We start from the raw sequence: 72,089 nt of genomic DNA on the forward strand, positions 1-72,089 counted from the left end.
CTCGTATCCCTTTTGTCTATCACCTGTCCAGCTCTTGGCTCCATCCCTCCCCCTCCTGTCTTCTCCTATCATTTTGGATCTCCCCCTTCCCCTCCAACTTTCAAATCCCTTACTCACTCTTCCTTCAGTTAGTCCTGACGAAGGGTCTCGGCCTGAAACGTCGACTGCACCTCTTCCTAGAGATGCTGCCTGGCCTGCTGCGTTCACCAGCAACTTTTATATGTGTTGCTTCCATTAGAGCAGAAATCAATGAAATCAGCTGAAATAGAACTTTTTCCATTTTCCTGGCAGTACCTTCTATGTTTTCATTTGATAGAGATAGTCAATCGTTTTCATACTCTTTCCAGGTGTGTAACTAAGCTTGCATGATTTTTTTTTAGTGCGCATGTGCCAGTCGTGCATGCAGCCTGGTACAGTCGTTCCAATCTGTTCTTTCTTTATTCTTCTTACTTTTTAATTTACGTTATTTTTTGTATTTTTTTTTCTCTCACAGTAACACATCGAAGTTGCACCCTCTCTAACATGCTGGTAGAGAGAGTTTTATTTGGGTTTTCTTTAGCGCTGGAAATGGTTACATCCCGACACGTGGGACAGAAGCAAGCTCGCATTGTGTATTCCACGGACCAGCAAATACCGGCCGGTTTAGTGAGCAGAGCGGCGGACACCCCCGCTGAATTTCGGAGGAAGACGCACAGAGGATGCAGAGGGGGATCGCAAAGCTGAGGAAAGAGGACCGGGTGGAGACAACAGAGACTTTTGGAGAAGAGGAGTTCGGTGGGTAATACCGTTCTGGCTGACCGGAAGTGCACTGAGATCGGTAAGCGTAGAGGAATTGGGTGCTTACTGTTCTGGCTAACAACAGATGGTGCAATCCGGGGCATATTACTATCGAGGAACGTGTTTGTAGACTGGATATTGAACTTTTTACTGTTGGTCTTCGGCCACAGTCCACCGTGATACAACACTTGGCGGCACGGGAGGTCGTTCCTGTCTGTGGCCATCAAACGTGCAGCTCCTCCCGTGGAGGGTCAGACACCCTGAGCCAAATAGACTGGTCCTGGACTGATTTTCCATCTGGCATAGTTTATATTTTGTTGTTTCATTGTTGGGGGTTTTTGTATTGCTATATTTGTGCTCTATTCTTGGTTGGTGCGGCTGTAACGAAACCAAATTTCCCGCGGGATCAATAAAGTATATCTATCTATGCATCTATATCATCATCCGAGAAACAGGTTCCCCACTGGTATGCCATTTAAAAAAAAATACTTAGTGGCTTCATCATAATTTCCACAGCAACGGTCTTCAGCATTGCAGCCTTAATATATCCAGGCAATATGGCAAAAATAAAATACTGGAATGGATGCTTTACAAATACCATTTAAAAATGTTTTCATATGCAAACTATTGTTTCTTTATATTTTTCTCTAAAATAAATGTATTCCAAAAGTACAATGATAATATATGCATTTTATATAGCATTATTTAATTACACCCACGTAAGAGAAACTTGTAACCTCAATTTCATCATAATGATATGCTCGAAAATTAGATAGTCAGGAAGAGATTACAATGCAAGTCTAGGAGGAAGCTATGATCGATTTCAACAAAACTGGATGTGAATTTTGATATCCATTCACCGATACAAGTAAGCATGCACAGGCATGAATGAGACTACAGATGTGAGGACATATTTGCATTTTGGTTGTCCACTGGAGATACCTGATCTTTCCAAGTTTTGCCTCTTCAGCATCTCCATTTTTAATCACACCCCTGTTTGGTGGCAGTTACTTCAGTTGTCAAAGCTCTGTAAAGGCTTCCTCAAATCTTTCTACTTCTCTTCTTTATGATGTACTTATGGCCTTGAACTCTGGCCAAGTCTTCAGTGAACATAATCTTACGAAGTTTGGAATCAAATTTTATTCGTTAATCTTAAAATCCTCCAAGAAGACCGCAATCTTGCAGTGGATTGGAGGCTTGCATGCCTCAATGACCTAGCGAGATATGTTGGCGGAAGTCAGTGGTATATATTTTGGCTCTTGGTAGGTCACCTATACCAAACAGGTCAAAGGGTAGAAGCCAGACTAAGAGAGGTCCACCAGTCCTTCAGGTTTGGGAGTTCAGTTCAAGGCTAACAACCACGACTGGTAAAACAATTTTTTTATGGAAACAGCAATGAAGAATCCTTCTACATCTAAATGTGAGGGTATTCCCGAGTCTCCACCCGGAACTTGCAAGACAGACAGTAGTGAAATTCAAGAGAAAGCTACTGACATGATGAAGGAAGCCCTGAACACAGCCAGAGATGGAGGACCTTCATTGCTGCCCTAAATGCCAGCGGCATAATAGGTAGTAAGTAAGTTAAGTGAGATCAAGAGTCAGGAAGTTATGTTGCAATTTTATAAAACTTGAGCAAGGATGCATTTGGAATATTGCTTTCAGTTCTGGTGGCTCCATTATAGGAAGGATATGGAGTCTTTGTAAGGGGTACAGAAGTGGCTTACTGGGTTCCTGCCTGGATTAAAGGGCATGTGCTACAAGGAGAGGATGGATAAACTCGGATTGTTTTCTCTGGAGCAGTGGAAGCTGGGGGGGGGGGGTTCAGATGGAAGTATATCAGTTTATGAGATGCATTGATAGAGTAGAGAAACACACACAAAATGTCAGAGGAACTCTGCAGCACAGGCAGCATCCATGGAAATGAGATGAATTTCTGGGCTGAGATCCTTCTTCACCTATCACCTTCGAGCTATCCTCCTTCCCCTTCTCCCACCAGAGGAAGGAAAAAGACACCAGCGTAAAAACGTAGGAGGAGGGGAAGAGGATAGCTAGAAGGTGATAGGTGAAGCCAGGTGGGTAGAAAAGGTAAAGGGCTGGAGAGGAAGGGATCTTACAGGAGAGGACAGTGAACCATGGGACAAAGTGGGAGAGGAGGTGATAGGCAGGTGAAAAGAGATAAGAGGCCAGATTTGGGAATAGAAGAAGAGGGGAGGGGGGGGGAAATTTTTACCGGAAGGAGAAATTGATTTTCACGCTATCGGGTTGGAGGGTACCCAGATGGAAGATAAGGTGATGCTCCTCTGCCCTCAGGGTGCCCCATGCCTCACCATGATAAAGGAGGAGGCCACGGACTGATGCGTCAGAATAAAATGGGAATTAAAATTAAAATGTTTGGCCACTGCGATGTTCTGCTTTTGGCAGATGGAGCTCAGGTTCTGCAACGAAACTGTCCTGCAATTTACGACGGGCCTCACCTGTGAAGAGGAAGTCACATCAGGAACACAGGACACAATAGACAACCCCGGCAGATTCACAGGTGAATTGTTGCTTCACCTGGAAGGACTGTTTGGGGCCCAGAATGGAGGTGAATGGGTAGGTGCAGCACTTGCTCTGTTTGCCTGATAGAGTAGAGAGCCAGTATTTCTCCCCCCAGAGAGCAGCATTGAAGGTGAGGAGGGTGAGTTCAAAAGACATGCATGGAACAAGATTTTCACACAGAGAGTTTCGGTGCTTGGGATGTGCTCAATGGGGTGATGGTAGAGGCAAAAATGACAGAAGCGTTCAAGAGATGATTAGAGAGACACATACCGTAAATGTGCAGGGAATGAAGGGTATGGGCAATGTGTAGGCAGGAGGACAAATTGTTGTGCATTTGCTTACTAATGTAATTAGTTTAGCACAATGTTATGCGCTAAAGGATCTGTTCCTATACTGTTCTATGTATTTTGATTAAAAATAATGCACATTATTTAATTATTGGCAAAGCAAATCTTTTCAGTTGAAATGTCTTGGGTAGTATTACACAAGATAAAGCATTCATGTCAAGTAGTTCCCAATGGAGAAAGTGAGCATAAGTGTTTAATGATATAATAATGCAGGAACTTTTTATATTAGATTTCTACCTGGTAACGTAAATATTTAATTTTAAAAGGATATGAACTGCCTAGTGTATTTTTCAGGCTTTCGGATAGAATGTTTTTGTAATCTTAATGAGAAATTAAAATTAAATGCTCATTGCTGTTTTATTACTATCATTTGTCACACTAGTGATATTAAATTTCTCTTCATATGCACGTCCATTTTGAATCTGGGAACATTTCACATTTTACATTTTTATTGCTCCCAGTGTTAATATATTTCTTATTTTCCTATTGATAACTTTTTGTTTATTTGATCTGCCTTCTAAAGGCATTACACGGGAATCCTGTATTTATGGTGAATCAGTACAATTAGACTTGCATTTGTTAACTTGCTGTAGTTCCAGTTAGCAGAGTTTCTAGGTGATTACATGACATAGTTGAAATATGAATATACATAAAATATATTTCATCTGTAATATTTCTAGGTATTGTTGCCTGCTTTTTACATGCTTCCTGTGTTACAGTGATGGCTGTATAATGCTTGGGGCATCTTGAATATGTGAAAAATGCAATGCTATTTCAATTCTTTCTTGCTTTTCTATATAGAAAAGAATTTTCTGAATGAGGGGCATGTCCCTCTTTCCTGCCAAACTAAAAGAACATTTTTGGCCAAGTGGGTAAAAGGTATCAATTGACCTTTGTAAAGAAGGAATGTAATGATCAGAAGTTCTCTGGTCAGATGGTGATGGGGTGATACAGTTGATCAAAAAGTTCTAATCAACAAACTCCAAAATCTGGGTCTTTGTACTTCCCTCTGCAACTGGATACTTGACTTCCTCACCGGGAGACCACAGTCAGTGCGGATCAGAAATAACATCTCCTTGCTGACAATTGACACCAGTGCTCCTCAAGGATGTGTGCTTAGCCCACTGCTCTACTCTCTCTACCCCCACAACTATGTGGCTAGGCACAACTCAAACACCATCTATAAATTTGCTGATGACACAACTATTGTTGGTGACAAGGAGGAATACAGGATTGAGATCAATCAGCTAGTTGAGTGGTGTCACAGCAACAATCTTGCACTCAACATCAGTGAGACCAAGGAATTAATGGTGGACTTCAAAGGGGAAGTCAAGGGAATATTCACCAGTCCTGAAAAAGGGAACCAGTACTGTGAAGTGCAAGCGGTTTTAAGTTCCTGGGTATCAAATTCTCTGAAGATCTATCCAAGATGTTGATGTAATTACAAAGAAGACACCACAGCAGCTATATTTCATTTGGAGTTTGAGCAGAATTCATCTGTCACTAAACAGTCTTGCGCATGTTTACAGATGTGATGTGTGGGGTATTCTAACTGGTTGCATCACCATCTGGTAAGGAGAAAAGCTGCAGGAAGCTGTAAACTCAGGCAGCTTAATCATGGGCACTAGGTTCCCCTTCATTAAGAGCTCCAACACCTAGGACATACCTTTTTCTTACTGTTACCATCAAAGGGGAGGTATATGAGTCTGAAGACACACATTTAATGTTTCAAGAACAGCTAATTGTAACTTATGGTTTATTATTATTACATATTGCAATGTACTGCTGCTGCAAAACAAAATTAATAACATATGCCAGTGATATTAAATCTGATTCTGATCTAAGTACCTATAGTTTTGGGGGTCAGGATAGAAGATAGCCAAATCCAGTGTCATTAATTAAACTTCTATTTCCATGTATGATTAGGGATATCAGTTCAGGATGAATTAGGATCAGTACCATGTTTGAAAAGCTTCCTGTTGATCTTTATGCATGATCATTTATGCAACCAATTGCCAATGTGAGTCACTTTATTGTTGTTAGTGATCATTAGAGCAGTTCATAAGAATTAATTAGCACAGTTAATAAAGGAAATACAAAATAAATTGGAAGTGAATAACAGTTTATGACAGAAGATACGTAATTTACAGAACTGCATAGCACTTTACAGGATTCTAAACATCCTCCTGTTTCTCTTTTCTGAACCAAACTTACCATTGAATGGCTTCAGATAAAGTTTCCTTTTGACTGTTCCAAAGATTAAAGTTAAAACTGGACAGAGAACCTTCCTTCCAGAAGTGGGATGAGAATGAGAAAGTGATATCAGTGGTGGAAAAAGAGGATTGAACACAGCTGCAATAGGAACTTCCTTTTGAAAAACTGAAAAAAATTATTATTTATGTAAGACTCGCTTCGCCTAGTGACATTTTGGGGGTGGTGCCCCCTACCCAGCCAAACTTTAGCACTCTTGTTTGGATGGATGCTGCGTGTTGTGTCCCCTGTGTAATATCAGTACCCCGAAGTAACATTCAGTCCACAATGTGTGGTTAAACGATTAAGATTTTATATTTAAGCATGGGGTTAGTAGAGAAATAAAAGAAAAGGAAAACAAGTAAAAGGCACCAATATTCTCATAAGCATGTCCAGTGCACCAACGTTGGAACTCATGGATTCCCTTTCACCGATCCTCCTTTGCTAGTCGGCCCCTGGGCTCCCGCCCCGAGTCCAGGCCCAGCGGGTCCAGCAACCGTCTCAAGCCACATCTTCTCTCTTCATCCTCCTCGTGCCTTCTCTCTCAAGTCCTGCGCAAACAACAGTTTTCAGATACACAAGAAAGAATAACATCTATCCGGATTGGTTAGCAAACAAATACAACTCCCGTTATCACTAATTATAACCCAAACATGCTGCTATAGAGAAAATTACAGAGAAGCCATTTTATTATTAACACTACAGAGAAGCCAGTTTATTAGCCTCAGCAAGTAACATGAAAGAAGAAACTCTTTACACTCTCCCCCCACTAAATTTAATCATGTCCTCATGACTTCTAAATAACTCGTCAACCCTTCTTGCAGACACAAAAACCCAATCCAGTTACAAACAGTGACATTGCTCCCCAAACAGTAGACCTTACGCCCTATTTCCCAGGTGCTAATCCTCCGAGATCTCCGTACTCCCTCACCTAAACCCTTCAGGCTTGGACACTACTGGGGATACCTCACGTCTGCTTGCCAAATCCTCTGTCAATCTCTCACTCATGCCCCTACTGCAACTCAGAGCCTCCGGTCCTGTGTTCAGGCACCCCTGTCTCTCCTTCAGGGTCCTGCAGTAACCCAGGCTGCCCACATCCCCCCCCCCCCCACCTGACTCAGTGGGAGAAGGGCCAGGAGTCTCTTCATCCAACAAAGGGAAGTTAGCGAAAGGCAGCATGTACCACACCTCCATCTCATCATCCGTCGAATCCGTATTCTTCCCCTTTCTCAATTTGTAGATGCTGGTTGGTTCTCTCCACGCGAGAGCACTTGGCCTGGACTGTTTCTGCAGCCTCTTCAGCCTCCTGTATTCGAGATGACGGCTTCTTCTTGGACTCTTCCAACTCTCACCACGGTCTCAGCAGTTCTGACTCACGCTTCTGGGCTATCTCAATCTGGGGCACAGTAACTCCACCAGCTTCTTCCACCCCGACATGAAAAGCAGCAGTTAAAGAGCGTTCAGCCTCCAGTTTAATGTTCACTGAACTTATCTCCAGCTTTTTCTTCCTAATGACTTCTTCTAGGTCAGCTTTCAGTTTTTCCACTTTATTTAAACTATCAATGGTCATCTTCAGGTTCCCTTCAAGCTTCCGCTTCCCTCTTCCGAGATATGTCCGCAATTGCTTCACCTCCTCGGAAGCGTAGTCAAATTCCCCTCTCTGGACTCTCGGTTTTCTATTGGCCTTAGTCAGACAGCTTTCTTTGTCTTCCCCAACTTGCAAGTCTTCCAACTGTTTCTGGATCACTTTCTCCAGTCTCTGCTGGGAATTCTGTCTCTCCGTCTTCACTTCAAACTTGATCCCGTACAGACAGTCACCCACAAGCTGCGACCTTCGCCAGACCTGGCACGTGTCCAGAGAAAGCTTTAATTCTTTAGTTCTCAGCTGCTCCTGCAACAGCCTGGCTTCATATTCTTCCGAGACAGATCCAAATAGAATATAGAACATAGAATAAGACAGCACAGTACAGGCCCTTTGGCCCACAACGTTGTGCTGACCCTTAAACCCTGCCTCCCATATAACCGAGATCTGTCCTGCACCCATGCTGAGCTCATCAATTTCATCAACTTTACTTCAAACTTCCACCCAGCCCTCAAATTCACTTCCTTTATCTCGAACACTGCTCTCCCCTTTCTCGATGTCTCGGTCTCCATCTCTGGAGACAGACTGTCCACTGACATCTTCTACAAGCCCACTGACTCTCATAACTACCTCAACTATACCTCTTCCCACCCCGCTACATGCAAAAATGCCATTCACTATTCCCAGTTCCTCCCTGTCTGCCGCATCTGCTCCGAGGATGAGGCTTTCCGTTCCAGGACATCTCAAATGTCCTCTTTCTTTAAGGATTGTGGTTTCCCTTCTACTGTCATCAATGATGCCCTCACCCGCATCTCCTCCATTTCCCGCATTTCGGCTCTCACCCCATCCTCCCGCCACCACAACAGGGACAGAGTTCCCCTTGTCCTCACCTACCACCCCACCAGCCTCCGGATCCAGCACATTATCCTCCGCAACTTCCGTCACCTTCAACAGGACCCCACCACTAAGCACATCTTTCCCTCTCCACCCCTCTCCACTTTCCCCAGGGATCGGTTCCTCCGCAATTCCCTTATCCGCACGTCTATCCCCACTGATCTCCAACCTGGCACTTATCCCTGTAAGCGCAAGTGCTACACCTGTCCCTACACCTCATCTCTTGTAACCATTCAGGGCCCCAAACAATCCTTCCAGGTGAGACAACACTTCACTTGAGAGTCTGCTGGGGTCATCTATTGCATCCGGTGCTCTCGGTGCGGCCTCCTCTACATCGGTGAAACCCGACGCAGATTGGGGGATCGCTTCGTCGAGCACCTCCACTCCGTCCACCACAACAGACAGGATCTCCTGGTAGCCACCCACTTCAACTCTGCTTCCCATTCCCATTCAGATATGTCCATACATGGCCTCCTCTACTGCCATGATGAGGCTAAACTCAGGTTGGAGGAGCAACACCTCTTATACCGTCTAGGTAGCCTCCAGCCCCTTGGTATGAACATAGAATTCTCCAACTTCCAATAATTCCCTCCCCCTCCCTTCCTCTATCCCTATTTCACTCTACCACCTCCCCCAGTTCCCTCATGGTTCCGCCTCCTTCTTCTACTACCCATTGTTTTCAGGGCTATGACATCAATGCTTCCCCTCCCCCACCCCTTTGTTTTTCAAATTACTGGTCTTTCAACTGAAGCTACAAGCATTCTTCAAATCCTTCCGCATCTTTCATTCTTCAGTCCTGACGAAGGTTTCCAGCCCAAAACGTCGACTCATCATTTCTAACTGATGCTGCCCAACCTGCTGAGTTCATCCAGTGTACTGAAAGTGTTGCTCCCATATAACCCCCCACCTTAAATTCCTCCATATACCTGTCTAGTAGTCTCTTAAACTTCACTAGTGTATCTGCCTCCACCACTGACTCAGGCAGTGCATTCCATGCACCAACAACTCTCTGAGTAAAAAACTTTCCTCTAATATCCCCCCTTGAACTTCCCACCCCTTACCTTAAAGCCATGTCCCCGGTATTGAGCAGTGATGCCCTGGGGAAGAGGCGCTGGCTATCCACTCTATCTATTCCTCTTAATACCTTGTATACCTCTATCATGTCTCCTCTCATCCTCCTTCTCTCCAAAGAGTAAAGCCCTAGCTCCCTTAATCTCTGATCATAATGCATACACTCTAAACCAGGCAGCGTCCTGGTAAATCTCTTCTGTACCCTTTCCGATGCTTCCACATCCTTCCTATAGTGAAAAATACTAGGAGATCATCCAAATACACCAAAACTTTAAAAAAGTTTCACATCCCCCACTGTCTTCCTCATGCCCCGCTGGAAAGTTGCAAGGGATCTGTATATGCCCTGGGGCATCTTTTTGGACTGGAAGAATCCCAGGGGACTTATAACGGCTGTCTTCTCCTTGTTGGCCTCAGTCGTCAGGATCTGGCAACATCCACTCCCCAGGTCCCGCTCATTAAACCACTTTGCACCACTCAGACAGACCAGTGCGTCTTCAAACCTTGGGACCGCATACTAGTCAGGTATGTTCAGGGTCCTATAACCCACACACATGCTGCCTGTGTCCTCCACGGCTACAGGGGCCAGTCGGCGCAACATCTCTCTCACCGAGGTGTCTTCAGTGGTCAACTCCCCCCCCTCATGGTATGTCAGGGCATCCACTAAGAGGGTCTCACCCTCAGATACCTCCCCCAGGCCGTACCACCATCTGCTCTCGCTTAAATACGGTACCAGTCCAATGTTGCTACACACGTCCTCACAAGCAGCTCGAAACACTGCGTGCACGGACAATGCCCCCAAATAGCTCTCACCCGCCTCCTCCTGGCAGGCCCCTATGCACCTCCTCACCAGTGGGGTGTTGGTCCCCTTCAGATTCGAAATGCTGCCCATCTCAACAGTGTCCGGACACATCAGCACTAACGATTCACAAACCTCAGACACCCCCACCTTGGCCTCCGAGAACTCCAGTTTCATTGACTAATAAATGTCTTCTGGATAATCCCCAGCACTGATATTCCGAATTTCCAGTGCCCGAAATTGTGTCCAGAGTAAATGCTTCAAATACCGGTTGTAAAATGAACTGTACAACAACGTGACCTGCGCCCCGGTGTTGAGGATGGCCTTAGCATAGCTCCCCTCCATCCATAACGACACACTGAAGCGTGGTCCCACTAAACCCTCAGAAATAGGGTCTTTTTCTTCCTGGAGTTCCTTGGTACATTGCTGGGAACATGTTCCCCCAGAGACCTCGAGCCGTTCCCCCACTGGGCCTCCATTATGTTTCCCGACACCTCTCTGATCAGTTGAACAACTGAGGGAGGGGCTGATCCCCTTAATTGATCCCCCTGGCACCACAAGCAATTTATCTGCCCCCTGGCCAGAGAAGATACCCTGAAAACTTTCCCCCAATCTCCTGACACAGGTTTGGAAAGCCCCCCAGGCGCTACATTTTACTTCCAGTCGAACCAAACACATATTCCCCGGCTTTCAGATAACTGGCAGCTGTCACTACGGGGTAATTGACCCTGACAGTTCTAACACCGTCACCAGCCCACATACTCAAACTTTCAAACAATCCCTGTCACTCTCCCTCAACCAAGCACTGCCACTCATCTAACAACTGAGAGATCCGTTCCACCCACGCCTCACACGCCTCCACTCCTTCAGGGGTGGGCATTATTCCAAAGGCAAAACCGAGCCTGCTATAGCGGGAACATCTACTTGCCAGAGAAACAAAGGCGGACACTACCCCAGGATTCTCACTCTCCACTGGCGGACGAGGACTGATTAAACTTTCTGACTCCGACCACTCTTCCACCCCCCCCCCCCGACAGTAGGGACAGCCCCTGGCCCCACCTCACCCAGGGCAGCAAAAGACACTGGCAATCCCACCTCCGTGATGTCAGCACTAGCCCACGCTAAAGCAAGGTCTGAGCCCGCCGTTTCATCAACTTTTTGCGCTACAATTTCAAACTCGTCATCAGCTTTAACCGTACTGAAAAATCAAATTAACAATTCATCCAAGGTACGAATATCCACCCCATTCAGCCTGTTACTAACTCCAATCCCACAGCAGCACACATGTCTAACCGCAATCACACAGCGACACGCCAGCACTGATTTAAACAGGACGAACACGCAGCACCCTACAAAAATCCATATCCCGGACGAGCAACCCCACATTGTAAGACTCGCTTTGCCTAGTGACATGACCTTGGGGGTGGCACCCCCTACCAGGTCAAACTTTAGCACTCTTGTTTGGGTGGATGCTGCGTGTTGTGTCCCGTGTAAAATCAGTACCCCGAAATAACATTCAGTCCACAATGTGCGGTCAAATGATTCAGATTTTATATTTAAGTATGGGGTTAGTAGAGAAATAAAAAAAAAGGAAAACAAATAAAAGGCACCAATAATCTCATAAACATGTCCAGTGCACAAACGTTGGAACTCACGGATTCCCTTTCACTGAACCTCCTCCGCTCATCGTCAACCCCTGGGCTCCCGGCCCGAGTACAGGCCCAGCGGGTCCGGCAACCGTGTCCTCAAGCCACCTCTTCTCTCTTCATCCTCCTCACGCCTTCTCTCTCAAATCCCGTGCAAACAACAGCATTCAGATACACAAGAATAACATCTATCCCAATTGGTTAGCAAACTAATATAAGTCTCATTATCATTACCTATAACCCAAACATGCTGCTACAGAGAACATTACATCATCAGTTAAAAATACAGAGAAGCCATTTTATTATTAACACTACAGAGAAGCCATTTTATTAGCCTTAGCAAGTAACATGAAAGAAGAAACCCCTTACATTTATTTTTCAGAATCTAGTGTCACTGGTTGAAGGGCCTTTATGGCCCTTCCATAATTGTCCTTGAGAAGATGGTAGCATGACAGCTCCTTTAGCTGTGCAGCCTTTCAGTGAAGGTATTCCAATGGTGCCATGGGGAAGGGGGTTGCAGAAATTACAGCCAGTAATGACGATGCATTTCTAAGTCAAGAGGTTGCCATTTGGAGGGAAAACTGGAGGTGCTATTATTCTGAACTACCTAATGCCCTTGCCCAGTAGCTAGTGGAGGACATAGTTTGGGAAGTGCTGTTGGAGTAGCCAATGAGGGTAACTGCATTGCATTTTGTAAAAGGTGCAATTTGCGATCTTGTAGTGATGTAGGGAGTGAATATTTTTGGGTAGAGGGAGGAAGAGGTGGATGGACTCCAAGATTTCGATTTGATCTGTTAGTTGTGAGTTGCTTAGTTTTTCCTATTGCATGCTCTTTTTGTTGAGGGGAATGTAAAGGCGAGCAACGGGGAAATAAAGATCTGTCACAGCTCTTGTGCCTTGTGTAAATAGGATGTCTAGATGTCTTCTAAGCACATAATCCATCAGTTTCAGCATGGTTATGAGGGAATATGACCTCATCTGGATAAGAAAATACACAAACCATGCATATAATCAAGTGCCAGGAATCCCATGGTACTATCTTAGAAGTCACAAGGGAAATTACTCAATTTTTTGATCAACATAAATCCCATAATTTATCTTAATATTTTTACTTTCTTATTGTGTGCAACTCAGCTGATCAATTTTCCTTTATTACTGAAACGACATAGGAAATGGACTTCATAAAAGAGATACATTGGCTAAAACACATTCTGCCTCTATGAAAGGCACTTTATAAACTCTTCTATGCATCTTCAACTAACTTCAGCTGAAACTTTCATCAAATGAAAATGGCCTGAGACATAATGAAAAACACTGAAATTATTTAGTGCTGTAATGCGCGTGTGGTGGGGTGGGGGGGTGGGTAGGAGTATAAGTAATTATAAGTAATAATGAGTCAAAAGCAAATTACATAAATGTGAGAAAAACACTAATCTGAAAATGACATTGACATTACCAAATTAGTCGGTGTGTTGAAGGTAGTTAGACATTTAATGTGCTATTATGTCACTGAAATAGAACAGAAAATAGTATGGTTGATTACCAAAATATAAAACAGCAGGTCAATCAGAAGAAACTCTGACATCATGCAGAAGATCAGCTCGTGCTAACCAGAAGCAGTGCTGTAAGAGAAGAACAGTTAAGCAATCAAATTCAGGAGGGAGATGCTAATCCAATATGTATTTGGCAATTATCTTCTTGATTTTGCTCAGACTGCATATTATTACATAGAAGTTACTATCCAAAGGCTCAGGACAATGACAGGAGCAATTCTAGGTTAAGTAGGGAATGGCTAAGATGCCTGATCTCATTACCCCATTAATAATTATGGACTGACAATCTAAATGGTCTTGGGCAAACTTTTGAGCTTTATTCACAATTTTTGCAATAGATTGCCACTTATTTGCTGCACATGGTACAAAATCTGCAAGAGCACTGATTACGACAAGGGATCCAAACTCAATTAATTTCACCCATGACTATCAATGCAAGGAGAACGCTCCCTCTGCTTCGGAGGGAGTTCTGGGACATAAACTCAACAATGATGAAGGAACAAGGATATATTTTCAAATTACAATATTTGCATTGGAGGAAATTTGTTGGTGATGATCTACTAATGTGCCACTCTTCTTAGTTGGAGAGGGTTGCAGCAACAGAACTTGCTAAATTAAACTTCTGGTCAATAGTAACCTCAAGGGTATTAGTGATGGACTTTCTGTAATACCAATGTCCTTGGACTGGTTTTGGATTATTTTTAGAGATATTTGTCGGCTGGCACTTTAGTGATGTGAATGTTACTTACTAATTATCAGGTGATACCTAAATGTTTTCTAGGTTTTTCTGTGTGCAAGTAAGGACCGTATCAACTTCTGTGGAGTTCTGAAAGGAACTGAGCATTGTACAAACATCACTGAATATCACACTTTTCATTGAAGTCTTTCAATAAAGGGTTATGGCTGAGGACATTATCCTGACATGGAGCTGGCATGCTATCACCACCAACTATCACAATCGTCTTCTTTATGTGACAACTTCAAGAAGATAAACTTGAATGGAGGGTTATGGGGAAGGGATAGAGAAGAGTAGGTGAGGCCTGGGATAGATCTGCTGTAATATTGAATGGTGGAGTAATTTTGAAGGGATGAAAGGGGTTTTCCTTCTGTTTTTTAAGTTTTATTCCACACTTGATCTAATGTTGCCTCGATTGCCTTGCGGAGGGTATGTTTCATATAGTGGTTGAGACTAGGACACGAGGGCACAGTCTCAGAATAGAGGGATGTCCATTTAGAACAGAAATGAGGAGCAATCTTTTTAGCCAGAGGACAGTGGATCAGTGGAATTCATTGCCACAGATGGCTGTGGAGGCCAAGTCATTGGGTATATTTAAAACAAAGGTTGATAGGTTCTTGATTAATCAGAGTGTCAAGGTTACAGGTTCTTGATTAGTCAGGGTGTCAAGGTTACAGGAAGAAGGCAGGAAAAAAAGGGGTTGAGAGAGATAATAAATCAGCCATGATGGAATGGTGGAGCAGACTTGATAGGCTGAATGGCCCAACTCTGCTCCTACATCTCATGGTCTTATAGACTTCAGTTTCACTTCACCTCTCAGTTGTCCACGTGATGAGCTTTAGAACCAGGTTCTCCTGATTAAAACCAAACTCTGAATGAGTGAGCAGGTGGCTGCCAAATGTTTCTCAATAGCACTGCTGACGTCACCTTCTATCACTTCACTGATGACCAAGAGTGGCCTGCACGTTAACTAACTGCCATGGATTTGTCCTCCATTTTGTGGAGAGAACACACCTGGGCAGTCCTCCATTTTGTTATGTAGGTTCTTGAATTAGAGCTGTATTAAAATAACTTGGCTAGACCCGCAGTTTGTTCTGGAATGGAAGTTTTTCAGCACAGCTTGGATGTAATCTGTTCACATCTAATCATTTACAAACTTATTTAGACAATAAAACATGGGGATAGAATCAGGCCATTCAGTCTATTGCGTCTGCTCTGCTATTCTAACATGGCTGATTTATTATCCCTCTCAACTCCATTCTTCCGCCTTTCCTCTGTAACCTCTGACACCCTTGCTAATCAAGAAACTAGCAACCTTAGCTTTAAATCTACCAAATGACCTGGGCTCCATAGCTGTCTGTGGCAATTGATTTTATGGATTCACCACTCTCTGACTATAGAAATTCCTCTTCATCTCTGTTCTAAAGGGACGTCCTTGTATTCTGAGGCTGTGACCTCTGGTTCCAGACTCCTTAACTAGAGAAAATATGTTCTCCACACCACTCAATCTAGGACTTCCAATATTTGATAGGTTTTAAAGAGATTTCACTTCCCCCACCCCCATTCTTCTAAGCTCCAGCAAGTACGTATCCAGAGGCACCAAATGCTCCTCAAATGTTAACCCTTTCATTCTCTGATTAATTCTCGTGAAATTCCTCTGAACCCTCTCCAATGCCAACATATTTTCTTAGATAAGGAGCCAAAAACCAATAATAATCTAATAATAATGATAATAATTATAATAATAATAATTTATTTAGAGAGAACTTTTCATACAAACCATGTGGTTCAAATACTTTACTATGGGATAAAGTTCAAATATGAAAATAAAAGACAAAAAGATATTATTTAAAAGCAAGGTTAAATAAATGGGTTTTGAGTTGGAGTTTAAACGTGTCGACTGAGTCTGCATCCCTTATAGTTTTAGATACCAGTTTCATGGTTTAGGAGCATAGGTAAAAAAAAATGACCTGCCAGTTACCTTTTGAGCAAGATTGTTTAAGAGACTGGCAGATGAAGACCTAAGAGCTTGGGCAGGATTATAAAATGAAAACAATTCTATGATGTACTCTGGTCCCAGACTATTGAGAGCTTTAAAAACAAGAAAGAGTTTTTTTAAAATCAATTCTAAAGGATACAGGAAGCTAGTGCAGAGCAGCTAGATCAGAGTGATATGCTCCCACAAGACTCCAAGTGGTGTCTAACCAATGCCTTATAACACATCAGCATTACACCCTTGCTTTGATAATCTAATTTTCTCAAAATGAATGCTAATATTGCACTGGCCTTCCTTAACACTTACTTTCCCTTCAAGTTAACCTTTAGGGAACCCTGCATGAGGACTCCATGTTCCTTTGTACCACTGATTTCTGAATTTGTTCCCTGTTTTGAAAATAGCCTATGCCTTTACTCTTTCTAACAAAGTGCATGAGCATACATTTTCCTCCAGAGTATATCATCTGCCATTTCTTTGTCTATTCTCCTAATCTGTTCAAGTCTTTTTGCAGACTCCCTGCTTTCTCAACACAACCTGTCCCTCCACCATTCCTCAGATAATCCACAAGAGTGGCTACAAAGCCAGTAACTCAGTCACCAGGTCACTGGCATTCAGTATAACATGAAAAGAAATGCTTCTGCTGTGACTGTGACTAAGTCACTGGAGAAACTGGGGAAGTTGTGGATATGAAAGTCCTTACTCATCATGACAAACAGACATTCCCTTGGAAACGCTCTTGGTAGAGTCTCACAAAATGCAAGATTTCTAACAATCTGTGTTAAGGAGTTGGAGCTGAAACTGGATGAACTCAGAATCAGGTTTATTATCACCGGCATGTGATGTGAAATTTGTTAACTTGAACTCCAGGTCATTTGGGAGTCTGATGGGTGTTTGGTAGGACATGTAGAGAGGTTGTTACACCCAGGGTGTAGGACACAGGAAAGTGGGTGACAGTCAGGAAGGGGAAGGGAGTTGAGGAGCCAGCACAGAGTACCCCTGTGGCCATCCCCCCACAATAACGTCCCCCATGCTACTTTGGAAACTGTTGGGGGGGGGTGAGGTGACTGATCAGAGGAAGGTCACAGTGGTTGGGTCTCTGGCACTGAGTCTGCCTCTGTGACTCAGAAGGGAAAGGGAAAGAAAAGGAACACTATGATGATAGAGAATTCATTAGATAGGGGAACGGACAGGAGGTTCTGTGGACAAGAACGAGATTCCCGGATGGGATGTTACCTCCCGGTGCCAGTGTCTGGGATATCTCGGCTCAAGTCCTCAGCATTCTTAGGTGGGAGGGTGAACAGCCAGAAGTTGTGGTCCATGTAGGAACCAATAACATGGTTGAGGTGAGTGACGAGGTTCTAAAGAAGGAATTCATGGAGTTAGGTGCTAAGTTAAAGGGCAGGACCTCCAGGGTTGTGATCTCAGACTTGCTACATGTGCCACGTGCTAGTGAGGCTAGAACTAGGAAGATTATACAGTTTACAATGTGACTAAAGATTTTGTATAGGAAGGAAGGCATAAGATTTTCAGATCCTTGGACTTTCTTCTATGGAAGGTTAATCTCTGGAGACAGCTTATCTACTGATGTCTATTATAAACTCACTGACTCTCACAGCTACCTTGACTATACCTCTCTCACCCTGTTACTTAGAAAAATGCCATCCCCTTCCCTTAATTCCTCTGTCTCCGCGACATCTGCTCTCAGGATGAAGCTTTTCATTTCAGAATAGAGGAGATGTCCTCCTTCTTCAAAGAAAGGGGCTTTCCTTCCTCCACCATCAAGGCTACCCTCAACCACCTCTCTTCCATTTCACACACGTCTGCCCTCAACCCATCCTCCCATCACCCTACCAGGGATAGGGTTCCTCTTGTCCTCACCTACCACTCCACCAGCCTTTGCATCCAGCACATAATTCACCGTAACTGTTGCCATCTCCAACAGAATCCCACCACCAAGCACATCTTCCCCCTTCCCACCATTTTCTGCTTTCCACGGGATTGCCCTCTATGCAACTCCCTTGTCCATTCATTCCTCCCCATGGATCTCCCTCCTGGCATTTATCCTTGCAAGTGGAACAAGTGCTACTCCTTCTCCCTCACTACCATTCAGGACCCAAACAGTCCCCCCAGGTGAGGCAACACTTCACCCGTGAGTCTTTTGTGGTCAACTACTGAACCCGATGCTCCTGGTGTGGTCCCCTGCATATTGGTGAGACCTGACTTGGATTGGGAGACTGCTTCGCCGAGCACCTATGCTCTATCTGCCAGAAAAAGTACGATCTCCTTGTGGTCAACTATTTTAATTCCACTTCCCATTCCGACATGTCAATCCATGGCATCCTGTACTGTTGTGATGAGGCCACACTCAGGTTGGAGGAGCAACACCTTATATTCTGTCTGGATAGTCTTCAAGCTGGTGGCATGAACATTGACTTCTCAAACTTCCGATAATGACCAACACCTCCCCTTCACCATTCCTCATCCCCTTTTCCCTCCCTCACCTTGTCTCCTTGCCTGTCCATTGCCTCTCTCTGGTGCTCATCCCCATTTTCTTTCTTCCAAGGCCTTCTGTCCTCTCCTATTAGACTCCCCCTTCTCCAGCCCTGTAACCTCTTTCACCAATCAACTTCCCAGCTCTTTACTTCACCCCTCCCCATCCCAGTTTCACCGATCACCTTGTGTTTCTCCTTCCCCTCCTCCCACCTTTTAACTCTGACTCATCATTTTTTCTCTAGTCCTGCTGAAGGGTCTCGGCATGAAATGACAACTGTACTCTTTTCCAAAGATATTGCCTGGCTTACTGAGTTCCTCCAGCATTTTGAGTGTGTTGTTTGCATTTCCAGCATCTGCAGATTTTTTCTTGTTTGTGAAGGATAAAAAGACCTTGATGGGAGTTACAAAGGGAGGTAGATAAAGGGCAATGTTACAATAGTCATGGGGGTTTCAATATGCAGGCAGATTGTGAAAAACAGATTGGTGCTGGATTCCAGCATGAGGACATTTTTTGAGTGCTTATGAGATGGATATTTAGAGCAGCTCATAGTTGATCACTACGTTATCAGCTATTCTTGATTGGGTGTTTTACAATGAACCAGAATTGATTAAAGAGATTAAAGTTAAAGAACCCTTAAGGGGCAAGTGATCATAATATGATATGACCAAATTCACCCTGAAATTTGAGAAGGAGAAGCTAAGGTCAGATGTATCAGTATTACAGTGGAGTGAAGGAGATTACAGAGTAATGAGAGAGGAGCTGACCAGAGTTGGTTGGAAAAGAACACTGGCATGGATGATGGCAGAGCAGCAATGGCTGGAATTTCTGAAAGTAATTCTGAAGATAGAGGATCTAAACATCCCAAAGAGAAAGAAGTATTCTAAAGGAAAGATGACACAACTGTGGTTAACAAGAGAAGTCAAAGCTAACATAAAATCCAAAGAGAGGGTATACAATAGAGCAAAAATCAATGGGAAGTTGGAGGATTGGGAAGCTTTTCAAAACCAACAGAAGGCAACTAAAAAGTCATTAAGAAGGTTAAGGCTGAATAAAAGTAAGCTTGCCAATAATATTAAAGAGGATACCAAAAGTTTATTCAGACACATAAAGTGTAAAAGAGAGACGAGGTTGATATCGGACCACTGGAAAATGATGCTGGAGAGGTGGTAATGGAGAACAACGGAATGGTGGCCAAACTGAATAAGTATTTTGCATCAGTCTTCACAGTGGAAGACACTAGCAGTATAATGGAAGTTCCAGGTGTCAGGGGTCATGAAGTGTGTGAAGTTATCATTACGAGAGAGAAGGTCCTTGGGAAGCTGAAGGGTCACCTGGACCAGATGGTGTACTAAAAAAGGTGGCTGAAGAGATCATGAAAACATTAGAAATGATCTCTCAAGAATCACAAGATTCTGGAATGGTTCTGGAAGGTTGGAAAATGGCAAATGTCATTCCACTCTTCAAAAAGGGAGAGAGACAGAAGAAAGGAAGCTATAGGCTAGTTAGTCTGACCTCAGTAGTTGGGAAGATGTTGGAGTTTGTTATTAAGGATGGAAGCACATAATAAAATAGGCCATAGTCAGCATGGATTCCTCAGGGGAAAATCTTGCCTGACAAATCTGTTGGAATTCTTTGAAGAATTAATAGGTGGGATGGACAAAGAGGGATCGGTTGATGTTGTGTACTTGGATTTTCAAAACACCTTTGACAAAGTGCTTCACATGAGGCTGCTTAACAAGCTACAAGCCCATGGCATTACAGGAAAGATTCTAACATGGATAAAGCAGTGGCTGATTGGCAGGAAGCAAGGAGTGGGTGATTAAATGGAGCCTTTTCTGGCTGGCTTATGGTGACAAATTGTATTCCACAGGGGTATGTGTTGGGACCAATTTTTTTATGTTATATGTCAATGAAGAAATAATGGAATTGATGGCTTTGTTGCTGAAGATAGGTGGAGGGGCAGGTAGTTTTGAAGAAGTAGAGAGACTACAGTAAAGACTTAGACAGATTAGGAGAACGGGCAAAGAAGTGGCAGATGGAATACAGTGTTGGGAAGTGTATGGTTGTGCACTTTGATAGAAGAAATGAAAGGGTTGACTATTTTCTAAATGGAGAGAAGATACAAAAAACTGAGATGCAAAGAGAATTGGGAGTCCTTGTGCAGGATTCCCTGAAGGTTAATTTGCAAGTAGAGTCGGTGGTGAGGAAGGCAAATGTGATGTTAACATTCATTTTGAGAGTAGTAGGATATGAAAGCATGGATGTGATGTTCAGGCTTTATAAAGCACTGGTGAGGGCTTACTTGGAGTATTGTGGGCAGTTTTGGGTCCCCTATCTTAGAAAGGACGTACTGAAACTGCAGAGCATTCAAAGAAGGTTCACGAAAATTATTCCAGGATTGAACGGCTTGTCAATGAAGATCGTTTGACGGCTCTGGGCCTATATTCGCTTGAATTAGGAAGAATGAGGGGTGACCTCTGATCAGTTGGGAGCAGACCACAATATCATCGTTTCAGCCTCCAAGCTCTGAGATGGTTGACCAAACCTGAACCATTTCTGCCTTCACTCTCCTCCATGGATTTAATTCTTTGTACATCCTCTGGAGAGGAGGTGAAAGAAGGTGAAGGTGGAGATCTGGAAGGGGTGGAGGAGCACATATCTCTGCACAAGAAAAGAGAGTTCATGCAAGCCATATTTCTGCTCCAGCAAGAGAGTAATCTGGTCACTTGTATCATCTTTCTGCTCTTAGTGGAGAACAATACAAGATCACAGAAGTGTGCATACATTTATTCAGTACGAAAGGGCAGTACTTGTAGTTTAACATTTATTCTGTGGTCATGAAGTTCCTTGAGAATTTATCCATTGCCTGGAGATCCTCATATTTTTGCATGACACGTACCATCCTCTGCCAGGTTTTTCTGATGGGTGTCCTGATCCCTCTGCCGCACAGGACCATTCTCCTAGCATGTACCTGGTTATCAGCCCTTCAATAGCTAGATAACTCTGGGCACTCTCTTCTTTTGTCTTGCAACATCCATGGTGGCCTCTATTTATTTTGCTGGTGTCATGAAGAGAAACTCTTTGTGGGGCAATACCCTTCTCTGGTTGTTGCAGACAAAAAATCTGCCTGCTCCCATCATTCACGTTCTTCTCTTTGAGTCCTAAACATGCTAAATTTGTTGCAGTTTCACAATCCTGTCAGGGAGTGACAATAAGGGGTACGCTCCACATGCAATGATATTGTTTGAAAATGTGAAACATCATGTGGAGTTTTCAGTTAATTGGGACATATCAGGACTAGTATATTTTCGCCTAATTAAGCAGCTGCCCTCAATTAGCTGAAATTTCATGGAAACAGTTAAAAAGGTATAAAAAAGACAAACTACCATTTAACTTAGTAACAAATTATGTATTTAAATGAAATACAGAACAAATTAGAATAATAATACTACTACATTTATTACTCGCCAACTATCAGTGACAAAAATGACTGCTTTTTGAACACAAACATGCAAGGGATGTTACTTAAAAATTCTTCGATTTAAGGATGGTAGTAATGGCCACATGATGTGCACACGACTGACGCAAGTTAGAAAATGTTCGACAACAGTCTGCTGTCCCAATTAAGTGGCATAGTCTCTCAAATGAACAAAGGGAATCCTGGATATTTTCTTGATTTGCTTTTGTTCTTTTAGAGGTGTTCCAAATGAACAGATGCCCCAATTAACTGATGGTCCAGTTAACCAGAATCTACTATATAATTTATTGATCCCAGTGTAATTCATGTGCAACAAGCACATGTTGAGAACAAACTTTCTTTTGGTACTTAGTCAGTACTTAAGAAAAGCTGCTAACTGTGTCTATTTATGGTATGGAGTGATCAAGTTATAATTTAATGTACTCCATAATATCCATATTAACTACTCTAAGTTAATTCAGCATTATTTCTGAGACTATAACTTCAGAAGTACAGGAAAATTGTTATCTTAGTTCATACTCCAGAGAATTATTCATTATAAAACTCAAAACTGCAACAAGATTCAAATTTGTTTCCTGGCACTAGAAAATTGAAGAGATTGTTCATCTAATAGCTATTCTTACAATTGCTAAATAGTTAATGCAATTTATTGAAAAAAATGAAAGCTAATTAATAATCTCTTAAAATTAAAATGATTTTATCTCCCATTCTATGACTTCCTTTTCTGAAATTCTGCCACATCCTCAATATCAATTCAGGAATAAACTGGAATAGCACCAGTTTACAGCAAGGCTTTTCTCTGCCCCATTCGTCATCAAATCTGACTTTGCTGCTCTAATTCTCTTTGCAGCATTCTGTATCAATCATTGCTGACTTGTCTGCACTTTTTCAGTTTCTGCATTTTTATTTGATTCCTGTTTAATCAACGTTACTTTACGTGTGAAGCAACCTCTCTTGGGACTGGGATTTTTGAATGCAGTTCTCTGATTCTTGCCCAGTTTGGCAGTTGCATAAATTGAATATATCAGCATTCTATGAAGTGAGGGCATTGCTCTGCATGTGGTGGAATGTATATTGTTGAGGCAATAATATTATACATTGCTCTGAGATTATCTTTGGGTCTCTAATTTCAGAGGCTGAAGCATTCAGTACATGTGGTCAGTACAACTTTACCATGGACATTGAAGGAGCTTACTGGCTTAAAGCTGTGGCAGTGATGCATGCAGTGACATTGTGTTGCCACGTCACATAATGAACTATGGAGAATACGACCGAGCCCAGCACCCTAACTCAAAAACATTTGGAGAGAGGAGACCAATGCTGGTCACACTAGTGAAACCAGCCCAAGAAAATAAATAAAAAAAATTAAACCATTAATCTCCTAGCTTGTATAGCTGTTGCTTTTCTGTCAACTTGATTAGAGTGGTATTTTTCGAGCAGATCTACACCTAATACTTGTTCATTTGCAATGCAAATTAAATATGAAACAATTTGTTGGCTGTCTTATCAATTACTCAGTCAATGAAATCTCAAGTATGAATTCATTGAAGCAGATTTCTTCAGATAGATACTAATCTTTTTTGCTCCTTTATACTATTATATAAACTTCCAAAGTTGCTATTACACTGATCTACAGATTTTTCTGCACTAATCTCCAATGACAATATTGGATATACTACTAAGCCCTCTGTGATATCGGTAGTTTCTTCAGTAATGTTACACTGCAAGACAATTACTAAAAATGCAATTTCTTAGGCTACAAACAACTATCAATGCAAGCATTGGCTAGTATTTACCCAAAGCACAGTTATGTCCATTGAACAGTTTACTAGCAACACCAGAGGAAACAACACACTGGACCACTGTTACACCACCATCGAGAATGCCTACCGTGCTATTCCACGCCCTCACTTCGGAAATTCTGATCACCTGGCTGTTCTTCTACTCCCCGAGTATAGGCAGAGACTGAAGACTGCAGCACCAGTAGTGAGGACCAAGAAGGAATGGACAAGGGAAGCGCAGGAGCGCTTACAGGACTGCCTTTCAATCGGTGGACTGGACTGTATTCAGGGATTCATCTTTGAATCTAGATGAGTATGCCATAGTTGTTACCGACTTCATTAAAACCTGTGTGGATGAGTGTGTGCCTATAAAGACTTACTGTACATTCCCAAACCAAAAGCCGTGGATGAACCAGGAAGTACGTCATCTGCTGAAGGCTAGATCTGCTGCATTCAAGTCTGGCAACCAAGGCCTGTACAAGAAAACCAGGTATGATTGCGGAGGGCTATTTCAAGAGTGAACAGACAATTTTGAATGAGGTTGGAGGCGACATCGGATGCACGGCAACTCTGGCAGGGTCTGCAAGACATTACTTCCTACAAAGCAAAACCCAATAGCATGAATGGCAGCGATGCTTCACTACCAGATGAACTCAACACCTTCTATGCACACTTTGAAAGGGAGAACACAACTACAGCTGTGAAGATCCCTGCTGCATCTGATGACCCTGTGATCTCTATCTCAGGGGCCAATGTTAGGCTGTCTTTAAAGTGAGTGAACCCTCGCAAGGCGGAAGGTCCCGACGGAGTATCTAGTAAGGCTCTGAAAACCTGTGCCAACCAACTAGTGGGAGTATTCAAGAACATTTTCAACCTCTCACTGCTACGGGCAGAAGTTCTCACTTGCTTCAAAAAGGCAACGATTATACCAGAGCCTAAGAAGAATAATGTGGGCTGCCTTAATGACTCACCTAGTAGCACTCACATCGACAGTGGTGAAACGCTTTGAGAGGTTGGTAATGACTAGACTGAACTCCTGCCTCAGCAAGAACCTGGACCCATTGCAATTTACCTATCACCACAATAGGTCAATGGCAGACGCAATCTCCATGGCTCTCCACGTGACTTTAGACCACCTAGACAACACAACCACCTCCGTCAGGATGCTGTTCATTGACTATAGCTCAACATTTAATACCATCATTCCCACAATCCCGATTGAGAAGATGCAGAACCTGGGCTTCTGTACCGTCCTTTGCAATTGGATCCTCGACTTCCTAACCGGAAGACCACAGTCTGTGGGGATTGGAGATAACATATCCTCCTCGCTGATGATAAACATTGGCGCACCTCAGGGGTGTGTGCTTAGCCCACTGTTCTACTCTCTGTATACACATGACTGTATGGCTAGGCATAGCTCAAATACTATCTATAAATTTTCTGACAATACAACCATTGTTGGTAGAATCTCAGGTGGTGATGAGAGGTCGTACAGGAGTGAGATATGCCAACTAGTGGAGTGGTGCCACAGCAACAACCTGGCACTCAATGTCAGTAAGACGAAAGAGTTGATTGTGGACTTCAGGAAAGGTAAGATGAAGGAACACATACCAATCCTCAGAGAGATCAGAAGTGGAGAGAGTGAGCAGCTTCAAGTTCCTGGGTGTCAAGATCTCTGAGGATCTGACCTGGTCCCAACATATTGATGTAGTTATAAAGAAGGCAAGACAGCGACTATACTTTATTAGGAGTTTGAAGTGATTTGATCAACAAATACACTCAAAACCTTCTATAGATGTACTGTGGAGAACATTCTGACAGTCTGCATCACTGTCTGGTATGGAGGGGCTACTGCACAGGACTGAAAGAAGCTGCAGAAGGTTGTAAATCTAGTCAACTCCATCTTGGGCACGAGCCTACAAAGCACCCGGGACATCTTTAGGGAGCAATGTCTCAGAAAGGCAGTGTCCATTATTAAGGACCTCCAGCACCCGGGGCATGCCATTTTCTCACTGTTACCATCAGATAGGAGGTACAGAAGCCTGAAGGCACACACTCAGCGATTCAGGAACAGCTTCTTCCCTTCTGCCATCCGATTCCTAAATGGACATTGAAGCTTCAGGTGCTACCTCACTTTTTTTTTAAATATACAGTATTTCTGTTTTTGCACATTTTAAAAAATCTATTCAATATACGTAATTGATTTACTTGTTTATTATTGTTTTATTTTATTTATTTCTATTATTTTTTTCTCTCTGCTAGATTATGTATTGTATTGAACTGCTGCTGCTAAGTTAACAAATTTCACGTCACATGCCAGTGATAATAAACCTGGTTTGATTCTGATTCACTGGATCCAAATGTCAGAAGGTTGGTACAAATAGTACACATTTTGATCTACCAACCAAAGCTAGACTCCTGTGCCCTTGGCAGCAAGCAGAGGCAAATTTGTCTTCCCAGGTCTGTATCAATACATCAACCACTTACAATATAGTGTGCAGCCTGACACCCTAAGTCGCAATAGTTGTATTTATAACACTACTAAATATCAGCTTTTTTTTAACCTTACTGCAACTCTTGTATTTGAAGCTTAGATCTTTTGTTCCTTTTTGTGTGATAATGAGGAAAGGCACACATTTTCCTTATCACACTGCTGCCTAGCGAAGAGGTAATATTTGTTTTATGTGTTTGCATACACTCAGGACTCTACTGCGGAAGTATTATATTAATTTATTGCTGCTCCCATGACAACAAAACAGCTGTTGCTGTTGCCAAGCTTATTCAAGATAAGTTCCCGTAATACAGAAACTGTACTCTGTACTGTGCTTTCTCCCAACTGCAAACATATCGTACAATCTACATCATGAATTTTAAGGCAAATTTTCCTCTTCCTTTCCCAACTAAGCCTGAGATTGTTAATGACTAGGAAAACAAAATAATAAAATCAAGGAAAAGTCACCAAACTACAGCTAACTAAATAAAGCAGGGATGATGCAGGATCAGGTGATGTGTTGTAGCTACATGATATGGGAGCTGGTGGACTCCATTGTGGTTCCTGGTGACCACATTTGCAGGAAGTGTTAGCTGCTCGAGGAACTCAGGCTCAAAAGTGATGACCTGGAATCAGAGCTTCAAACACTGTGGCACATCAGGGAGGGGGAGAGTTACTTGGATTCTCTGTTTCAGGAGATAGGCACGCCCACTAGATCAGCTGCCTCACATTTGGTCTGTGGTCAGGGACAAGAGGGTGTGACTGCGAGTGAGGCAGGTAGTGGGATCTAAGAGACAGTGCTGGAGGAGCCTCAGCCTTTGAGCTTGTCCAACAGGGCTGAGATCCTTGCTCCCTGTGTGGATGAGAGAGGAGGCTGTAGGAACGATGAGCAAAGCAACTGTGACACCATGGTTGAGGGAACCATTCAAGAAGAGGGAGAGAAGAGAAATGTAGTGGTAATTGAGGATAGTATAGTCAAGGGAATAGACAAAGTTCTTTGTTGCAGGGATAGAGCGTCCCTAAGGCTGTGTTGCCTGCCTGGTGCCTGTGTTCGGGACATTTTATCTGATCTGCAGTGCAATTTGCAGTGGGAGAGAAAAGATCCAGTTGTCATGGTCCATGTGGGTACCAAAGACATAGGTAGAATGAGGAAAGAGGTTCTGCTGAGGGAGCTAGGGACTAAATTAAAAAGCAGAACCAAAAAAATGGTAATCTCTGGTTTACTTCCTGAGCCACATACAGATTGGCACAGGGTTAAGAAGATTAGAGAGTTAATTGTGTGGCTCAAGGATTGGTGTGGGAAAAGTGGGTTTGAATTCATGGGAAACTGGCACCAGTATTGGGGGAAGGAAGGAACTGTTCCAATGAGATGAGCTCCACCAGAACTGTGATGGGACCTGAATCCTGGTGAATCACATAACTAGGGCTTTAAACTAAATAACAGGGGGGTGGGTTCAACAGATTGGAGAAGTATGGATAAAGTAAAAGAGAAAAGTGTGGATAAAGATAAAGTAAAAGCAAAAGATAAAAAAGAGAAAAGTAAAGGTGGAGTTCAGAAAAATCAAGTGCGTAGGAAACAAAAATTACTAGATTTTAAAGGCACAATGAGTGTAAGGGCACTTTATCTGAATGCCCATTGTATTTGTAACAAAGTCAGTGAACTTGTGGCACAAATCAGTATGAAGAGATATGATTTAGAGGCTGTTACAGAGACGTGGTTGCAGGGTGGAAAGGATTGGGAATTAAATATCCAAGGATTGAAGGTATTATGGAAGGATAGGCAGGAAGGTAAGGGAGGTGGGGTAGCACTCTTAATTAAGGATGAGATCAGGACATTAGTGAGAGAAGGTGTAAGATCCAAGGAGCAGAATGTTGAATCCATCTGGGTAGAGATTAGGAATAGTAAAGGGAAAATACCACTGGTGGGAGTTGTCTAAAGGCCACCGAATAATAACATTACAGTGACACAGGCAATAAACAGAGAGATATCTGAGCTATGTAAGAATGGAACAGCAGTTATGGTGGGGGTCTTTAACTTGCACATAGATTTTGTGAATCAAGTTGGTTGAGGCAGTATTGAGGAGGACTTCATAGAGTGTGATAGCCTTCTTAAACAGTATGCTACTGAACCTACAAAAAGGATTGAAGATCACCATCCTTGATAGTTGTTAAAACATCACTGGATACAAGATTAGAAAAATAAAGATTGTCATTTTCATCAGACCAATGAAATAGAAGATTTAATCAACAATAACAATTCTGCGCCTGGCAGAAGGATGTCAACTACAAGGCCAAAAGAGAAGCCGACTCCAAAGCTAAGGCCGTAGTCCAGCGTAGAGTAAAGGAAGTAAAGAATCAACGGTGAACTGAGAGGGCCCTAGAAATACAGCAGTTTGCTCACTCTAGTGATATTAGGGGTTTCTTTATTGCCACCAAAACAGTGTATGGCCCAAATCATTCTGGCCTAAACTGTCATACGGGGGCGCTGAAGGGTGGACCCAAATGCAAGGCACAGACACTGAACTTCTAGAAACAGGACTTGGTTTGTCAAGAAAGCAAGGGAAGAAACGACGCTGGCCATTGACACAGGCCCTGGACGAGACTAGGATTCAGGGCCTGGGCTAGGACTTGGGCAAGAAGTATGGGACCCAGACATGGAACTAGGAACAAGGAGCCTGAACTAGGAAATTGGAACTCCGGAACCAGAGTCTGGACAAGGACCTGGAACCTGGGTCTTGGTTGGGACTTGGAACCAGAACCCGGATCTAGGCTAGGACTCGGGACTAGGATCTTGGCAAGGACATGACGTGGCTACAGAACTGGACATAGAACTCCTGCACAGGACGAGGCACATGGACAGGATGGGAACACAAAGCCTTGACTTGGACAGGACAAGGTTCTTGAATGTGGCTTGGACAGGAGGAGGTTCTTGGACGTGGCTTGGACAGGACGAGAGACCCCTGGACAGGATGAGGGAATTTCAGCACAGGACAAGGGAACTCCAACACCGGGCTGGGCGAGGTACTCCTGGGCTGGGCGAGGAATCTCCAGGGCAGGATGAGGAACCTCCAGGGCAGGACGAGGCTCTTGAACTAGGTTTGTCTCAGTTCTTGGACTCGGCTTGGTTAGGCTCTTGGGTAGCCGGGACTCCTCCTCAGAGTGCAGGTCCGGGACCCTTTATTGGACACAGGTCCAGGATGCTTGCTGAGGATACTTGCTGAGGAAACTGCTGAGGATTCAGATGGGGATGATCCAGCACAGGACGAGGAATCTCCAGCACTGGGCTGGGCAAGGCACATGGACAGGACAAGAACACAGCGCCTGGAACTTGGAACACAGAACACTGAGCCAGGACCCCTCTTTGGGAACAGGACCTTGGGCCAGGACTCTTTGACACAGATACTAAACACAGGGACACAAAGAGACAGTTCCAAACTCAACGATAGATAGTTCCTTATCTTGGCGTGGCAAGGCTCCGGTCTCACTCCGGCATTTGAACTAGCCGGCGAAACTGGCGAGGACGCAGGTGAGGTTGCAGGTGAAATTAGCAGGTGAAGGTAACAGACAAAGATTACAGATGAAGATTAGTGCCAAAGTAACTGTTGAGATAAACTGCCAAAGTAACTGTCAGGGAATCAGATGGGGAGGGGAAGGGAACAGTTCAGCAAACAGTCCCTGGTTTGCAGAGGTATTTATGTGCCAGACCGAAATGAGAATCAGGTGCCTCAATTAAGGCACCCAACAGAACAAGGGAGAAAACAGAAAAACCCGGAACATGGATCGATGGACCGGACCGTGAACTGAAATGCAGACTTCCCGGACCGGACCATGACATAAACCCCCTTCTCTCCAAAGATGGACAAAGGCTGCTAAAGGCTCATCAATTCTGAATGGAATACTTTCAGGAGCTACTTAATCTTAACACACTATTGACATTGAAGTCATCAACCAGCTCCATAACAACCCATGAAGGAGGACATGAGTAAGCCTCCCAGTATCAAAGAGATACAGATGGCTTGCAAGAATTGAGGAACAACAAGTCCACTGGTTCTGATGGAATTCCAGCAGACATCCTCGAGGAAGGCGGCTCAGAACTTTTAAATCATATTCATCACCTGCTTGTCAAGATCTGGGACTGGGGGGAGATTCCAGCTGAACTCAGGGATGCCCTAATAATCACACTCTCCAATTAGGGTGACAAAGCTGACTGCAGAAATTATAGAGTCATCTCCCTTCTCGCTACGAATTTTATGTGAGCGGCTTTCACCTCCGGCAGATCTCCTGCCTGAGTCTCAGTGTGGCCTCTGTCCAGCCAGAGGAACATCTGATATGATTTTTACAGCAGGTCAATTGCAGGAGAAAGCCCAGGAATGAAATGTCCCACTTTATATGAACGTTATAGACCTTACAAAAGCATTTGACTTGGTAAATTGTCCTGCCCTTTGGTAGATACTGTCCAAAATCAGGTGCCTGGAGAAATACTTCAAGATCCTGCAGCTCTTACACAATGATATAAGTGCAATAGTCATCAGCAGCAGCGGCTCTGAAACAGCACCTTTTAAGATTGCGACTGGGTTCAAACAGGGGTGCGTCATTACTCCAACTCTGTTACCATGTTTATTGCAACCATTTTTCGCCTAACAGGCCGAGATCTCCCACAAGGAGTCCAGATTTTCTATAGGACAGATGAAGGGCTCTTTAACCTTTACAGGTTCAAGACAAAGAGCAAGGTGTCAACTACTTCCATCATGGAGCTCCGAAGTGCAGACGACAACACCATTGAAGCTCACTCTGAGGAGGATCTACAGTGAATAATGGATACTTTTGCCAGAGCATACAAGCTCCTGGGACTTGATCGAAACATCACGAAAATCCAAGTCCTGCACCAATAGGCAGTGTGAGTGGAGCTTTTGAAAGGCTGAGACATAGGGCTTTTGAAGATCAGGATATCAAGACCAACACTAAGTTTCTGGTCTTTAAAACTATAGTCCTCCCCTCCTTGCTATATGGTGTGGAGTCATGGACAACATACAGCAGACACATAAAATCCCTAGAAACTTACCATCAAAGATGCCTCCGAAAGATTCTGAGATTTGGCTGGAAGAACAGGAACGCTTACTCCAGCATCCTGGAGGAAGCTAACATTAATTCCATAGCCATGGTCATGATTCAATACCAATTGTGATGGGTCCTACTTGACTCCTACCTCCCTCAACAACTTCTGTTCGGCCAATACAAGGATGCAAAATGCACTCCTGGATGGCAAAAATCCGTTCAAGGATAATATCAAGATCCACCTGCAGAAGTGCCACATCAACCTGAATGGATGGAAAAAGCTGGAGAAAGACTATCTATGAGGGGACTGCACAGCTCGAAGACTACCTCCATTGTGCTGCTGAGACTAAGTGGCTTCAATGTAAGGAGAGACTGGGAAAGCCCCAACCAGCTACATCCCCCAATACTTCAATGACCTACTCCTGCCAACACTGCAAAAGGACTTGTGGATCACGGATTGACCACTTCAGATCAACCACCAGAAGAATCATATTCGACTACGAGTGATCGCTGATGATGATACATATTTTCTACAAAATATTTATACCTCAGTAGGAGGTAGGATTCGACCACAACTGTACAGAGAAGCAAAATCAATGAGCAGAATGGTGGTCCTGTAAATACTGTTACCGATCTTCAATATCAGGATCATAGTAAAAAAAGTAAGATTTACATAGTGATGTAAATTATGCTCAAAAATCAATCGTACTTTGAGTTGTGGGTTTCACCTTCAATATAATGAATGCAATGCATGACACTTATTGCAATTGAAGAATGATTGAATGGATGTTTCTGTCTTGTTTATTCATCAGTACCATTATAAAACACCGAACAATCCTGTAATAAATCACCAGTGCTTTCTTCCTGTTTTCTCTTCCGTTTCTTGAAGCTGATAAGTATTTGTGTGGCAATGAATTATCCTTTCGAGTGATCTTCCACACTTCACCAGTTTTTATTCAGGTATTATGCCAATGATTATTAGCTAGTTATTCACCAGAGAGGACACTTTATTTAATTCCTCTACACTTATATTTTGCTAGACATCAATGAAAAGCAAGCAAAAACAGACAACCTTGTCAAACATCCTCACATAGCTTGGCATTAAGACTGACATTATACATTCACTAAAATCATTTAATCTGAGTATTTGAGCTTGAATATGCACCTCATTGTGTGCACAGTATTATCTGCAGGACCAGCATTATACCTACACTAAAGTTGGTTAATCTGAGATTAGATTTTGAATGTGCACATTATTGTGGGATCTAATAGCACAGAAGGCTTCAGCATTACTTCATTGACCCTTTGAGGTATTAACTCCTGGAATTAAGATTTCTTTCCTTGTGCTAAGACAAATCTCTAGGCTAGTTCTCTCCTGAAGGTTCAATGACTTAATGATACTGGGGACATGAAGACTGCAGATGCTTAAATCTGGAGCAACAAACATCTGTTCAAGGAATTTAGCAAGTTGAACAGCAACTTTGGGAGGAAAGGATTGTCAACATTTTATGTCAAAATCCAGGATGACGAATTAATGATATTCCGGTCACAGGCAGCTAGATACTTCCAGTCTTTACTGGAAATAATGTACGGAAATAAACACTTCAATCACTCCCAGCATGTTTGCTGAACTAATAGGGATAATTTAAAATTCGGTTTTGCTGGACATTATATCAATGAATACAATTTTCTTTTAGGAATTAGTTCTCTAAAACAATCACTCATATACTTAACTAGTGAGAAATCAAGATTAGGAAAACACATTTGGATAGCCAGCACTGACCTCTTTCAAACAAATTTAAGATGAAATCTAATCCAAATATGAAACATCAACTTTGACAAACATTGCATATTATGCCTTATTATTTGTCCTAGCATTGGGGAAGAATACAGTTTGCATTAGTTTTACTAACTTAATTTGTACAGGGCAATAAATAGTAAAATTGGGCTAGATCATTGTCAGCAGAAGAAAACTTTGACAGCTTGAGCAGGGATTCCTGGTCCTGAAGTTAATTTGCTTTTATCAACTTTCCCGTAATTTCCCTAACAGTTTCATCTTAATTTTGTACCTTTGATCTGACTCACCAATGATCACTTTACTTACATTGACTTAGAAACAAAACAAAAAGAAAATAGGAAGCAGAATCGCCAGGTTATAGAAATATACAGCATGAAAAGGGGCCCTTCAGCCCATCACATACATGCTGACCTTGTTCCCCATCTACATTAATCCTCATTTGTCCACATAAAGACAATATCCTTCTATACTTGGCCTGTTTAAGTGACTGGTTATACGTATAGCTCTTAAATGTAATGAATGTCTCTGACTCCAACTTCTCCCCTGCAGCACATTCAAGATATCAAGCAGTATGTTTTTTTTTTCCCTAAACAGGAAGAAAATAATCTCACTTTAACCCTGTGATCTCTTGTTTTTGATACCCCTTCTACAGGAAAAAGGCTCTGACTATCTACCCTTTCTACTTCTCTTATAACTTTATATATTTTTGCCCGGTCATCTGTCAGCATTCTTCGGTCCAGGGAAGACAAACCGAGCCTACACAATTTCTCCCCATAAAGTCTTCTAATATAGGTAACATGCTGGCAAATTTCCTCTGCACCTACATCATCATATCCTTCCTATAGTACGTGATTGGAATTGCACACAATGTTTCAAGTGCTATTTAAACAGCTTTTTGTAAAGTTGCACCATAATGTAGCAGCTTTTATTTTTTTGATGCACCAACCCATGGTGGTAAGAATGACATATGTCTTTCTAGCTACTCTTTCTACCCATGTTGTTGTTTTCAGGGAAGTATGAACTTGAACCTAAGATCTTCTGGTCATCAACTTTCCTTAATATCCTTCTTATAAATTATATATTAATATCCTTAATATTTTCTGAATATATCCTACACCTGTTTGCCTTCCCAAAATGTATTTGCCTGGCACTTGTCAGGACTAAATTCCATCTGACAAGACAAATACAGAAAATGCATGGTTAATTATACAATCAGAACCCAAAGTCATGCAAAAATCCAGCAGCCCAAGTAAATCTATCTGATAGAGCGGGTGGTGGATGCTGTAGGAGAATTATATTGGTTCTACCTCCTAGGGCACCTGTCTTCCAGGCCATTGCTGGAGATAGCAAAGCACTAGGCCACACAGCCAGTCTGAAAACCCACTGCTTGAGCTGTAGATCATGGACTCTGACAGAACCCCGACCACCTTGAAAAGGAAATAAAGACACAAGAAAAATAAGTGGTTTCATGAATGAATTGGAAGGAGTCACCTTGGTCTACAAAATCTGCCTGCGCCATCTTCCTCACTCCTCCGCAAGGTTTGGTATTAAACCTATTTTACAGCTCCAACACCAAATTCCAGAATTTGGGATTAAATCTATTGTACAGCTCCAATATCAAATTCCAAACTCTCATTCACAGATCAGAACATTAGATCCCAAGAGTGCTGTACCCAAAGCTATGGACGGACATCTCCCAGCCAGTGGCCAGAAGCCAACATGTCTGACTACACAGTAATGCTCATTAGTGCAATGAAGCTTCAATTTAAATTTCTATGATCAAGTTACCATTAGGAATTGAACATAGAACCATTGAGTCAAAGATGAATTACAATTAACAGAATTAAAGCCCACACTGACTCCAGAGTAAAATGGATTATGTTTCTTCCTTCAGGAAGATCCTATCTTTACTTTACACTATTATAGATAGAGTGGAGTGAATACAGACCCATCTAATACATAATTCAACCAAAAGCAGGAGCTTAGAATGAAGAGAAAATACACTGAACAATACTGTTAGTAAATCTGCAAAATAATTCTGAACTTGGAAGGAATTATTCTTGTAAACTCACTCCATTTACAATACTGCAATGATATTAATGATAATCCAGGCTTTGTCAGTGACGTGGTTGACTAAACAGCACAGTCTGAAGGGTATTGGATATACTGTACATGCAGACTTAAAAGAATCGTGACAGGAAATGAATTCCTAGTGGCAATGATACTGCCTCAAATTTGATAAAACATTCTCCCTGAAGATAGTGAGAGTAACATTCATATTACTTAAAAGTAAGGAGACTGAAATGACGATGTCTGTGAGAAGCAAAATGTATACCACGCTACAAAAACAGTAACATTAAAATAAGAACATAAAATGTCACAATATAAAAAGCAGTATCTGTGAAATTAGAAACAGTTAATTTTTTTTTGTCAGAACTGGAAAACGTTTCTGATGCAAAAGGTTTCAAACTAATACAAAGAAGGATTTGAAGAAAGAAGGGAAGGACAAATGGGAAAGTCTGATACAGCAGTTAGTGAGAAAGCAGAAGTGATTTAATGTATATGACCAAAGGGACAGTGGGGTCAGGTAAAAGTTGACGCTAATGAGACAATACTGAAATACAAGGTGTAAGCACTGGCAATAGTCTGAGAAAATTCTGCAGAGAGGAACAAATTAACATACAATCTAGGAGATTTTTCTATTGCTATTAATGATAGGAGAATTTAGACGACAACAACATTTATCTAATTGAGGTCCCAATAACTCATAGCATGTAGAGAAGACAACCAGATGGTCACACTATGGATCAGTAACCAACAGTTTATTATACTCAACTGTTAATGATCAGTAGGAGACTATCAAATGAGAATCTTAACTGAATAGTCTTATTGAAATACAGTAAGAGGCAATGAATGACTCAAGCTGGAGAATTATGCTATCTTGAGAGTTTCCACACAACACCAAAGGCAATAAAGATTCAGTTCATGTGCAACTTGTAATGATTCCAAGAGAATCTATTCACAGAGTCATAAAAATGTGCTCTTCACCACATTGCATCCTTGCCAACTATTTTTTTGCCATCTACACTTATCTCATCTGCCTGCACTCAGTCCATATCCTTCTATGTCTTGCCTATTTAAGTGCTTGTCCAAATGTCTCTTAAACATAGTGATTATCTCTGACTCCATCAGCTTCTCTTTCAGATCCGGTATCAACTAAACTGTATAAAAAAATCTCCTCAAATCTCTTCTAAAATTCATTCCTCTATCCTTAAACTTATGCCATCTTGTTTCTGAATACACTTTCATGGGGAAAATGTTACTATCCCCTCAGTTATTTTGATCCAGGGAAAACAAGCCTAGCCTATCTGATCTCTCCCAATAATTTTAACTCCAATCCAGCCAAATCCTGGTGCATCTCCTCTGCCCTGTCTCCAGCACAACTACATTTGTCCTCTAGTATTCTGCGGGAAGCAGAATACCACACCAAGAAATCTTTAATCAGTATTTTGTAAAGTTATAACAAAAAGGGGAAGTATATGTAAGTTTAAGAAGCTGAAATGAAACAGGGCCTTAAGGAAGCTGAATAGAGACTTAGTACAAGATTCTAAATTTATGAAATTATAGAGTATGTGGTCTTTTTCCCCAGGATAGAAATGTTAAATCACAGAAGGCATAGAATTATGATGAGAGGGAGAAGCTTAAAGGAGATAGAATAGGCACTTCAGCTCTGATGCTGTGTTGACCTTTTAAGCTACTCTAAGATCAATCTAACCCATCACTCCCTATAGCCTTCCACTTTTTTGTCATTCATGCTCCTATCTAAAAAGCCGGCTGGTGGCATAGTGGCATCAGCACTGGACTTTGGGGCGAGAGACCCTGAGTTCGAATCCGGCCAGCTCCCATGCACGGTCTCCATCCGTGCTGGGTTGAGCATTGAGCTAGCAACTCGTGGTGTTGAGGTCTTCATCAATGATGATGGATGAACCTTATTAATAAGAACTCCTTAAATACCCCTAATGTATCTGCTTCTACCACCAGCCCTGGCTGGGGGGGTTCCATGTTAAAGCATATATATCTGACATCCCCTATAGTTTCTCCAACTGCCTTAAAATCATGCCACCTTGTATTAGCCATTCCATCCTGGGGGTAAAAAATCTCTAGATTTTTTATTTTTATCCACCCGAACTCACTCAACCTATGCTCATAAGATATGGTCTCTAGCCCGGGCAGAATCCTGGTACATCTCCTCTGCAGCCTCTCTAAAACTTCCACATCCTTCCTATAATGAGGAGACCATAATTGAACGCAATGTTCCAAGTATGGTCTGATCAGGGTTTTATAGAAGCAACATTATCTCATGGCTTTTGAACTCAGTCCCCCAACAGTCCCCAAGACCAGCATACCAAACACATTCTTAACTAACCTATCAACTTGCATGGCAACTTTGAGGGAACTGTGGCGTCAAGCTCCCTTTGCTCCTCCACACTACTGAATCCTGCCAATAACCCTATATTCTGCATTCATTTTCAATCTTGCAAAGTGAATCTCCTCACACTTTTTCTGGTTAAATTGCATCTGCCACTTTTCAGCCCAGCTCTGCATCCTGTCAGTGTCCTCTTGCAACCTATGACAACCTTCCACACAATCCGCAGCTCCACCGATCTTTGTGTCACCTGCAACCTTACCAATGCACCCTTCCACTTCTTCATCCAAATCACTTATAAGAAATCATGAAGAGCAGGGGTCCCAGAACAGAACCCTGCAAAACACCATAGGTTACCGACCTCCAGGCAGCTGCTCCATTTATAGCCATCCATTGCCTCCTATGGGCAAGCCAAATCCGTATCGTCACAGACAAGTTTCCCAGGATCCCATGCCTTCTGACTTTATAAATAAGCCTATGGTAGGGAACCTTATCAAATGCCTTACTAAAATCCATATACACCACATCCACTGTTCTCCCTTCACCAATATGTTTTGTCACATCTAAAATTACTCAGTCAGGCTCGTGAGGCAGGACCAGCCCCTCAGAAATCCATGCTGACTATCCCTAATCTTGCAGTTTATCCAAATGCTGGTACAGTATATTTGTGGAATGAGCTACCAAAGGAAGTGGTTAAAGCAGGTATAATGACACCTTTCAAAAGACAGTTGGACATAGATCAGAAAGGTTTAGGAATTTAGCACTTCACTGGCCCTTCCTCCTTGTTTAACAAGAATTTATCTATCCTTGCTCAAAAACTCTGTGTTTAACACCATTTGAGGAAGTAAGTTACAAAGATTTATGACCCCCCAAAGAAAAGAATTTGCTTCACCTTAAGGGAGCAATCCCTTATTTTAAATAGTGACCCATAGTTCTATATACTGCCACAGAGCATAATACCCAGAATGCTTTGCTCCATCAGATATAAAATCTTTTCTTTCCAGAATCGTTTCATCATTTGGTATTTAAGTACTCTTATGATTCTCCAACCAATATTCCCTCATAGGTGTGGGCAAGCACAGATCATTTGCTTCTAGTGCACAAAGGAATTTAAACTGTGCACAAAAGGTTGTCACCCTCTACCTCGTTGACATGTTAAGCGTATTTCACAATTGTACACGATCGCATTTCTTTTTCCGGTTTCTGATGCAGACTGTGTTGACAACATGGAGTTGGCAGTAATTTGTCAGCAGATTTTAGAACTGGCTTATTTATTCTGTTGCTATTGATGAAATTATTGATTCACTGTGTCAAATTCCAAAGAAGCAAAGAGTGTGAAGCGCCAAGGAACTACTAGTTCATTTGAAGCAGAATGGTTTAATGAAATGTTAGAAACTGCTACACCAAAAGCTCATGAGGTCAGGAACATTTATATACAATATGGAAACTGTATAGACAATACTTGTGTATATTGTCGTGATGCAAGAGTTGCTGGAAAATTTACAAGTGGGAAGAGGTGGAGTGGTATTTGGAAATCTGACTTTTTAAAGCATCGTTTTAGAAGTATATCACATATGGACATTGTGCAAAAGCTCCAGTGAGAAAATCCTTCATTACCTGCTACAGGCCTGCCACGTATGTTTTGCGAGAGTGCAGGTCAATGAGAGCAGAAGTGATTGAACCCAGAGATCAAAATCCTTATGACAGTTATTTTATTTCATTTAAACAATGAACAACAAACTGGACTTGGTAGTTAATTATCCTTGAAATACCTTCAGGTTTACTTCCACTTAAAAATTCAGGGTGCACATGTTGTTGTGACTGGGCAAAAAAATTGCACAGCACAAGATTTTTGTGCACTCTGATCATTGCAAATTAGTGGGAACATTGTGTCCAACACTCAGATTTGAAAATGCCATGTTCTCCTTCAATGACTTTCCCTATGGGAAAGAGCAGGTAAACACCTCTGTTGTGATCATATTTGGGTTTAAATCAGTTTCTGAAGGTGGTCATGAGTGGATCCTTAAGCACATCCACCCTCTTCTTCCCAGATATGCTAATGACAATGTAGATTTCTTACTGAAGTTCTTCACGTTAAGTTTTTGGAGCTGCAGTGGGAACACTGCTTATTTCTGAGATCCTTTGATTTATTTTAGTTGGAATATGGACTATTTAAATTGTCGTAGACCAGGAGTGGTAGAAGGCTAGCCTGAATAGGATACTGTGGGATGAAGTCTCCTAGTGTTCCATGCAGTGGATACTGAGTGCCTCTTTGACCTCTGCTTCTTAAGCTCATAAGCTTGACATCACTGAAGGGTGTGTGCATATCATGGCTATCAATATATTGTTGGATCTCCTGTGTCCTTTCCATGCACCATCTTTTCTTTGGCCAGTAGTTTTTCTGCTAGACCTCAACCTTTGGATCCCTGTAGAGCTGCTTTGTTTTCACTACGGCTGAGTGGAACTATTAATCTAAAAACGTCTTGTGCTTGTGATTAAGGTGCTCTTGGATTTCTCAATTACTGACCATTGAAGAAATATTTATCTTACATTTAATCTGCCTTCTTTCTTAGAAAGTAATGTTACATTTTCTGTTCCCTAATTTTCTGGGACAGTTATTGATTGCATTGGGTTTTGGGAGGTTGTCATTAATGCACAAATTATTTTGCTCTTCCCTTCATGATCAAAAATTCACCACTTTTGGTGGAGAGCAACATCTCCAATGCCTCTCTCCTGGGCAGCTGTAATCAGGCAGTTCTGCAGCTTGACGCAACACAGTTTCGCTGCCATCCATCCCTGCTGTCTACCAATAAATCAGTGAATCGGACTTGCAGCATTCCACATCAACAATGTCTTGCAATCACAGGAAAAGTGACAAAGATGGGCAATAAAATGCTAGTCTTCTCAGTTAACAACCTTGACTGAGTTGAAAAATAAGTAAGGATTTACTTTAGTAAGAGAAATCTACTATTATGTAAATATTTATATAATGTGTGTCGGAGCCGAATATAAAGCTTATTCAACAGTCAACAGAAACATTCAAATCATACTTCATGACTGTTTATTCCAGTTTGCCAACATTCTTATACATCAAGACTCTTCCATTCACAGCTTGCAATTATTTGCAATTGGTTCTCACAAACTTGAGATGATTGATTAGATAACAATAAATTGTTAGACTGCACACCGTCTTCGCATACCAACTCCACCCAATGCCTCTCTGATGCAGGCAGCAGCACGATCTGCACTAAGTCCAGCGCCTTCACTTTCTCCACCAATGAGCAACTTACTGATGGGGTAGACGTGCAGTATTTTAAGTTCTTAATGCAGGGTCTAGTGACCATAAGTAAAGGCATTTGTTAGTCTTGCAAGATCATGGATCTGCGCCTGGAAAATCTTCACTCTCCAGGGCGCAGGCCTGGGCAAGATGTATGGAAGACCAGTAGTTGCCCATGCTGCAAGTCTCCCATCTCCACGACACCAATGTTGTCCAAGAGAAGGGCATTAGGACCCATACAGCTTGGCACAAGTGTTGTCAGAGAGCAATGTGTGATTAAGTGCTTTGCTCAAGGACACAACTCGTTGCCTTGGCTGGGGCTCAAACTCACGACCTTCAGGTCGCTAGTCCAATGCTTTAACCACTTGGCCACGTGATCATAAAAAGTATGATTAAAAAGGACAATTCCATCTTAGGTTATCCCCATAGAAACTGTGCAATCGAACATGCTGGTATGTTACCAGAAGGCATACAGTTTGCTATGTTACTCCCATTACCTATTTTCTTTTTTTGTCATTCATTACTGGTTCCAAAACTCTTCCAATCCTTGGGCATTCTGATCTACTTGAAAACATTATAATCTTCTTTGTATAATGTAATGTTAACATTAAAATCCTCATTTAGCGATGGATAATCCTTTCTTGGAGTCTATACTCTCCCCTTTCCCATTATTTGGATAGCAGCGTGATACTATACAGCAAAGGCTTTTTAGCCCACTTTGTCTATGCCAACTGGTGTGTCTAATAGGCTTACAATTAGAAAGTCCCCAATGTTCCGTTAAAGTAAACAGTGCCTTTTTCACTGAGAATTTTTGAAGAATTCCAAGCCCCTTTGGGAAGTTTATTGGTATCTAGTAAATTGTCTCAACTTTGTCAGAACCAATTGCAAATAATTGCAAGCTGAAAATGGAAGAGTTTTGCTGTGTAAGAATATTTTATAGGCATCCGTTAGTCTTGTGAGACCATGGATTTGCACCTTGGAAGGTTTCAGGGCACAGGCCTGGGCAAGGTTGTATGGAAGACCGGCAGTTGCCCATGCTGCAAGTCTCCCCTCTCCACGCCACCGATGTCATCCAAGGGAAGGGCACTAGGGCCGATACAGCTTGGCACCGGTTTTGTTGCAGAGCCCTGTGTGGTTAAGCGCCTTGCTCAAGGACACAACACACTGCCTCAGCTGAGGCTCGAACTAGCGACTTTCAGATCACTAGACCGATGCCTTAACCACTTGGCCACGCGCCAACACGTAAGAACATTGGCAAACTGGGATAAACAGTCATGAAATATGATTAGATTGTTTCTGTTGACTGTTGATTAAGCTTTACAATCAGCTCTGAAACATTATATAAATATTTACATAATAGGTTTCTCTTATTAATGTACAGTAAATCCTTACTTATTTTTCAACTCAGTCAAGATTGTTAACTGACAAGATTAGCATTTTTTTGTCCACTCATATAGGCTTTGCTGTTTGCTATTTCAGAGAGCGGTCAAGACTTGGTCACACAACACAACATAATGGGCAGCAGTGGCACAGCTAGTAGAACTGCTTCCTCACAGTGCCAGAGACCCAGATTCAATCCTGACCTTGTGCATAGCTTAATTTCAGGTGTTCCACTTTCATCCCACACCTCTCATCCCATCTGTGTTTGTCACAGCAACCATCGTCTGAGTGGACAGAGATAGAGTGGTACTCTTGAGGCTTCAGTTCTTTGAGGCTTCAATGAAGGGACTTCAGTCAGAGAAAGCAAAGAAAAGAAAAGCTCAAGGTTAAGTTTTTTTTCCCCATTCCTTCTTTATTCTGCTTAGCTAGGATAGTAGAGCTTCCAGTCAGGACAGTGAAATGCTCCTCTTGCATTGTGGGAGGGCAGGGAGACCTCCACTGTCCCTGATGACTATAACTGCGAGAGGTGCATCCAGCTGGAACTTCTAGCAATCTGCATTGTGGAGTTGGAGTTGGAACTGGATGAACTCCAGGTCATTCGGGAGGATGAGGAAGTGATAGATAGGACATATGGGGAGGTAATTACACCCAAGGTGCAGGACACAGGTTCTGTAGGTGAGAACGAGACTCCTAGATGGTATGTTGCCTCCTAGTGCCAGAGTCTGGGATATCTCATATTGAGTACTCAGTATTCTTAAGTCATGGTCCACATAGGTACCAATGACATGGTAGGATGAGTGACGAGGTTCTGCACAGAATGTTCAGGGAGTAAGGTGCTAAGTTGAAGGATAGGGTTTTGATCTCAGGATTGCTACCCATGCCACATGCTAGTGAGGCCAGAACTAGAAAGATTATCTAATCTAATACATGGCTAACAAGTTGGTGTAGGAGGGAGAGTTTTTGATCATTGGGCTTTCTTCCAGGGAAGGTGGGACCTGTACAGATGGAATGGTTGCACCTGAACTGGAGGGGGACTAATATCCTAGAGGGAAGATTTGTTAATGCTGCATGGTGGGGTTTAAACTAGAGCTGCAGGAGATGGGAACCAAAGTGCCAGAACAGTTAGTGGGGAGATTGTGGAGGCAGATATGGGTAAGACCACAGAAAAAGTTGGGAATCAAAAGACTGAGCATAATGCGACTAGAGTCCTGAGCTGCCTATATTTCAATGCAAGAAGTATGGGAGGAAAGGCGGAAAACACTGCTGAAGATGAGGTAGCTGGTTTACAAAAGAGGCAACGTGCAGTGAGAAGAGGCTGTTGATAGGGCAAAATTGCAGGCAACAGGATGAGTTGCAATGTAGAAAGTGGACAAAATTGAAAAAGGTGAACGCAGGACTGAAGGTGTTATGCGTACACTATATGGAATAAGGTAGATGAGTTTGTAGCACCATTGTAGATTGGCATGTGTGAAGTTGTAGGCATCACTGAATCATGGCTGAAAGAAGATTATAGCTGGGAGCTTAATGTCCGAGGATACACGTTATATTGAAAGGACAGGCAGGAAGGCAGAGTGGGAAGTGTTGCTCCGTTGATAAAAAATGAAATCAAATTATTAGAAAGCGGTGACAGAGGGTCAGAAGGTGTTGAATCATTGTGAATGGAGCTATGGAACTGCAAGGGTAAGAAGACCCTAATTGGAGTTGTGTACTGACCGCCAAATAGTAGTAAGGATGTGGTCTACAAATTACAACAGGTGATATAAAATACATACCATAAGGGCATTGTTACAATTGTCATGGACGATTTCAATGTGCAGGTAGATTGGGAAAATTAGGTTGGTGCTGCATTTGTAGAGTGCCTATGAGATGGCTTTTTTAGAGCAGTTCATAGTTGAGTCCAATAGTGGATCAACTATTCTAGATTGGGTGTTGGACAATGGACCAGAACAGATTAGAGCGCTTAAGGTAAAAGGAACCTTAGGGAAACTAATCATAATATATGATCAAATTCACCCTGAAATCTGAGAAGGAGAAGCTAAAGTCGGATGTATCAGTATTTCAGTGGAATAAAGGGAATTATACAGGCAAGAAGGAGGTGTAGACCAGAACTGATTGGAAAAGAACACTGGCAGGGATGACAGTAGAACAGCCATCACTGGAATTTCTGGAAGCAATTTGGAAGGCACAGGATATGTACATCCCAGAAGAGAAAGGAGTATTGTAAAGGCAAGATTGCACAACCGTGCCTAACAACCGAAGTCAAAACCAGCATAAAGCCAAGGAGAGGGCATATAATAGAACAAAGATTAGTGGGACATTAGAGGATTGGGAAGCTTTTAAAAACCAACAAAGGCAACCAAAAAGTCATTAGGAAGGTAAAGGTGGAACACAAAAGTAAGCTTGCCAATAACATTAAAGAGGATATCAAAAGTTTATTCAGACACAAAGTGTAAAAGAGAGGCAAGAGTGGATATCAGACTGTTGGAAAACAATGCTGGAGAGGTAGTAATTGGGGACAAGGAAATGGTGGACCAACTGATCAAATATTTTGCTTCAGTCTTCACTGTGGAAGACACTAGCAGTGTAGTGGAACTTGCAGGTGTCAGGGGTCATGAAGTGTGTGAAGTTACCATAACTAGAGAGAAGGTTCTTTGGAGACTGAAAGGACTGAAGTAGCTAAGACACCAGGACCAGATGGTGTACACCCCAGGTTTCTGAAAGACGTGGTTGAAGAGATAGTGAAGGCATTAGTAATAATCTTTCAAGAATAATAAGATTCCGAAATGGTTCCGGAAGACTGGACATTTTCAAATATCACTCCACTCTTCAAGAAGGGTGAGATGCAGAAGAAAGGAAACTGTAGGCCAGTTAGTCTGACCTCAATGGTAGGGAAGGTGTTGGAGCCGATTATAAAGTATGAGGTCTCAGGGTACTTGGATACACATGATAAAATAGGCCGTAGTCAACATGGCTGCCTCAAGGGAAAATCTTGCCTGACAAATCTGTTGGAATTCTTTGAAGGAATAACAAGCTGAGGAGGATATATTGATGTTGTGTACTTATAATTTCAGAAGGCTTTGAAAAGGTGCCACACGAGGCTGCTTAATAAGCTATGAGCCCATGGTATTGCAGGAAAGATTCTAGCACGGTTAAAACAGTGGCTGATTGGCAAGACGTAAAGAATGAGAATAAAGGTAGCCATTTCTGGATGGCTGCTGATGACTAGTGGTGCTCCACAGGGGTCTATGCTAGAGCAATTCTTTTTACGTTATATGTCAATGATTTGGATGATGAAATTGATGGCTTTTTATTTTTTGTTTTTACTAAGTTTGCAGATGATATGAAGATAGATAGATGGGCAGGTAGTTTTGAGGAAACAGAAAGGCTACAGAAGGACTTATACAGATTAGGAAAATATGCAAAGCATTGGCAGATAGAATACGGTGTTAAGATGTTTATGGACCTGCACATTGGTAGAAGAAATGAAAGGATTGCCTATTTTCTAAATAGAGAGAAGATATAAAAATTCTGAGGAGCAATGGAACTTGGGAGTCCTTGTGCAGGATTCCCTAAAGGTTCATTTATAGGTTGAGTCTGTGATGAGGAAGGCAATTGCAATGTTCGCATTCATTTCAAGGGGTCTAGAATATAAAAGCAATGATGTAAACTTTATAAAGCACTGGTAAGGCCTCACTTGGATTATTGTTACCAGTTTTGGGCCCCTTATCTTAGAAGCGATGTGCTGAAATTGGAGAGGGTTCAAAGAACACTCACAAAAATTATTCCAAGATTAAACGGCTTGTCATATAAAGAGCGTTTGATGGCTCTGGGTCTGTATTCACTGGAATTTAGAAGAATGATGGGCAACCTCATTGAAATCTATTGAAAAGCCCTGATAGAGTGGATGTGGAGAGGATGTTTCCTCTGATGGGAGCGTATAAGACCAGCGGACACAGCCTCAGAATAGAAGGGTGTCCTTTTAGAATGGAGATATAGAGGAATTTCTTCAGCCAGAGAGCGGTGAATCTGTGGAATTACTTGCCACAGGCCGCAGTGAAGGCCAAGTCTCTATGTATATTTAAGGCAGAGGTTGATAGGCTCTTGATTGGTCAGGGGATGAAGGGATATTGGGGGGGGATGCGAAGGCAGGAGATTGGAACTGAGAGGAAAATTGGATCACCCATGATGAAAAGGCAGAGAAGACTGGATGGGCCAAATGACCTAATTCTGCTCCTATATCTTATGGTCTTTTTAGGCTAATTTACAATCTTAAGAGTAGTGCCAAACTCTTAGATTGACATGGATGATAGAAGCATTCATAGTTATGTAGGAAGGAAGGGTAGATTGATCTTAAAGGTCGGCACATCATTGTGGGCTGAAGAGCCAGTCCAGTGCTGTAATATTGTATGTAAATTGGCCCTGGTGTGTAGATGAGTGCTAGAATCTGAGGGTTGCTGTTGGAAATGTGGAGAGAACAACAGAGGGGTTTAATATACATTTAATGTAAATGTGTATTTGATGGTCAACACAGACTTGGTGGGCCTTTTTCTATGTTGTGAAAATAAAAGATGTAGAATTGAGAAATAGGCACAAAAGTGCTGCAAAAACAGGTTAGGCAGTGTCTGTGGAGAGAAAAAAAATAAAGTTAATGTCTCAGGACCTCTTAGGACAATTGGGACTGGTTAAGGACAAGTCAGGTTTTAAGATACCAAGAAGGTGGGATGGATGGACTGAGGGAAAGGTTGGGTAGGGGAGAGGGAGAAAAATGGGAAAGCAAAAGGCAAGCTGGAGTGGAAGGCAAACACATGGCTCTGTGTCTATGGTTATAAGCAGGTCTTACTTATCATGCTGAAACGTATTGCAGATAATTCTCTTAAATGACAAAGGCATCAGATGATAGACCTGTGGTGCATTTATTTTAAATGGCTATGATTACATTATGCAAACCAATAGTATTAGTCCTTGGAATACAAAACTATGTTCAAGAAGCATCTTTTGATTCAATCTCTGGCTGTGCTCAGTTTTAAGCGCTCAATGCAATTGAATTAATATAGCAGAGATCTCATAAATCTTATCTATGCATATTTATAATTCATTACTTTCTATGATAAGGATATTTTCTGTACATAAAAGTAGCTGTTATTAAATTCCAACATTGTATAAACTACACCCCCCCCCCCCAAAAAAAGATAATTGAATCACATCAGGATGGTAAAACTACTCACTGTTGGTAATACGGAGAACAATTACTTCAAGAAGATCAACAATACCACCAGCAGGCTCCCAATGGTAATGTAATTCTTTAAAAAAGCATCTATGTTAAAATAATTATCATATCAAATAACTGCCAATTTAACTGAAATTAAATCACTTGCACATTAATAAATGGAACCTTTGCAAAGGCATTAGAACATATTTATGCAATGATAATAGCAATTCTAAATTTGCTTGGAATACACTGCAAGCCTGGTATTAGATGGAGAGTGGGTAAGCTTCAAGATCAAAGATAATAGATTATTCCTCTAAATTACCCAAATAAATATTTATGGTTTCACCTTCAAGATGCCTGAGGCTTCCCTGAGCAATAACGCAAAAGTTAGCTAAATTGATACCTACAGGATTCTCAAAGGCCCATTCGAGTCTTCTGCTGTTGGTTTCCAAATGCCAATACATGTCAACTTTTGAGACTTCTACCATTGATTGTCTTTTCAATTAATCTCTGGAGAGACATAATGTATTGCTGGGTAATTTGGTTTCTGCATTTCTTTGTCTTTGTTCACTTTCTAAGCAAGTATTTCCATGCCTCACTAAACAGTGTCTTTCATAATAAGAGATCTACTTGGTGAAAATCACATTAATTTGATCATGGGATGACGTGGCTGAGCAGAGATGGTAATGTTTGCAGGAGACACCTAGCAAAGCCTGAAAATTAGAATTGAAAAGCAACATTTTATTTTTTCCATATAATTTTATTTATTTTAACTCATTTAATATTAAACCACAGGTTTAAAAAGTTTGTATTTCAGTATTATTTATGCATTCAGTGTGGGTCGATGGGTAATTTGCCCACAGAGTGAAATCTGTTTTGTGTTTAATTGTTAACGATGCAGAATAGCTCCATGCTTAATTGTCAACTGACCGGTTTTCCAAAACAAACATTCAATCTGTCCTCATTAGTTGCACACAAACAGAGACACAGACAATTATCTTGATAGGAATCACTAAATAGCAATCAATTTGCAGGAGGATTAATGGGCTGACTCTTCAACTTCCCTTTAGAGTTTTTGAAGCAGGATATAGTTTATAGTAAGTCATCATCAACTAATTGTAAGAAATCCTTCACACAGCTATATACCTTCTGCTCCACATGACTTAGTGCCAAGCCTTTCACTGCCCTTATCCAAAGACTAACCCTAAAAAGTCAGGCCATCTTTTCAGTTATGTTTCCTGCTGTTTCTATATCCAAATCCATCACCTAGAAAACCAAAATCATTCTATTTGTACACTTGGTCAGATCATTGGGTTTCACATCACTGAATTTAGATTTTTTTTTTAGAAAATTCAGCAGATTAACAATGGCCCATAAGTATTTAAAGCAACAATAAAAATGACAATGCATTTATGTAGTGCCTTAAAATATTCAAACATCGTTTGTGTCAATGTCGCAATTTTGTAACGTGATTGCTGTTGTAATGTTAGAAATGCTGCAGCTGGAATGCACAGCAAAATTCAAAAAAAACCCAGCCACAATAATTAACCTGTTTTAATGGTGATGGTTAAGGGCTAAATATTTGCCAGGGCACCGGAAAATCTCATGTTTCTTCTGCAAATAGCACAGTCGGTGGTTTCACATCTAAATTATAGGGCAGACAGTTCTTTGCCTCATCTGAAAGATAGCACTGTCTGTAGTTTTGAAGACTTGCCCCCAGAATTAGGCATGTTTCTACTTAAGTAACTTCAGTACAGCTACAACACTGGCAACTATCCAGCAATGTAGAAAATTGTCTAGGTATGACCTGACTATAAGAAGCAGCATAAATCCGAACAGGATAATTAACAACTAACTTGTCTTCTCTCAATCATCAGCGAAGTGATGCAAGGTATCAACATCAGTATTATCAAGGGCATTTATTTATCCACAGTGGTGCATCTAGCCAAGCTGCTGATTCCCAGAGCTAGTAGCTCAGGTTCATTCCAGTAGATTTTTCATCTTCAACCTGTGACCACGTGGGTTTCACCCAGGTGCTTCTCAGAGAGTAACATCATAAATTTCATACCAAAGTATTGCTGCTTTGTGAAGGCATTCAATTCTAATTACAGCATCTAGTGTCATAAATGCATTCAGTCCTTCAACATTGCAGGAAGATTAAGGAAAGGTGTAAAAACAATAGTGCTGTCATGGGGGACTTCAACTTCTCTCATATAAACTGGGACCTTCTGAGTGCAAGGGGTTTAGATGGGGCAAAATTTGTTAGGTACAGCCAGGATGGTTTCTTAAACCAATACGTAGATAGTCCAACAGGAGGAGGAGCTTTACTGGATCTTGTGTTGAGTAATTAGCCTGGCCAGTGGGTACAATTAGGGGACAGTGACCACAGCTCCTTAAGTTTTAAGATAGCTATATATAAGGATAAGTATGAACCATGAGGGAGAGTAATTAAATTGGAGCAGGGAAAATTAAGAAAGTATTAGGCAGGAACTAAGAATTTGTTAATTAGGAACAGTTGTTTTTGAGCAAGTCCATATCTAATGTGGAAGGTGCTTAGACCAAATACACAGAGTACAGGACAAGTATGTTCCAGTCACAAGGAAGGACAAGGACGACAAGGTAAGAGAACCTTGGATGTTGAGGGAGGTGATGAACTTAGTCAAGAAGAAAAAGGAAAAGCATGTAAAACATAGAAAGCTGGAATCAAACAGAGCCATTGAGGATTATAAAGAGGCCAGAAAGGAACTCAAGAAGGAAATCAGGAAAGTCAGGAAGGTCAATGAAAAGTCCTTGGCAAGTAGGATTAAAGACAATCCCAAGGCATTCTATACATACATCAAGAGCAAGAGGGTAGGACCACTCAAGAATAAAAGGTGGGGGGGGGGGGAAGAGAAGAGAAGAACATTTGTTTGGATGTAGAGGATGTAGGTGAAGACCTTAATGAGTACTTTACATCAGTATTTACCAAGGAGAAGGACATGGAAGCTAGGGAGATCAGTGCTGAGCGTATTAATATGCTAAGATGTTGAGGTAAAGGAAGAAGTAGTGTCGGGTCTCTTAAAGAGCATTAAGGTGGATAAGCCTCAGGGCCTGATGGGATATATCCCAGGTTATTGAGAGAGCAAGAGAAGAGATGGCTAGGGCCTTGACCAATATCTTTGTATCCTCTCTAGCCACAGACAAGGTTCCCAAGGACTAGTAAGTAGCTAACATTGTTCCATTATTCAAGAGAACCAGGGACACTCTTGGAAACTATAGTTGCATGTTAGTGATAGGGAAGTCACTAGAGATAATTCTAAGGGATAGGATTTATAAGCATTTGGAAAGCCGTGGCCTAATTTGTGCAGGGCAAGTCATGTATTACTAACCTGATTAAGCTTTTTGTTGAGGTGATGAGGGTGATTGATGAAGGGAGAGCTGTGAATATTGTCTACAGGGATTTTGGTAAGGTAGTTAACAAGGTTAACTATTAAGATGGGAGGATCATTCAGAAGATCAAGATGCATGTGATCCATGGTGAATTGGCCATTTGGATTCAGAACTGGTTTGTCCATAGAAGACAGGATAGTGGTTATGTTAGCTGGAAATCTGTGATCAGTGGTGTTCCACAGGGATCTGTACTGTGACCCCTGCAGTCTGTGATGTGTATAAATGACCTAGATGAAAATGTAGATGGGTGGGTTAGTAAGTTTGCAAATTATATGAAGATTGGTGGTATTGTGAATAGTGTTTTAGAATGGCAAAGAATGCAACGGAATGCGGATCAGTTGCAGGTATGATGGGAGAAATGGCAGATGGAGTTTAACTTGGCCAACTATAAAGTGCTGCAGGTGGGTAGGTTAAATGCAAAGAAGACAGTACACTGCTAAGGGCAAGATCATTTACAGTGTTGATGAACAGAGGTATTTTGGGGTCCCTGAAATTGACTACATGGGCTAATCGGGTGGTTGAGATGGAATGTGGCATGGATGCCATTATTAGTTGTAATGCTCAGCTATATTGGCTCGTATTTATCTCGGGGAAACCCTGTCCGCCACCCGCCTGGTCTCTCGGTTATGTCAGTTGCTGTACAACTGCCACCTGATTCAGCTTCAAACATCAATCATCAGCCAGCAAATGATGTACGTTTTACCAATTACACTTTAGATATTAGATTATGAGAACACTCAGTCCTCTTTTATTGTCATTTAGAAATGCATACATGCATTAAGAAATGATACAATGTTTCTCTGGAGTGATATCACAGAAAACAGGACAAACCAAAGACTAACACTGGCAGAACCACATAATTATAACATATAGTTACAGCAGTGCAAAACAATACCATAATTTGATGAAGAACAAACCACGGGCACGGTAAAAAAAAGTCTCAAAGTCCCGAGTCGATCGACTCCCGAGTCCCCGATAGCAGGCGGCAAAAGGGAGAAACTCCCTGCCATAAACCTCCAGGCACTGTCAACTTGCTGATACCTTGGAAGCAGCTGACATTGAGTCCATCCGTCCGAAAACTTTGAGCTTTCAACCAGCATCTCTGATACAGCCTTCTGAGCGCCTTCAACCTCTCCCTGGCTGCTGAAATATGCAAAGCCGAGGATTTCGGGGCCTTCTGCTCCAGAGATTCCGGTTACCACACAGTAGCAGCGGCAGCAAAGCGGGCATTTCAGAGGTTTTCCAGATGTTCCTCCATACTCTCACGTCCGTCTCCATCAAATCAGAATTGTGCATGGTCCCCTACTTGACAGATAACAGATATCACCACCGAAGTGGCCACGTGCGCTGCAGTTGTGCCGCCATCTTCTCCCCCCTCCCGGGAGATATTACTAAGTCTATGAGATTAATAGACGTTCAATACAAAATAGGAATGGAAAAGGCACCAGACTTATCAAAGTTCAATTTCTTTGTGCACATGTTGGAGCTCGGGGACCTCTTCGGGAACACTCTGACCCCTCTGACTCGCAGCTTGGAACCACCCAGAGTGATCAACCTGAGCTTTCCCCGCACGTCCGTCATCCTCACGGTCTCTCCTCCGACTCCCCGCCAAAACCTCCTGGTTGCCAGCCATATGAGACAGCAAATCACCCCAAGAAAGAACAACATGGAGACCCATTGGTTCAATTCCTCTGTTATCTATATTATAACCCAAGCAAAGTGCTAGCTAGAGACCTTATCAGCATCTAACATAACAAAGAAGCCATTTTAATTAACATACACAGTAACATAAAAGATTAATATAACAAAGAAGCCATTTTGATTAACATACCCAGTAACATAAAAGAAGAAACCCCTTACATAGTCAAGGCATCGAGTTCAAAAGTCAGCAAGTTTTGTTGCAACTTTATTAAAATCTAGTGGGCCTCATCTGGAGTATTGCATACAGTTCTGAACGCCATTATAGGAAGGATGTCAAAGCTTTGGAGAGCATGCAGAAGGGGTTTACCAGGATGTTGCCTGGATTACAGGGCATGTGCTACAACAAGGGGTTGGATAAACTTGGATTGTTTTCTCCAGAGCGGCAAAGACTGAAGGCAGATCTGATAGAGTTTATAAGATCATGAGAGGCATAGATAGAGCTGTCAGGCAATCTTTTTCGAAAGGGATGAAATGTTTAGTATCAGAGAGGTGGTCATTTTAAAGGAGGTGGGAGGGGCAAGCTTTTTTTTCCCCCTCCTTTTTTTAAGAAAACACAGAGAGTGGTAGGTGCCTGGAATGTGCTGCTTGAGATCATGGTAGAGGCAGAAACAATTTACTTTGACCTTTGAACAATGTCTATATCCTTTCATTCCCCTCATATTCATGTGCCTATTTTAACATTTCTCAAGAGTTCGAAGTTCAAAGTAAATTTACTATCTAAGTACATATATGTCATCATATACAACCCTGAGATTCATTTCCTTGTGGGCATACTCCATAAATCCATAATAGAATAATAGCCATAATAGAATCAATGAAGAACTGCATCCACTTGGTGCTCAATGTGCAAAAGACAACAAACTGTGCAAATACAAAAAGAAAGAAGGAATGATAATAAATAAATAAACAATAACTATCGAGAACTTGAGTTGAAGAGTCCTTGAAAGTTCGTCCATAGATTGTGGGAACATGTCAATGATGGGCAAGTGAATTTGAATACAGTTCCCCCTTTTGGTTCAAGAGCCTGATGGTTGAGGGGTAATAAAGGGTGTGAGCTCTGAAGTTCCTATACCTTCTCCCTGATGGCAGCAGTGAGAAGAGAACATGAACTGGGTGGTGGGGGTTCCTGATGATGGATGCTGCTTTCCTGTGACATTTAGTGCTCAGTGATGGGGAGGGCTTTACCCGTGATGGACTGGGCCATATCCACTACAGTACTTCTATAGGATTTTCTGTTCAAGGTCATTGATGTTTCTGTCCCAGGCCCTGATGCAGCCAGTCACCTACTCTCCACTACACATCAATGGAAGGCTGTCAAAGTTTTAGATGTCCTGCCATATCTTTGCAAATTCCTTAAGGTGCTGCCATGTTTTCTTTGTAATTATACTTAAGTGCTGGGCCCACGACAGGTCCTCTGAAATGATAACATTGAAGGATTTAAAGTTGCTGAACCTCTCCACTTCTGATCCTCCAATGAGGACTGGCTCTTGGACCATTGGCTCATTGTGTAGACAGAGGAGGTTATTTTAGTCGGTCATTTGATTACTAATTTAATTAGTTTGGCACATCATTGTGGGCCGAAGGACCTGTTCCTGTGCCGTACTTATTCTATGTTCTATATATTTACATATGGTATAGTTACCACCTGAAACATGGGCTTCCTCTGTTGACTGCTGGACCAGCAATGAAAGGCACTGCATTTTTTTGCCGACATTCCTCCATAGTATCTGCCTTACAGGATTTGTGCGATACTGAGCAATCTTAAATCAGCGTTCCTGGTTACTTTCTTTCCAGGAAAATGGAAGCAATCTTGACTTTTTTCCAAATTCATTGCATAGAATACTTACGTTATAACTTTCCTTAAAGCTTTTCCATGCTAAAGAGATGTTCTCCAATTTTCTATCTCTCCATGTAACCAAATTCCTAGATTTCTGGCATTAATCTAGTCAATGTATTTTGCACCCTTTCATGAAGTGACATCCTTATTGTTCCTATCAATTCAACAATCGAGTAGTCATGTCCATCAAAGCCACGTCTTGATCTTCATTCATTATTGTGATATTGGGCACACAATTCCATGACCCATGCTTTACAAATAAATAAATATTGATGCACTCAGTCAAATCACCGGCATTGTCATTTTCATCCAAAGTCATATCCTCATAGAATGTCAACATTGATATTGTGTGGACTGCCAAATAGTTCTGCAATGCAATATATTTTTTTAAAATTACCTTCCTAAATGATTGGATCCAGACTGCAATCAACTCTGAGGAAGTGGTAATGAAAAGAGTACCTATTATCACAAGTAAGTGGGCAGGATGAGTCATTTGAATAATACCACTCATGTTTGCAGATTAGTTTTTTCAAAACAAGTTATGCATGAAACTGTCTGCCTTAAATTAGCTATACTTATTTTTGAAGCTATTCCACAACATAATTAGATTCTTGAATAATTATTAAGGAAGTGAAATGTCATAGATATTAGCCATAGGGAGAAAGAGATGGCCTTTTCAAACAAGTTGGGTGTAAGTACTCTCAGCGAATATTAGGGGACTCCATTGCAGCTGCTTTTAGAAATCAACAGCACAAGAGACTCTGCTAGAAATCCAATGCAAAACACACAAAATGCTGGAGGAACTCAGCAGGTCAGGCAGCATCTCTGGAAATGCATAAACACTTCTTCAGGACTGGAAAGGAAGGGGAGACATAAAAAGGTGGGGAGGAGGGGAGGGAGGACTAGCCAGAAGGTGACAGATGCAGACAGGTGGGTGGGAAAAGTAAACGGCTGGAGAATAGGAAAGAAGAGTGGACCATGGGAGAAAGTGAAGAAGGAGGGGCACTAGGAGGTGGTGATAGGCAGGTAAGGAGAAGAGGTAAGGGGCCAGATTGTGGAATAGAAGAAGAGGGAAAGGGGAGGTAACAAAACAATTACTGGAAGGAGAAATCGGTGCTCATGCCATCAGATTTGAAGTGACCTAGGTGGAATATGAGGTGTTGCTTCTCCATCCTGAGAGTAACATCATCATGGAAAAAGAGGCCGCCATGGATCGACATATTGGAACTGGAATGGGGATAGGAATTAAAATGGTTGACCAATGGGAAATTCTGCTTTTGGCGGATGGAGCGGAGGTGTTTGACAAAGCAATCTCCTATTAAAGCACAGCTCAAGTCTTGGTTGGAATGCTTTGTCTGGAAACTGTGCCTTGAATTGGTCACCCATGGGTGACCCTACCGGGAACTGAACACTAGATGGCTAAACTCCAGAAAGCATCACTCTCAGGGTTTCAGGAACTCATAACCCTCTCCGCCATGATAAGATGATGATTTTCGGATCTTGCAAGGTGACGCTGGATCTTATGAAGCACAAGTTGTTGGTCAGCTTGAGGGCTGAGTGTGCTTAGCGCAAAAGACAACTGGATGTAATATGTGAAAGAAAGTACAGCAGGACATCACCAAATCAGGAGGGGAAAGGGATAGTAGTATGATCTGTCACATCATTGCTCAATAAAGATAAATAATACAGCACTCAAGTACAAATTAAATTTGTCTGCTAAGGCAGGAGGCACCACAACAACAGGCTGCCCCCTCTAATTTGGGTAAGTAACTCAATCATCTCGTTATAAATTAAATCAGCATCTATCCGAACACGCAAGCACAAATTAAATCAGTTTCTCTGCGCAAATACCTAATGTGTTTTCAGTTTCTTCCTTCTCCTTCCTGAAAATATATTGAAACCACATTACTGCAGAATAGCAGACAAAACTGTTTTTCAGCAGTGCCACAGGAAACAGCCTAGGACATTTTTCATTGTGGCTTTCGTGTAAGCCACTGTTTCTTCATAACTATTGCAGATGCGGCATATGGAGTGTGGCTCATAATGCAGGAACAAACTAAGTAATAAATGAAGGCATCCATTAGTCTTGCAAGACCATGAATCTGCGCCTGGATAAGGTTGTATGGAAGACCGGCAGTTGCTCATGCTGCAAGTCTCTCCTCTCCACAACACCGATGTTGTCCAAGGGAAGGGCAAGGGCTGATGCAGCTTGGCACCGTGCCATCACAGAGCACCGTGTGGTTAAGTGCCTTGCTCAAGGACACAACACGCTGCCTCGGCTGGGGCTCGAACTCACAACCTTCGGATCGCTAGTCGAATGCCTTAACCACTTGGCCACGTGGAATAAAATAGACAGCAGGAATAATGCAGAATCAGAATCAGAACTGTTATCATTGATTTACATGATGTGAAATTTGTTGGTTGCATCAACAGTAGGAGTGTGATCACTCGAGCCAAGTATAATGTTCTTCTAAGGGGATGTCCTAGGATGTTAGGGCAGATTTTCTTATTAGAGAGCAGCTGTGCATGACTTTGTTTAATGAAGGGAGGCTGATGCACGGGCACCCACCCCATAGCCCTTGACAGAGAGGGCTCTGGATCCAGTGGCAAGGAATGCAAGACAACTGGCAACTCTTCACTGGTGCAGCCATTCTCCGCCTTCACTGCCATTGTGCTGTGTCATCATCTTCCGCCAGCTCTGCTGCTGAGGTCTTGGTTGGATCGATTTTTGTATGGAACCTCCCCCTTGAACTTATCTCCATGGGTGACCCTACCAGGAACTGAACATCAGATGGCTAAACTCCAGACAGCATTTCTCGCAGGATCTCAGGAACTCACTGGTTTCTCCAGCATGATGAGGTGATGATCCTCAGATTGGCAGCAGTACAGAGCAACGGCACAAAGATTACTACAAATACAATATTGGTATTCAGTGCAGTATAAAGGAATAATGAGTAATGTTAACGAGTTCATGGCTAGTTCAAAAAACTGACAACAGTGGGGAAGAAACTGTTGCTGTATCATTGAGTGAGGGTCTTCAGTCTCCTACACCTCCTCCATCACGGACACAACTCTTCCTCCTTAGGTAGGGTTGTGCCAGTGATGGAGGCAGCTGAGTCTACTATCCTCTAAAGCCTTTTGCAATCCTATGCATTGGAGCCTTCATACCAGGCTGTGATGTACCCAGTCAAAATACTTTCTATCGTACATCATTGGCTTCTGCTGCTGTAGTCCATCCACTTCAAGGTTCAACATGTTGTGTGTTCAGAGATGCTCATCTGCACAGCAATGTTGTAACATGTGGTTATTTGAGTTACTGTCACCTTCCAGTCTGCCTGAACCATTCTGGCCATTCTACTCTGACCTCTCTCATTAACCAGGCAATTTTGCCCACAGAACTGCTGCTCAATGGATGTTTTTTTTTTTTTTTGTTTTCACACCATTCTCTGTAAACCCTCGCGACTGTGGTGCATGAAAATTGAAGGAGACCAGCAGTTTCTGAGCTACTCAAACCACCCTGGGTGGCACCAACAATCTTTTCACAGTCAGTCACTTAGATCACATTTCTGATGTTTGGTCTGAACAACAACTGAACCTCCTGACCATGTGTGCTTTTATGCATTGAGTTGCTGCCACATGATTGGCTGATTAGATATTTGTATTAGCAAATGGATGCACAGATGCACATAATAGATTGTTAGTAAGGAGCTGTATGCATTCCATTGGTGAGATATGATGAATAATGGTACATAGAAGGATATGGACACGTGCAAAGAAATAAAGAGACTATGTAAACATGAAGATATGTCAGCAGGTTTGGACATGGCTCAAGTGTGGAGTGAGACACACTAAAGCGGGTCGATAGATCACAGACAGTGTTAAAAGGGGAAAGAAAACAATAAACATTAGGCCAAACAGGGCTGCTAACTAAAACTCTCAAATTGAAAAAAAATTGAAGCCTACACTGCGACTGAAACGAACAACTAAAATATAAAACAAGTACCGCTAGTCTTCAGAATCAGTTGACTCGACAGTCCAATTTCTCAGGCAAGGCCGAATGCAAACAGGCAGCGAAGCGTTACTGTGCTGTGTCCAAGTCTTGACAAGCACTACAATGACAAATATGGAGTTAAATACTATCACAATGAAATAATAATCAGCTGACACATGCATATTCACAAGAGCAATTGCCATATCTACTGCACTGTTGAATCAGTGGACGTGGCAAGATATAGATAAGCTGGCAAACAAACAAATTTAAATATTGCCTTCTTTAGCAGAAGTATAGAATATATAAGCTGTAGATTCTAGTTATGAGGAGAATTTTACCGTGTTGCGGACTAAAGCTGATATTTTATCAGGTTGTCTAAATTTGTAAGAGATCTAAGCAAATTACTTCCCCTGGCTGCAAGGTCAAAAGCAAATGGCTGAACTGACAAGATATCATAGCCTCATATGATATAGAAACAGGCCTTTGGTCCATTGGATATGCATTAATCATCAAGCACCAATCCACATTAATGTGATCTTGTTCTCTGCACATTCCCATTAACTTCCCCCTGACCCTTCCACTCATTTACACTCTCAGGGCAACTTACAGCAACTAATTAGCCTGGAATAAGAGAGGAACGCAGGCCATCCAGCAGAAAACAAAATCACACAGTCATGGAAAGAGAATGCTGCGTACACGCAGAAAGTGCAAAAGATCAGGATTGAACCTAGAGCTGTGATTTTTACAGATCTTTCAGCTGCACCATCCTGTCATATTCAGAGTTGGGGAAATAAACTTCATTCAAAGAATGAAAGGGTTTGGAACTCAGTGCCTGAAAGAATGGTGGCGACTGAAAGCAAATCTCCTGGGTGAGCATTGACAACATTGTAAACTGGATGGCGACAAAGTAAGCTCCAGAAATTGGGATTTATTTTAAAGGCTATTTTTGGATGGTGTGGACACAATGTTACTAACGTCCTCCTTACTGATGTTACTATGTTGGACAGTCAAACCATCCTAATCTTTGAGAATTCAGGAGAAAGTTTGACTTCTATTAATGTGGACTGCAACAAGAAACAAGGTTTAAAAAGATTTGTGAACTTTATAATCTGATATGACAAGACAGATCTCAGCCCTCTTATAGTGAAGGGTTTGTTACATTGCAAAGTTAAGAAGCTTAAGTGAATTGTTGCACCACGAGAATTCATGAAAAAGAATAATGGTGCTACTGATACACTCTCCCTCACTGGGTATTCTCTTAGAATTTACTCCAGTCCCTCCTCAGGATACTGAAAAATAGCATGCAAATTAAACTAACAAAGTGTTAAATGTATTTATAGAAAGCTAGGACAAAATTGTCCTGTGTCCTTGCTGTGCAGAGGTAACTAACTTTCCACATGCAGTAGATTTCTATTGTTGCACCTAAACAGTCAATCAAATGGTGCAGTCTTTAAAGTGGCCCATAATCAAAACAGCAAGTGTCATACATGTTCATTCACCCCTTCGATAATGAACAACAAACAGGGAAAAGAGATCCAACATATTTATTTTATCTCTGTGCATTTTACTTTGAGGCAATATTTTCCACATAAACCGATTGACAATTATCCCTCCAGATCTGATCTAAATGAGTTGCAATTCTTCTAAGACCTAATCTGGAGTTGTTCAACTGCTCTGAAACAGTCATGATTCATCTTCCTGTATCTCCACATCTGTCTCTATCAAGCAAGTCTCCTTTATGCAAGAAGTCTCCTTTAGCAAGCACAGCAGCTACTGACAAAAGTGGAAATTGAGTGCAATAAAGTTGGACTTCACCTAAACACTAAAAATAGTCATACTTTATTGATCCCGGGGGAAATCGGTTTTTGTTACAGTTGCACCATAAATAATTAAATAGTAATAAAACCATAAATAGTTAAATAGTAATATGTAAATTATGCCAGGAAATAAGTCCAGGACCAGCCTATTGGCTCAGGGTGTCTGACCCTCCAAGGGAGGAGTTGTAAAGTTTGATGGCCACAGGCAGGAATGACTTCCTATGACGCTGTGTTGCATCTCGGTGGAATGAGTCTCTGGCTGAATGTACTCCTGTGCCCAACCAGTACATTATGTAGTGGATGGGAGACATTGTCCAAGATGGCATGCAACTTGGACAGCACCCTCTTTTCAGACACCACCGTCAGAGTGTCCAGTTCCATCCCCACAACATCACTGGCCTTATGAATGAGTCTGTTGATTCTGTTGATGTCTGCTACCCTCAGCCTGCTGCCCCAGCACACAACAGCAAACATGTTAGCACTGGCCACCACAGACTCATGGAACATCCTCAGCATCGTCCGGCAGATGTTAAAGGACCTCAGTCTCCTCAGGAAATAGAGACGGCTCTGACCCTTCTTGTAGACAGCCTCAGTGTTCTTTGACCAGTCCAGTTTATTGTCAATAAAAAGACAGAGTACATGGCATTTAACTGCGACGAAGGTACTCTCAAGACCGTAAAGAATGATACCATTAAGAAAGTCTTTGACTACAAGTACCTCGGGTCAAGAATAGGAGTTTGGAGAAGGACATAAAGATATGGAAGGCGCTGGTATGGAGGGCTATAAACGACAAGCAGGAAATCTGGAAGTCGAACCTGACCAGCGAGCTTAAAAAGAGGATTTTCATAGCAGTCATAGAGTCCATTCTCACGTACAGATGCGAGACGTGGACACTCACCAAGACTATGCGGAAGTCTCTAGATGGTCGCTGTACACGAATGCTCCAGATAGCTCGTGACGTGAGCTGGCAACAACATACGACGAACGTCGAGCTCTATGACGACTTACCGATGCTCACTACTAAAATGGAGGCGAGAAGGCTTCAATTAGCAGGGCGCTGTCTACGCCACCCTGAGCTACCTGCCAGCCTAGTCATTATATGGGAGCCCAAGCACGGGAGGATGAACCCTGGGCACCCTCCCAAGACTACGGTCAACACATTCCTAGAAGACAGCAGCGCAGATAATGTAGATGATCTGAATACACTAAGAGAGGGGGGGAAGTGGAGAGTCTGTCATCGTGCCCGACGCCGGCCCCCTAGGCCTGAGTCGATGTAGTAGCAGTAGTAGCACTCCTTTATGGTCTATCTGAAAATGGTACCTATTCTGCCTCTTTCACTGTTTTTCTGTCTCTGAAACTAATAGGTTACATTTTAAAGCCCTTACTCTGAGTGCAGTGCCCAGCAGAGGTTCCTCTGATGCGCTGTTAATTGCAATATCTCCAATGGTGTCTACCAAATGGTATGTTGAAACAGTTAAACATGAGAGCCTTTCTTGAACTTTATATACCAAAAGCTATTTTTGTATACAACACTGAAAAAAAAATCTGTTCAGTTTGTTAAAACATCTTCCACTGAATCAGAATCAGTAACAGGTTTAACTTCACTGGCATATGTTGTGAAATAAGGTCAGATTTCGAAGGAAGTTTATTACGAAAGTACACATACATCACAATATACAGCCCTGATATTTATTTTCTTGCAGGAATACTCAATAGGTACATAGAATAATAACCATAGCAGAATCAATGAAAGACTGCTCGAACCTGGGCGTTCAAGCAATGTGCAAACAAAACAAATTGTGCAAATAACAAATTAAAGAAATAAATAAGCAGTAAATATTGAGAACATGAGATGAAGAGTCCTCGAGAATGAGTCTATGGTTGTGGGAGGTGAAGTTGAGTGAAGTTACCTCCTTTTGTTCAAGAGCTTGATGGATGAGGGGTAGTAACTGCTCCTGAAAATGGTGGTGTGAGTCCTCTTGTACCTTCGTCCTAATTGCAACAGTGAGAAGAGAGCATGTTCTAGGAGGTGGGGGACCCTGCTGATGAACACACTTAACTGCAACAGTGTTTCATGTAGATGTGCTCACTGGTAGGGAGGGACTGAGCCATATTTGATACTTTTTGCAGGATTTTCCATTCAAACGCATTGGTATTTTCATACCAGGCTGTGATACACCTAGTCAATATATTCTCCACCACACATCTACAGATATTTGTCAAAGTTTTAGGTGTCATGCCAAATCTTCGCAAACTCCTAATGAAGTAGAGGCACTGCTGCTCTTTTTTCATAATTACCCTTGTGTGTTGGGCCCAGGACAGGTCCTCTGAAATAATATCACTAAGGACTTTAAAGTTGTTGGCCTTCTCCACCTCAGATCCTCCAATGAGGACTGGTTCATGGACTTCTGACAATAATCAGCTCTTTGGTCTTGCTGACACTGAGTAAGAGGATGTTGTTATGGCACCACTCAGCCAGATTTTCAGTCTCTATCCTATATGCTGATTCATCACCACCTATGACAATGGTCTCGTCAGTAAACTTGAATACGGCATTGGAGCAGTGTTTAGCCACTCTGTCACAGGTGTAAAGCGAGTAAAGCAAGGAGCTAAGCACATAGTCTGGTGGTGCACCTGTGCTGGCAGAGGTTGTGGAGGAGATGTTGTTGCCAATCTGAACTGACTGGGATCTGGAAGTGAGGAAATTGAGGATCCAATTGCACAAGGAGGTATCCAGGCCAAGGTCTAGGAGCTTATTGATTAGTTTTGAGGTGATGAAGGTATTGAATACTGAGCTGTGGCTGATAAAGAGCATCCTATTGTATGCATACTTGCTGTCTAGATGTTCCAAGATTGTGTGAAGAGCCAATGAGATGGCATCTGCTGTGAACTGATGACAGCAGCAGTAATTTGTAGTACATAATAAAACAAATTATAAATTACAATAAGAGATATATATCAGAAATTCAATAAATAGTGCAAAAAGAGAACAAAAAATAATAAGGTAGCATACATGGAGTCATTGTCCATTTAGAAATCTGATTGCAGTGGGGAAGAAGCTCTCCCTAAAACATTGAGTGTGTGTCTTCAAGCTCCTGTACCTCCTCCATGATGGTAGCAATGAGAAGAGGGCATGCCATGGGTCATCAGAGTCCTTAATGACTGATGCCCCCTTTTTGAGGCATCACCTTTTGAAGGTGTCCTCGATGCTGGGAGGTCAGTGATGGAGCAGACCGGGTTTAGAACCTTCTGAAGCCTTTTCAAATCTTGTGCAGTAGCCTCTCAAGACCCGACAGTGATACAACCAGTTAGAATGCTCTTCATGGTACATCTGTAGAAAGTTGCTAGAGTCTTTGGTGACATAGAAATTCTCCTCAAACCCCTAATGAAATATAGCCAGTGTCATGTCTTGTTCATAATCGCATTAATATGTTGGGACAAGGATAAATTTTCAGAGATGTTGACACACAGGAACTTGAAACTACTCAGCTCTTCGACTGCCAGTCTTTCAATGTGGACTGGTGTGTTTTCCCTCGACTTTCCCTTCCTGAAGTCCACAATCTATTCCTTGGTCTTTCTGACATTGAGTGCAGGATTGTTGTTTCAACACCACTCACCCAGCAGACCAACTCACTCCTGTATGCCTCCTCATCACCATCCAAAATAGTGCCAACAAAATAATTGTGTCGTCAGCAACTTTACAGATGGCATTTGAATTTTTCCTAGCCACACAATCTTGGGAGTAGAGAGTTGTGCAGTATTGTAATCATGCATCCATGTGTGGCATCAGTGTTTTTTGTCAGCTAAGAGGAGATGTTATTTCCAATCCACATTGAATATAGTCTCTCAATGAGGAAGTTAAAGATCCGGTTGCAGAGAGAGGTCCAGAAGCCCTGGTTTTGGAGCTTGTTGATTAGAACTGAGGGTATGATTGTGTTTAACTCTGGGCTGTAAACAATAAATAGCAGCTTGATGTAGGTATTGGTATTGTCCAGGTGATTCAAGGCCAAGTAGAGGCAGTGAGATTGTCTTTGCCATAGACCAATTGTGGCAATAGGCAAATTGCAGTGGGTCTAGGTCGTTGCTTCAGGAGGAGTTGATTCTGGCAATGGCCAGTCTCTCAAAGCACTTCATCATAGTAGATGTAAGTGCAACTGGGTGAGAATCATTGAAGCAGCTCACCTTGTTCCTCTTAGCACTGGTATGATTTTCACCCTTTTTGCAGTTGTGAGAGGTTGAAGATGTCCTTGTATACTTCTACCAGGCAGTTGGCGCAGGCTTTCAGGTACACCATCACAGCATAATGCCTTGCAAGGGTTCACCCTCATGCAAGATGTCCTGATGTCAGCCTCCGAGACAGCGATTACAGGGTCACTAAATGCTGCAGGGATGCCCACAGGTGAAGTTTTATTCTCCCTATCAGACAGTGCATTTAACTCATCTGGGAGTGAAACATCATGCTGTTATGTTTTGCCTTGTAAGAAGTAATGGCCTGCAAACCTTCCTAGAGTTGATGTGCACCGAATTCTGCCACTATCATCAATCTGAATTGATTTTTCACTCTCAAAGTTGCCTTCCATAGGTTGTACCTGGACTTCTTGTATAGTTCTGGATCACTGGCCTTGAATGCCACAGATCTAGCCTTCAGCAGATTACGAATCTCCTGGTTCACCCAAGGCATTTGGTTTGGATGTGTCTAGAATGTTGTTGAAGGCACGCATCTATCCATGAAGGTCTCGATGAATTCAATGACAAATGTGGCATATTCATTCAGGTCTGAAGATGAATCTCTGAATAGTCACGAGTCCACTGACTCGAAGCAGTCCTGTAAGCACTCATCCACTTCCTTAACCATATCTTCTTGGTCTTTACCACTGGTGCTATGTTCTTTAGTCTCTGCCTATATACCAGGAGTAGAAGTACAGCTAGGTGATTATACTTTCCAAAGTGAGGGCATGGGATGTCATAGCAAGTGTTCTTGATGGTGATATAACAGTGGTCAAGTGCATTGGCTCTTCTGTTTCCACAGATGATATGTTGGTGGAAGTTGTTCAGTGACTTCTTCAAACTGGCCTGGTTGCAATTTCCCACAGTGATATGGAAGGCATCAGGGTGCGCTGTTTCATGAGTTCTAATCAAGGTGCTCAATGCCTTCAGTGTCTGTCTGATGTTGGCCTGAGGTGAAATGTACACTGCTACCAGGATGATGGCAGAAAACTCCCTTGGAAGTCAAAATGGATGACAAAATAGATATTCCAGTTTGGGCGAGCAGGACTGAGACAGAACCTATGCACCAAGATGAGATAATCATAAAAAATACTCCTCTTCCTCTACTTTTAAAAGTCTCTCTGACCTGTCTTTCTGGAGAATGGTGAAGGCAACAGGCTGTAACGCAGTGTCCAAAATGGCGTGAGTGAGCCATTTTTCTATGAAGCAAAATACACAGCAGTCTCTGATGTCACTTTGATAATGCAATCTTTTTCTGTGGTCTTCAGTTTTACTTTCTAGAGGCTGTACATTCACTCTCAGGATAATTTGGAGTAGGGATCTAAGGCCTCTGTGTTTTAATCATACCTGTACCCGTTTGCCTTGTCAGCTTCTGTTTTCGTGAAGGGGAACTACACTCTCGACTTGCATCTGCCATCTGTGGGTACATCAATTTTGAGGATTAATAGATGTTGAATAGATGTTAAAACAATGTCATTTACTGAATTACCCATGGCTGTGATTGTGGATTTCAGCTATAGTGATCCTAAACAGGAATATTTGATGATTTCAGTCAGAGCTGCACATAAAGAGTTGTCACTTATCAGCATCATCTTGAGGGAAATTGTCAGTAGTTGCTCTTGCACTAACACTTGGGTTCAGAGACACATAATTGTATTTCCTGCCACAAACCTGGCCTTTTATAGCACCAGACATTATTTTCAAGTGGAATTCTGAATCTTGACCCTGCTTCTGTCCCTGCTCAGCTCTGATTGTCCACTCCATAGCTTTTCATTGTGCACTGTTTAAAGAAGTGATTTTCCAAGCCACAATGTGCATAAACTTTCCTCAGGCATCAGGCGTTTCTTCTGGAGCCACAGATGTTACTATCCCCAGAACCTGCAATTTCTGGGCCACTGCAATACATTTTCTTTTAAGGCTTTTGTCTCACATTTCACTGAACTTAATTGCTGCTCTTGACCACATGACTTCCTGCTTGGTGCGAGCCCATGATTGACTGCATTCACCACTGATCTCACCGATTAAAGTATCAATGAAGACTAAAAAATTCAAAGACATGAGAGGAAGGAGGGCAGGTACCCAGTGCCATCTACCTGAGGGCATTTGGTCTCTCTCTCCCTCTTGCTTCCTGCTGCAGGAGGAAGGTGTTTGTGTGTGATGGTCCTTCTCTCCCTCTTCTCTGCTGCTCCCAGAGGAAGATCCCTGTGTGAGCCCTATTATATCTATTTTTTCTTTCAATCCTCGGTTATGGACCAAGCCTTTTTGATATGGAAAACGAAAGGTATAACATGTTTTCATGACTTATTTTTGGAAAACTGTTTCATGTCTTTTGAACAGTTATATAAGAAATTTGATTTGCCTAGATCCCATTTTTTTATATATATTTACAAATAAGAATTTTTTTAAAGTACTATGTTGCCTACCTTTCCAACCTCATACCCTACTGATATCATCGATAAAATGTTAGGATTAAATCCTCTTCAGAAGGGATTAATAGCATCTATGATATAATTATGAAATTACAGGTATATCCGATAAAATTAAAAATGAATGGGGAAGGGAACTTCAATTTGCCTACCTATAGAGAAATGGGATAAAATTTTTCAATTATTCAGTACTTCCTCTATATGTGCTAAACATACATTAATACAATTTAAAGTAGTGCATAGAGCCCATATGTCTAAAGATAAATTAGACCATTTTTATTCCCATATAAACCCTATTTGTGACAGATGTCACTATGAGGTGGCATCTTTAACTCATATGTTTTGGTCCTGTCCTCTTTTGGAAAAATATTGGAAAGGTATTTTTTAAATTATAACCATATAACAATTACAGCACGGAAACAGGCCATCTCGGCCCTTCTAGTCTATGCCGAACTCCTACTCTCACCTAGTCCCACCGACCTGCACTCAGCCCATAACCCTCCATTCCCTTCCTGTCCATACACTTATCCAATATAACTTTAAGTGACAACATCGAACCTGCCTCAACCACTTCTGCTGGAAGCTCGTTCCACATAGCCACCACTCTCTGAGTAAAGAAGTTCCCCCTCATGTTAACCCTAAACTTTTGCCTTTTAACTCTCAACTCATGTCCTCTTGTTTGAATCTCCCCCACTCTCAATGGAAAAAGCCTATCCACGTCAACTCTATCAATCCCCCTCATAATTTTAAACACCTCTCTCAAGTCCCCTCTCAACCTTCTACACTCCAAAGAATAAAGACCTAACTTGTTCAACCTTTCTCTGTAACTTAGGAGATGAAACCCAGGCAACATTTTAGTAAACCTCCTCTACTCTCTCAAATTTATTGACATCTTTCCTATAATATAGTGACCAGAACTGTACACAATACTCCAAATTTGGCCTTACCAATGCCTTATACAATTTCAACATTACATCCCAACATCTATACTCAATGCTCTGATTAATAAAGGCCAGCATACCAAAAGCTTTCTTCACCACCCTATCCACATGAGATTCCACCTTCAGGGAACTATGCACCATTATTCCTAGATCCCTCTGTTCTACAGCATTCTTCAATGCCCTACCATTTACCATGTATGTCCTATTTTGATTAGTCCTACCAAAATGTTGCACCTCACATTTTTCAGCATTAAACTCCATCTGCCATCTTGTAGCCCACTCTTCTAATTGGCCTAAATCTCTCTGCAAGCTTTGAAAACCTACTTCGTTATCCACAACTCCACCTATCTTAGTATCATCCGCATACTTACTAATCCGATTTACCACCCCATCATCCAGATCATTAATATATATGACAAACAACATTGGACCCAGTACAGATCCCTGAGGCACACCGCTACACACCGTCCTCCGATCTGACACACAGTTATCCACCACTACTCTCTGGCATCTCCCAGCCAGTCACTGCTGAATCCATTTTACTACTTCAATATTAATGCCTCATGATTGAACCTTCCTAACTAACCTTCCGTGTGGAACCTTGTCAAAGGCCTTACTGAAGTCCATATAGACAACATCCACCGCTTTACCCTCGTCAACTTTCCTAGTAACCTCAGCAAAAAATTCAATAAGGTTTGTCAAACATGACCTTCCATGCACAAATCCATGTTGACTGTTCCTAATCAGACCCTGTCTATCCAGATAATTATATATACCATCTCTAAGAATACTTTCCATCAATTTACCCACCACTGACGTCAAACTCACAGGCCGATAATTGCTAGGTTTACTCTTAGAACCCTTTTTAAACAATGGAACCACATGAGCAATACACCAATCCTCCGGCACCATCCCCGTTTCTAATGACATTTGAAATATTTCTGTCAGAGCCCCTGCTATTTCCACACTAACTTCCCTCAAGGTCCTAGGGAAGATCTTGTCCGGACCCGGAGACTTATCCATTTTTATATTCCTTAAAAGCGCTAGTACTTCCTCTTCTTTAATTGTCATACTTTCCATAACTACCTTTCTTACTTCCTTTACCTTACACAATTCAATATCCTTCTCCTTAGTGAATACTGAAGAAAAAAAATTGTTCAAAATCTCCCCCATCTCTTTTGGCTCCGCAGATAGCCGTCCACTCTGATTCTCTAAGGGACCAATTTTATCCCTCACTATCCTTTTGCAATTTATATAACTGTAGAAACCCTTTGGATTTATTTTCACCTTACTTGCTAAAGCTGCCTCGTATCTTCTTTTAGCTTTTCTAATTTCTTTTTTAAGATTCTTTTGCCATTCTTTATATTCCTTGAGCACCTCATTAACTTCATGCTGCCTATGTTTATTGTAAATTCCTCTCTTTTTCCAAACCAAGTTTCCTATAGCCCTTGAAATCCATGGCTGTCTCAAACTTTTAACCTTTCGTTTCAACCTAACAGGAACATAAAGATCCTGTACCCTCAAAATTTCACCTTTAAATTACCTCCATTTCTCTATTACATTCTTCCCATGAAACAAATTGTTCCAATCCACTCCTTCTAAATCCTTTCTCATCTGCTCAGAGTTAGCCTTTCTCCAATCAAAAATCTCAACCCTGGGTCCAGTCCTATCCTTCTCCATAATTATATTGAAACTAATGGTATTGTGATCACTGGACTCGAAGTGCTCCCCAACACATACCTCCGTCACCTGCCCTATCTCATTCCCTAACAGGAGATCTAACACTGCCCCTTTTCTATTTGGTACCTCTATGTATTACTGCAAAAAACTATCCTGCACACATTTGACAAACTCCAAACCATCCAGCCCTTTTACAGAATGGGCTTCCCAGTCTATGTGTGGAAAATTAAAATCTCCCACAATCACAACCTTATGCTTACTACAAATATCTGCTATCTCCTTACAAATTTGCTCCTCCAGTTCTCGGTCCCCATTAGGTGGTCTATAATACACCCCTATAAGCGTCACTGCACCTTTCTTATTCCTCAATTCCACCCAAATAGCCTCCCTGGATGAGTCCACTAATCTATCCTGCCAGAGGACCGCTGTTATATTTTCTCTGACAAGCAATGCAACATCTCCCCCTCTTGCCCCTCCTATTCTATCACGCCTGAAGCAACAAAATCCTGGAATATTTAGTTGCCAATCACACCCCTCCTGTAACCACGTTTCACTAATAGCTACAACATCATATTTCCAGGTATCAATCCATGCTCTAAGCTCATCCACCTTTCTTACAATGCTCCCAGCATTAAAATAGATGCATTTAAGAAACTCTCCACCTCTTACTCTCTTTTTATCCTTCATGGAGCAAACAACTTTGTTATCTTTTTCTTCCTTGTCCCCTACATCTTTGGTCTGAGTGCTCCTGATCTCTGTCCCCTGCCTATCCTCCCTCACACACTGTCTACTAGCTTTCTCTATTTGTGAACTAACCTCCTCTCTCCTAGTCTCTTTAATTTGATTCCCACCCCCCAACCATCCTAGTTTAAAGTCACCTCAGTAGCCCTCGCAAATCTCCCCACCAGGATATTGGTCCCCTTAGGATTCAAGTGTAACCCGTCCTTTTTGTACAGGTCACACCTGCGCCAAAAGAGGTCCCAATGATCCAAAAACTTGAATCCCTGCCCCCTGCTCCAATCCCTCAGCAACGCATTTATCCTCCACCTCACTGCATTCCTACTCTCATTGTCGCATAACACAGGCAGTAATCCCGAGATTACTACCTTTGTGGTCCTTTTTCTCAACTCCCTTCCTAACTTTCTATATTCTCCTTTCAGGACCTCTCCCCTTTTCCTACCCATGTCATTGGTACCTACAAACGTTTGTATATGTACCATGACCTCTGGCTCCTCTCCCTCCCACTTCAGGATATCTTGGACGCGATCCAAAATATCCCGGACCCTGGCACCAGGGAGGCGAACTACCATCCGGGTCTCCGGATTGCGTGCACAGAATCGTCTATCTGACCCCCTTACTATCGAGTCCCCTATTACAACTGCCTTCCTCTTCCTTTCCCTACCCTTCTGAGCTACAGGGCCGGACTCTGTGCCGGAGGCACGGTCTCTTAGGAGCTACATCTCGGCGCAGCTGGTGCAGATATTGACGTCCAGGAGTCCTGGAGACTCCAGGACCTCCCACATCCGGCACTGAGAACAACAAGCTGCCCTCACACTCATACTTCCCCTCTCCTCAATTAACAACAAAAAATGAATACCAAACCCTCTTCGCCTTATTATCTCAACAGTTCTGTGTTTTGATTTACAACTCCATCTTATTACGGCAATTTTTGGATTGCCAATGGTAGAACATAGATCTCTGTCTCCTTCAGCCTGTCGGATGATTGCATTTGTTACTTTAATGGCCAGAAGATCTAGTTTATTGAACTGGAAGGAGACCAATCCTCCTACTACATCCCAATGGTTTTCCCAAACTATATTATGTTTAAATTTAAAAAAAAATTAGAAGTGATATTTTTGATTCTTCGGTTAAATTTGAAGAGACTTGGAAACCATTTATTCAACATTTTCATGTGATGTAATTTGACCTTTCCAAATCCTTCTTATTAACTTAAAATATATGAATAGAGGAGTGGAGTTGACGACATTACTGAGCAAGTTTGATTTAAGATATTGGTCCGGCCTTGTTTTGTTCTATTTGCTTTTTTAGGTTTAGTATTTAGTTCTTTTTTTTTGTTTCTTTTGGGGTTTTTCTTTGTATTTTTTTTTATTTCTTTTTTCTCTGTGATTAATTACATCATGAATTTGGAAGTCTATTATATCTCTGTTATCTGAAATCTTTTCTGTATATGTTTATTAACAATAAGATTATTCCAATCTCTTTGTATCAACATTGTTATTTTTTTTGAACAACTTTGGAAAAATCAGTAAAAAGATTTAAAAAGAAAGGAAGATCCCTGTGTTCAAAAGGTCACGCTCTCTCTCTCTTGCTTGATGCTGCCGGAGGAGAGTCTTAGGCAATGTTTAATAGACGTGGTTAGTGGATTGGACTCCATAGTTCACGTTATGATGTGTTTCTGGTTTTAGGCCATTCCTTTTTTTTTTGCTATTTTGTGTGACTTGTGA

This window comes from Mobula birostris, chromosome 7 (assembly GCF_030028105.1).
Source record: "Mobula birostris isolate sMobBir1 chromosome 7, sMobBir1.hap1, whole genome shotgun sequence".
Lineage (NCBI taxonomy): Eukaryota > Metazoa > Chordata > Chondrichthyes > Myliobatiformes > Myliobatidae > Mobula > Mobula birostris.